The sequence below is a fragment of the Eublepharis macularius genome, chromosome 2, assembly GCF_028583425.1.
Source record: "Eublepharis macularius isolate TG4126 chromosome 2, MPM_Emac_v1.0, whole genome shotgun sequence".
NCBI classification, from domain to species: Eukaryota; Metazoa; Chordata; class Lepidosauria; order Squamata; family Eublepharidae; genus Eublepharis; species Eublepharis macularius.
Window position 1 is genome coordinate 2,433,463 of NC_072791.1, and position 70,200 is coordinate 2,503,662.

The following is a 70,200-nucleotide window of genomic DNA, read 5'->3' on the forward strand; positions in this document are numbered from 1 at the left end:
GGGGTTCAAGTGTCTTGAAGAACTACTTCTCTAAGCCTTTTAGAAAAGCACTTCCAAGAAGTTTCAGGATGAGTTTTTGTGTTGTAACTCTTCCAGTACTCAATAAGCAGCTGCAGCTGCAGCAGCTCTAGGCTTCTATTTTCATGAAAAGTTGATGGGGCTTTTGAGCAATGTAAGGACACAAGCTTGTTGCAAACGTCCCTTGGCTTTGGTTGTTGTGGGTTTTCCGGGCTGTGTTGCCGTGGTCTTGGCATTGTAGTTCCTGACGTTTCGCCTGCAGCTGTGGCTGGCATCTTCAGAGGTGTAGCACCAAAAGACAGAGATCTCTCAGCCACAGCTGCAGGCGAAACGTCAGGAACTACAATGCCAAGACCACGGCAATACAGCCCGGAAAACCCACAACAACCATCGTTCTCCGGCCATGAAAGCCTTCGACAATACATCCCTTGGCTTGTTTTGACCTGGTGCTTTCACCCAGTAATTTACACCAAGACTTGAAGAACTTTGAAGAGGAAAAGCTTTTATTTCATGAAATAAAGAGACAGGGTTTCAAGCAAGTAAAAACACTCAGAGCCCACCCCACAAAATGTGTGTGTGTGGGGGGAATCTTTTATACCCAATTCTTTCTGAGACAAAGCTCCTGTTCTGAGGAAAGCCCACCTCCTTTTGCTTCTCTGCTCCAGTGGAACTTTCCCATCTCCCTTATCTAGCTTGCTTCAGTCAGTTTGTGCTGACAGCTTCTACGGTCTTGCTATCTAAACCGTTTTCTGCACAGTTACAGTCTCAAGGCCAAGCAACTAAACTGCTTTGTATTTCGAGCTAGCAAGAAAAATGGCTGTGCTTTTGCTTACCAATCCCTTAGAAGCTAGGATGAAGCATTAAGCAGAAGCAATTTCTTTTTTTTTTGTGTTGTAGTAAACTTTATGCTGGGCATAAGACTGAATTGCCTGGCACTTAAGCAAAGCCCGGTAAGCAATGGATGGATATGGATTTTTCTTCCAGACTTCCTCAAATTCCCTTTCAAAGCTATCTGTGTAAGAGCAGCCATGCTGGATCAGACCCCCTTATGATGATCCATCTAGCCCAGCATCCTCCTAGGTTCCCTAGGCAGCAAAGGTTGACTGCCTCTGACTGTGCAAGTGCCATTCTAGCTGTATCTGAAGAAGTGAGCGGTGACTCATGAAAGCTCATACCCTACCACTAATTTTGTTAGGTGCTACTGGCCTCTTGCTCTTTCCATTCAGTTAGTTATTGTGGCTAACAGCCGTTGATGGATCCTTCCTTATCCTTCTTAAGACGCTTAGAGGCAGACCCTGCACCCTGAGGCAGAGAGTTCCACAAGCCATTGATGATGCCTCTTGTGCGAGATCTTTTCTCCCATCCTGATATATCTCCCTCCTACCCCCATCATCTTCATTAGGGGTGGGGAGAAAGTCCTCTTTTCCACAGCTGCCTTTGCCTCAAGACAGGCGCATTTTGTCAGAGCTCGCAGCTATGCACCAAAGCAGCCTCCACAGGCTGGGAAAACCCTAGACATTTGGCTGTAGATCCTGGTGAGTGACCTCAGTGGAGAATAATACCGTAGAGTCCCCGCTCCAAAACAGCCATTTTCTCCAGAGGAACTGATGTCTGTGGCCTGGAGATCAGACGGAATTCCGGGAGATGTCCAGGGCCCGCCTGGAGGGCGGCAAGCGATTCCCTACTCCGCCCCGCCTTCTACACATGCGCAGAAGCCACCCCTTTTAATTTGCTTTCGCACTCCTTCAGCCACGTTAAAAAGAAGGGGCGGGCCAGGGCGCGCGGCTTCAGCCTCTCAGGCGCATGCGCCGCTGCCTTCCGCGCTCTCCTCACGGCGCTCGCTAGGCGGGCCTTTGCCTCCCAGCAGGGGCAGCTGGTGCGCCTGCGCCAGTCTCCCTCTGCGCAGGTCAGGCGGCCGGTCGCGGGAAGGCCTCGGGAGTGGCGCGCCTGCGCAGGCGACGCTGAGAGGGAGCTGCGTCACTGTGTGGCGGACGGGCCCGATGGCAGAGAGCGCGCGGCGGGTAGGTGGGAGCCGGCGGGGCCCCTCAGCGGCCCCCGGGGGGAGCCAGCGGGGGCAGCGGGGGGGCCTTTTCCCCTTAGCCCCCCCCCCGCCTGAGGAGATCTCGCTTCGCGTCCCCGCCCCCTCACGGCCGGCGCGTGCTCGGGGGGGGGAGGGGCGCCCCTCCCCCGCCCCTGCTCAGGCGCATGCGCGGCCCCTCGCTTTCCCGCTGCCCGGGGGGGGGGGAAGGGCATCTCCCGCTCCGCTCACGGTAGCGTCGCCTGCGGGACTCGCGGACACAAGAGGGAGAAGGCGCATCAGCGCGAGTTTCGTGTCCTCGTTTCCTCCCTGGGGTGGTGACGTGAGACCCTCGCTGGTGATTTCCCACGTGCCCCTTGCAGTGCAGGTGGAGGAAGAGGTGCAGCTCCTTGGGGAGGGTGGGCTTAAGGCGCCCATCAGGAAAGAGAGTTCAAGAGTGGGAAAGACAGGATGGAGGGCGTACTGTTATTGTTGTTGTTATTCGAATCATAGGGTTGGAAGGGGTCTGTAGGGTCATCTAGTCCAACCCCCTGCACAGTACAGGAAATTCACAACTACCCCCCCCACACACGCACACCCCCAGTGACCCCCTGCTCCATGCCCAGAAGATGGCAAAACACCGTCAGGATCCCTGGCCAAACTGGCCTGGGGAAAATCACTTCCTCTCCCCAAAGTGGCACTCGGCATTACCCTGGGCATGTAAGACGGGGCCACGAGAACTATGCCCTGATGTAACCCTTCCTGCCCTCCCTCTTGTGATCTGCATAGGTTCACCGAAGCAGCCTTGCGGTCAGGTGGCCATTATCATCATCATCATCACCATCGTTATGTTTTTACTATTATTATAATAGTCCGCCTTTCTCACTGAGACGCCAGATGCCAGGAACCGGCCTCGGATAATGATTCTATTTCCCTTGCACTGTGTAATCTGCTTTGGGTCTCAGTGAGAACGGCAGCCTACCCAGCACAAGTGAAAGAGAATAATGGTCAGAGGCTAGCCCTTGACCCCTCCCCTCTTGTTAAGCCACTCTGCCGTACCGTTTCTTTGGGTTTCTTCTTGCAGTTTGTTTATTATCATTTACGTTATTTATAGCCCACTCACTTTCTCACTGAGGCTCAAAGTGGATTACAGCAGTGAGAGTCAATGCAGTCAATTTATAAGACGTTTCAGTCGGCAATGTAATGGGGTATATAAATGCAGATTTGCAAAGATTTACGCTGGCGGAAATCCAATACAGAGTAGAAGAAATGCTGAAACAGCATAAGCAAATCTAAGACCGGCATATTAAACAGCATGGGAACCCCCCAGGAGGGTCATACAAGGGCACGTTCTTAGAGTGCCAAACAGAAACTTCATCCACATCACTGGAAAGTCTGCTCTGCGTGATGTCTAGACATTGTTGGGGAAGTGTAGGGAACGGGGTCCCTGGAGATGTAGTTTAAAGACAGGCAAGTTCCAGTCCCAGTTTCCTCATCTTCTGTCGCCCTCCCCCTCTCCTGGTTCCTGCTCCCCCCCCTGCATCTCTGTGAAATCTCCTGCTTCCTTCATCCCTCCTTTCCCCCTTGTCCTCTTCCCTCTGTGTGCCGACTTCTGATTTCCCCTGCCTAGAGCAGAAAAGTAATGCTGGAGAAGGGAGGCAAATACGTACACAGTTGCTTGCATTGAAGTGGGACATTATATGGATACACATTTGCTGCAATTTAGCATTTACATTTAGCATTTATGGAAGTGGCCTTGACACTGTGCGGAAGTGGCCTTGACACTGTGCGGAAGTGGCCTTGACACTGTGCGGAAGTGGCCTTGACACTGTGCGGAAGTGGCCTTGACACTGTGCGGAAGTGGCCTTGACACTGTGCGGAAGTGGCCTTGACACTGTGCGGAAGTGGCCTTGACACTGTGCGGAAGTGGCCTTGACACTGTGCGGAAGTGGCCTTGACACTGTGCGGAAGTGGCCTTGACACTGTGCGGAAGTGGCCTTGACACTGTGCGGAAGTGGCCTTGACACTGTGCGGAAGTGGCCTTGACACTGTGCGGAAGTGGCCTTGACACTGGTTGTACTGACCTCACACTGTGTGATCCGCCCTGGGTCTCCCTGAGAAAGGCAGACTATAAATGACGTAAATAATAACAGCAGCAGCTTTGGGATAGAAATCCCAGAAAGGATATGAATGTGTGTCTCAGAGGCATATTTTTGACCTGCCAGATTCCTTGTTCTCTCCATGGTTTTCTCTTCTTTGACTACTAACGTTCTTCTCTCTGCCCCACGATCTTGTTTCCCTTCGATGAACCAAAATGTAATGCAGATTTTCAGGAAAATATTAAGTGGGTTAAATAAACTGCATATGTTTAGTTGTTCAAAAGCATGAAGTATTGCTTATCTGGCGACATGGTATGATCAAAATAGTTCAGAACAATATAGTTTAAAATCTCCAACTTTTGACTTGTGTCAAGGTACAAGTTTTGACATGAGGAAAGTAGTTTCAACAAGTTTGGTAGTATTTTCATAGAGTGAGGCTAAACGTATGCATAAAGTACTGTCAAGTCACAGCCAATTTATGGCAGCCCTGTAGGGTTTTCAAGGCAAGAGACAAACAGAGGTGATTTGCGAATGCCTACCTCTGTATAGTGACCTTGGACTTCCTTGGTGGTCTCCCATCCAAGTACTTACCCGGGCAAACCCTGCTTAGCTTCCAAGATCTGATAAGGTCAGGCCAGCCTGTGCAATCCAGAACAGAAAGTACTACAACTTAATTACATAGATGAATAGATCATTTTAAAAATAATCCAAATATAATGGAGAATGAATATGTATTGTCGAAGGCTTTCACGGCCGGAGAATGATGGTTGTTGTGGGTTTTCCGGGCTGTATTGCCGTGGTCTTGGCATTGTAGTTCCTGATGTTTCGCCAGCAGCTGTGGCTGGCATCTTCAGAGGTGTAGCACCAAAAGACAGGGATCTCTCAGTGTCACAGTCTACTCCTGAGTAGATATAAATGACCTGCCAACATCTTTTCCACACTGTGACACTGAGAGATCTCTGTCTTTTGGTGCTACACCTCTGAAGATGCCAGCCACAGCTGCTGGCGAAACGTCAGGAACTACAATGCCAAGACCACGGCAATACAGCCCGGAAAACCCACAACAACCATTGGAGAATGAATAATTTTAGAGAATGCTGAAAAAACTCCAGTGAAATATTTTCTTTAGGAGCTGTGACAATCAGGAACCTGTAATTGTTTAATATTGTCTATTCAACAAACTTCCCAGTGTTAAAATGTAAAGTACCTGCTTAATTATCTTTGCACCAACAACTTGGATATGCTTATGACAGGCAAAAAAATATCCAGATGGAGCAATACATTTCATGAGTATATAAATGCCAATTTACCCTTGGATATATTTTCTGTTTTGAAGTGATTTAGGTTCTAAAAAACGAAGACTACTCTTAATCTCTGATGCAGGGAATTATTTATTATTTATTTAATTTATAGTCTGCCTTTCTTACGAGATCCAAAGCAGATTACAGCAGGGCAAGTGAAAATACAATATAATCCATGTATGACATTCACTGAGCAAATTATAACAATGAACAACAGTTAGGACGATGGCTGTTGTGGGTTTTCCGGGCTGTATTGCCGTGGTCTTGGCATTGTAGTTCCTGACGTTTCGCCAGCAGCTGTGGCTGGCATCTTCAGAGGTGTAGCACCAAAAGACAGAGATCTCTCAGTGCCAAGACCACGGCAATACAGCCCGGAAAACCCACAACAGCCATCGTTCTCCGGCCGTGAAAGCCTTCGACAATACAACAGTTAGGACATTCAAGGAAACGGATACAATAGGGAATGGAGGCAGAAAAATTTAAATAAGCATAAAGCCTAGCACAGAGATGAACTCTTATCTGAAGCAAAGCATAACTAATTTCCATGGCATGTTTAGCAGTGTGGAAACCTGCTAGTAGACGCATATCTGCATGAGCAGACAGTGCCCAATAGCGTAGCATTTGGTCTTCATCCCTGCAAAGACGTCTCTGATCTGTTTCATATGACACGGTCCTGTAAGCTGGGTAGAAAGTCCTGAATAATTCAGCTTTGCTTAGTTTGTGGAAAGCCAGGAGCTATCACAGAAAAAGCACGTGTGCAGGCAGCTGTTGATTTTGCCCAACTGCAGGGCGATACTCGCAGAAGGCCCTGTTCAGACGAGCAAAGCTGCCATGGTGGAAGATGGGGGGGAGGCCACGATGGCTTTGAATGTGATAGTCGTGACCCTGAATTGAGCTTGGTAACTGATGGGAAGCCAACGGAGTGACTGCCGAAGGGGAGTGATGGGCCTGCTCCATCTAGCTCTTGAGAGTTAACACGGTGACACCTGGAAATCGTAACAAGCTTTGGATATCTCACGTTTTGCTGTCACATCTTCTTCACACCTTTCTCTGAAACACTGAGGACTAGAGTTTTATGCTGCCCGTGAAGGAATGAAGGTTGAGATTCATGGGTTATGTTAGACTTCCCTACTTAAAAAGTGATAGCCTTTTCCCATTTGGTCAGAAGAAAAGCTTTCCAAGTCTGAGAGCTTTCTCGGTTTTAATGAGATGGGTTTGCCTTGCTCAATTAAATCTCTACCTCCCCCCCTCCCCCGAAACTTGTGAAACTGGGGAGGGGTTTCTGTTTGTCCTGAAGGCATTGCTTGGGCTGTTTTTCTTATGCAAGCGCGCGCTGGTGACGGCGGGCGGCGCTGTGTTAATTATAGGGGTGTGTAAATTGATCATCTAGAATCCTGTTTACAAGTTAGTAATTGTTACTGTCATGTTCAAAAGTAGTGCGGGAGGATGCCGCATCAGGGCTTGTTGACGCTCCGTTTGCCCGGGCTTGATGAGAACCCTGCTGGCCAAGCTTTCTCCCCAAGCCTTTGGTCCTGCGGAGCTGGGGATCATGGCAAGGATGAAGCATGACCCTGAGGGATATGGGGCGGAGTGAGGCTTTAGACGCGGCTGCCTAATTGCAGGTCGGGGGGGCCCCGTTTGCTTTTCTTCTGTGTCTCAGTTTGCCATAAAAGCTGTGGTGGCTTTGAAGAGTTGGGACTTCCGAGGAGCTCTCCATGGGGAAAGTTGGACTGATCCTTTTTGACCTTGAGGTGGAAAGAGGGAGCATTTGGGCTGCTTTACCGAGTGGGATTGTGGGAAGGGGGTGGCCAGGAGGACCCACACCTGCTGTTACTTAATCCTGCATTCTTCTGTGGCTGGTGGGAACTCGGCTCTTCTTTGCCCGTGTGCTTGACAGCAGCTAATGTGTTCTGTGCATGATCAGAATTAAGAGGGGCTGATGGTTATGTAGAGACGTGGCCAAGAAACAAACAAGACTTTTTTTTCCTCTGAGGACTTTTGTTCCACTGTTCCAATGGAAGAAATGGAAAAGTTTGGAGAATGCAGTGGGGCAGGGCTCTTAAGACATAATTTTACTTTTGGAATGAATGAAAAGTTCTTAAGACAAGGTTTTGCTCATAATGTATAGTATAAAATAATATTATTGAGAATAATCTTGGCAGTCTGTTCTGACTGCATGAGTGGTTTCTGTCCAAACATTACATTTTTGTTTTCTGTATTTAAAAATTGGTTTTATGGTTTCAACTTTTCTTTCTTCTTGCTTTGAATGCCAGAGTACTGTACAGAACCACTGTGGTGTGAGGAACAGGGTCAGACTCAGATCTGGGAGATCCAGGTTTGAGCCCCGCTCTGTCATGGCAGCTTGCTGGGTGACCTTGGGCCAGTCTCATGCTCTAAGGGTCATCGACCTCACAAGGTGGTTGTGAGTACACAGCGGAGAAAAGAAGGATGCACCTTGCCTTGGGTCCCACTGGGGAGAGAGGCAGAGTAAAAATAACATTCGATAAATAATAAATGAAATAATGTAGTAATTAGAGTGTTGAGCTTGGATCTGAGAGACCCAAGTTCAGATCTCTGTTTTGCCCTGGAGGCTTGCTGGGTGACCCTGGGTCATCGCACTCTTTCAGCATAACTCGCCTCACAGAGAGAGCGCAGTAGCAAAGCAGTGGTTCCGTGGCTGGGCTCTGCTCACTGAAATCCCACCACTGTCACGAGCTCTGTGGGTGGCCTTGGGGGCCGCCAGTCCTCTCAGCCCAGCTCCCCAGGGGGTAATGACAACAACACTGGATTTGTTCATTGCTCTGAGTGTGGCATTGATCTGTCCAGAAGAGTGCTGTATAACCATGTGGTTGTTGTTGTTTTAAAATGGAGGAAGAGAGAGCGATGTGAGCCACTTTGGGGTCCCATTGGGCTGAAAGGTGGTGGTGGTGGGGGGGGGTATACATTAAAAAAAATTCTCAGATGGGAAAAGATGTGTGTGCTAAAGTAGCACAGGGCGCATCCGTTTGCTGTGTCTCATCTACTGGGTAAATTGGCAGTTTCGCTTGCAGAAAACTAAGGCAGTTATACTTTCAAATTTTCAATTCTATAAATCTGTTAATTAGCACCCCGCCATTGGGTCAGCTGTTGGAACAGGAAGTCCCAAGGTAGTGGTAGACAAATAATATTTGTCTGCTCAGTTTTGAAAGCAAAATAACCTTTTAGGATGTGAACTCTGAGCTAGTTAAGATATTTATCGAGAATCCCTTTGCGTAAAATTGCTTTGTTTCTCTTGGTGTCATATGCCTCTTCCTGACCTTATGGCACAATTAAGTCTCTTTCATGTCAGATATATGCATAACAGTATCTGTCTCATATTTTTATCCCACCTTTCCTCCAAGGAGCTCAGGGCAGTGTACAAGGCTCTCTTTCTACTTCCATTTTACCCCTAAGGCCTCAGGCTTAGCTGGCTAGAGTGGGGAGCATAGACTGGTGCTGGCGTACATGGCTTGTGCCTTGTGGGCTTGTGGATACAGCAGTGCAGCGTTCTCAAGCCACAGCCTAAACAGACCGGGAGTTGATCTGGCACAGCTGCTCTGGCTGGCAGGTGCAGAGGCTCCTGAATCTGGGCTGTGCTTTGGCCAGGATCCTGCAAAGAAGTACTGCTCTCAGAGCCCGTTTTTCGGTCCAGGCTGGGAATGCATGCTGCCAGTCTCCTTTGCCTCCTTTGTGCTGCCTTGGCCCAGGCCTTCTGCCAGTGCTGCTCTTGTGACGTGGTAGTGGGGCTTGTGGGGCTATGAGCCCCGGTTTGTATCCTGCCCAATGGAGGCCTGGTGGCTATCTCAGGGGCCGCTGGTAAGGTCTCTCTGGCAGGGCAGCTTCTGGCACTGCTGGAGGAAGGTTAGCAGGTGCCTCTGCAGCATCAGGCCCCTCCTGCTCCCTCTAGTCCTCCTGGCTCTCTGGCCTTGGCTCCTCATCAGAGCATTTTTGCCTTCAATAACTAGACCAGGGTGATGGAAGAGAAGATGGCTTTAGATGTTTGGCACCTGGGTTCGTATACCATACAGTCCACACAGTGATGTGCAGGGTGACTTGGAGCAAGTCCCTTGCATTGTTGTTGTTTTTTTATCCTCAAGCTCTTTATCCTCCTCTATCCACTGCTGAGATGGCAGGGCTGTTCATGTCAGATGCCCTTGTTTTGGAAATCCTGTGCTGGCAGTTGATGATAATCTCCTACTTCAACAGGCTATTTTCTAACCGAACCAGAACAGCTTCCGTCGCTATGCAGAGTGTGGATCATAAGGACGACGAGAGCCACTTGAAAAGCGAGAGCATGGGGAAGGCCACCGAAGCAAAGAGCGAGCAGCTTGCTGACTTTAGCACAGAGATCATGAGCGTCACGGAGATGGAGCAGTCCCCTGACAACTCTCCTGGCCCCACGCCCCAGGAAGAGAACCCCCAGGACAGTGAAATGGCAGACACGGAGACGGCAGAGACTGATGATCCTGAGCCTTCGTTCCCTCCTGAATTTGAGAAGTTCTGGAAAGTTGTTGAGACAAACCCACAGGACTTCACTGGCTGGGTGTATCTCCTGCAGTATGTAGAGCAAGAGGTGAGTGGCTCAGCATTTGTGTCTCTTTGGTGTGGAACACTGTTTCTTGCCATGGAAGTCTCAGGGCAGATTGCCAGCTGTATTTTTTTAAAGGAACACCCCCCAAGAATTTAAAATACGGAATGTTACATTTTAATTAGGGTAACTCCCTGCTCACCATCCGCCATCAAATGCTTGCTCAGATAGAAGGCCTGGTAACACTCCTGAAGATGCTTGAGCTCCGAAGAAATTCTGATGCCTGGAGCCAACCCTGGGAAGGCCTCTCATCCTGGGGTGTCCTTGCAGTTCTAAATTAATGTGCATTAAGAAAGCCTCCTCCCTCTGTAGAGCGTAAATCCCAGTGGCTGACGGTTTGAAGTTGCCCCTGTCCAAAGGTCTGTCAGGAACTGCAGCTGCCCCTGAGAGCCGAGCTGTCCCTCCGTATCCTGTGTTCTCTTTCTCCCATTTCTGCCCATTGAACTGTTTCAGGATGTCTAGACGGTATGAAGGAGGGAGGGGGGCAGCTGTGGGGAGTCAGATTTTGTTTGGGGGTTGCCAGTGTCAAAAGAGTGCAGCAGTTCTAAAGGGCACCGATTGAACTGTGGTCCACACAGGATTAAAGGAACGCTGAGACGACAACCCAGTCAATTAGAGTGGGCTAGTACAAGCCCAACGCACACGCACACGTACACGTGTGTGCAGGATTCTTCTGACATGAATTTCTTTTCTACTTGCTTATGCTTGGTGAAGTTCCAGTAGCTGTCCAGTAGCTTAAGAACATTGTAAGTGTTATGGGACAGTGGAGTTTTGTCATTTACGTTTAACATCTTGGTATAGTGTAAAGTTTATTTTTAAAGTAATTTATACTCACTGTCCCTTGTTGGGGGTGATTCATATTTGTCCACTTGTTTTGAAAATGTTGATTCTTCATTCTTTTCTAATCATTAGCACAAAGGGCACTTGTAGAAAATCCTCATCTCGTGTGCTTTTGGAATAAAATATATATTTTAAGAAGCCTTAATGCTTAAAAGTCTTGGACTGAGATCTGGGAGAGCCAGGCTCAAATCCCCGCTCTGCCCTGGGGGTTCACTTGGTGGCCTTGGGCCAGTCACACTCTCTCAGCCTCATCTGGTGGCTGAGGATAACGTGGAGGAGAGGTGAACGGTGCAGCAAGCGGCTTTTGGTCCCCGTTGTGGGGAGAAAAGCAGAGTGCAAATGTTTAAATAATAAATTGAGGGGCGTATGGTCTCTAACGTCAGCTGTGTTTTCGGTTGATGGCTGTCAGTGAGGTCTGCAGGTTTTGTCTAAAGATGCCCGCCTGGCTGTCACTGCCAGAGAAACCCATCCTGCTCGTGCCAGCTTGCGCAGGGGACTTGGATCAGGCCCTTCAGGCGTGTAAGTGCCGCCCAGACTCGTGCCTGTTTTGCTGTGCGCAGCCCCCTTCGGTATTCACTCGTCCTCCTGTAGATTGATAGGCGGTGGTGAGCTGTGACCTGCTCCCTTGCCTCTTCCTTCAAAGTCGTTCTTTGCTAGGCAGAGACCTAAAGGCGTTAGAAGGGGAGTTGGGGTGGGTTTCACCAACCTTGGAGAATTTTCATTTTTTTTCCTCTCATATGTGCTTCTGGTGTTTGCTTTTGGCCCAGTTATTTTGATACTGTTGACATTTTGTGGGAATCATTTAAAATGTATGGCTGTGAGCCATGTGTTGATCCACATTTAGGTGGAAAGGTTGCACATAAATGTACTGAATAGACCACAACACAGATGAAACCCATTTGGCTAGCTGTTTTGCAACTCCTGAAAATAGCTGTATTTAACTTCACTATACAAGCAGCAGTTAACATTGTTCATATGAGCCACAAGTTTGTGTCTAAATTGTAATGCAGATCTGCACATGTGCCTGCAGGGCTCATTCAGGTCAGCCAAAGAGCCGGGTAGCAGCTTGTCTTCAAGCAATTACGAGTTATGCCCAGAATTAAGAATAGTTCTGGTTCTATCAACATAACTTTCTTACTGTCTATTTTTTTAAAAAGCAAAAAAACCCACACCCTTGTTTATTAGAATGTGAGGTAAAAAGATGTTGGTAGTGTGTGTGTGCATTGTCCTGCCCTCATTCAGTGCAGTATGAGAGGACATGCGCTCTTCCTTTTGAGTTGGCTTTGCTGCAGATCGGTGATCTGACCAGGAATTTTTTAGGGAAGCGCTATAGATCTGGGGCTGAGAGGCTTAATTATCAGTCAGATCCCACTCTTGCAATTGGTGGCCTCTAGGCAGTTTCCAAGATAGGGCAGTGCATGACCTGGCTTTCCTTTGAAGAACCCTTTGCAAAGCCTAAAATTGCTGAAGTCAGGCTGTCTTTTTCTCCTAGAACCATTTACCAGCTGCCAGGAAAGCCTTTGACAGTTTTTTCACACATTACCCATATTGCTATGGTTATTGGAAAAAATACGCTGACCTGGAAAAGCGGCACAGCAACATGAAGCAGTCGGATGAGGTACGTAGGCAGCTGCTGCAGCTGTTGGTCTTGGGTCCTATAAGCCGATGACCAACCCACTCTTGGTAATTCCTGCCACTTTTGGCCAGCCACTCAGGGCTTTCTGTTTGCGCTTGTCACTCCTTCTGGCGTTTGGAGCTAATATTTTCTCTCTTTGTTGGCAGGTGCGTTGTTAACCCTCTACTACAGTTTGTCAAGCTTTGCAGTGCAAGCGTCTGCATTACACTGCAGCTTAACAAGTAGGGCAGGGCTTTTCTGTCACATTTATACATTTATTATTTCTCAAATTCGAACACTGTGGTTGGTTTGCTGGTCACAATTGCTACATCTTATTGCATTTTTGGTCAGACGCTGTCATTGGTCCTCTAAAGGGTCTGTGCCCTATGGTCTGTACCCCAAAGCCTGCCCACACAGCCTGGTCAGATGCAGGGACCCCGCTGCGCTTTGAAGATCAAGACTCCGCACGTGGAGATCAGAACATTGCCATGTTCTAGCCAACCTCCACCCAAATGGTAATGGTAGATTATTTAAACAAAATTCCAGTACATTAGTATTTCTTAAGGTTCACCGGATAGCACAGTGTTGCCTCTCTCTTAGGACCCAGTTAATGACACGAAGGACAGCTTTCCGGTGTTCTCTTTGTAGGTGTATCGGAGGGGGCTCCAGGCTATACCTCTCAGCGTTGACCTCTGGATCCATTACATAAACTTCCTCAAGGAGACTCTGGATTCCGATGACTCTGAAACGGTTGGGACCATTCGGGGGTAAGTACGTCGTTGCCGTGCGAGCTCAGTGGGATGGAATTCCATTGAGGGCTTGGCACAGCCGTATGCAGAAGCACTTCCTGTTGGGGAGGCGCAGGTGGCCTCCGTGTGTTCTTAAACCTGCGTGGGTTGGATTCGGACCCTGGTCAGTTCTTTATTCTCACTGGGATTGATTTTAGCTAAATCCCTCAGCGAAGGCTGTTGTAAGAGCTGTCAAGATGAAGAAGAGACAAACCTGATGTGCATACAATATATGTTAATGCATGCTGTACAAAGTAGTAATTCACAGTAGGCAACACTGTGAGAATCTTTTATAGCCTCCCTGTAGAAATGTCAGTCTTTTCAACAAAGCAATGTCTAAAAAGGATGATTGTTAATACTTTTCCTCTCAAGGGTTAAAGAGAAAGCTATTTTGCATGTAAAGTCACTAGTTGCAAATAGGCTGTTAAGCTGTGAAAGATTTGTTCTAGTTGATTCATAATCAGGTTTCTGTCAATCAACTTGAATGGTCTGGACCACTAGGGCCTTGACACGGGGTTTGGGGTTTGGTTTTTTATGCTCAATCACGAGAGGGTTTTTGTGCTTTTGTTAAATTTTGTGTTGTGGAGGACCACCTGATATTCTTTCATTCATTTGGGAATCTCAGATACAGAACATTGAAAAGTGGCACCTCTTATAGATACTCTAATTGTTTTAAAGATTTTAATCGTAGGCTTTTTATATTGTATTTGGAACTGCCTTGGGGACCTGTTATGGTTGAAAGGTATTAAATAGATGTAAAATTCCCTATGCCGGTATTAAAATGAGAACCAAAATGGCTTTAAAAAGGGTAAGTTCAAATCCTGTCCACACAGTGGAATATTCTGATTTATGGGGCCCGTCGATGATGACTTCAGCAGTTTTTTATCAGCTTCAGTTACCTCTTGCATTGGTTGGGTGGGAAACAGATGTGGTTCTACTTTGAAATATAAAGATTGATAATAATAATAATAACGTTCGATTTATATCCCGCCCTGCAGAACAACTTAATGCCCACTCAGAGCGGTTTACAAAGTGTATTATTATTATCCTCATGACAATCACCCTGTGAGGTGGGTGGGGCTGAGAGAGCTCTGAGAGAACTGTGACTAACCCAAGGTCACCCAGCTAGCTTCAGGCGGAGGAGTGGAGAATCAAACTCAGCTCTCCAGATGAGAGTCCCGTCGCTCTTAACAACTACACCAAACTGGCTCTCTAATAATAATATTTGATTTATATACCGCCCTTCAGGACAACTTAACACCCACTCAGAGCTATTATTATTACAATTATTATCCCCACAACAATCACCCTGTGAGGTGGGTGGGGCTGAAAGAGCTCCGAGAAGCTTTGACTGACCCAAGGTCACCCAGCTGGCTTCAAGTGGAGGAGTGGGGAATCAAACCCGGCTCTCCAGATTAGAGTCCTGCCACTCTTAACCACTACACCAAACTGGCTCCCATTGACACCTTGGGATCAGTGGTAGTTGGTTGATCTTCCACCTGAAAATAGTGGAGCTAATAATGAAAATAAAGAAAATGGTGGGCATGAGGGTGAAATGATAGAGGATAAAGATGCTTCTTTTCAGCATTGGAAAGGGAACCTCTGCTTGAAACGAAATATTTTTGACGTTCTCTGGCTCTGGTCTTTTTTGAATAGTTATTGTCATTAACTTTTTTACAAAGAGTGTTGATTGGATCCTGTGGGTTTTGTGTAAGAATGTGTGTGGACCTGGCTTTCTTCTGCACTCCCCTTTCCCACCAGCGCCAGTGCTGGAGTTTGCAAGACTCATGGACAAACTGCACATTGCCCAAGGGGGCTGCATGGGGGACGGGGCACCAAGTTAGTGCTGTGCCCGAGGAGAGACGGGGATTGATGACTTTTCTAGGTTCCTCTTCCTCAGTGCCAGCCTCTGGGCCGTGGGGCTTTTCGTCCACTCAACCCCCACATCTTCCAGCATCAGTATTTTGAAAATCTTAAGAGAGGTGTTGAAGGAGGAAAGCAGGAATTGTGTCATCACACATGCTCCATATGATCCAAGTCATTTTGTGTTACACTTTAAACTTCTCCTGCGACATAATATGTTGAATGTTGTCAGTCTCAGTAAAGTCTATGAATGCAGAGTGGCCTGGTGGGTGACACGACTTCACGGTGTCTTCCCTTGAGAGAGAACAGGAGCAGAAGAAACAGCCAGGCTAGGGCTCTGCATTTCACACTGATGAACCATTTCCATGATCCCTTAAATTATTTACATCCCAGGACCTACGAGCACGCCGTATTGGCCGCAGGGACAGATTTCCGCTCTGATAAACTCTGGGAAATGTATGTCAACTGGGAAAACGAGCAAGGTAACCTGAAGGCAGTTACAGCTGTCTTCGACCGCATTCTAGGGATTCCGACTCAGTTGTACAGCCATCACTTCCAAAGGTAAGAGAAACAAGATTATCATTTGGCTGGTTTTGCTGTTGTGTTTTAATTTTCTAGTGAAGAAAAAATTCCAGACAGGGAAACTTTCCTCCAGACAGGGAAAACCGAGAAATCACTGTGCCCAACGTTCATTGGCTTTGAAAACAGCACTCAGTTGTTTAATGCTAGCTTATGTTCAGGGATTCCTAAAATACGGTGACAAGCCCTTGCCAGTAACAGGTGCGCCGTGTGCTGTTGCAGCGCTTCCAGCCTCATGAGTCCGTCTTGATGTGAAGGTTTTGCGCTACAAGGGAAAGGGGCTTCTTAGGGGAACCGGATCCCGCAGCTTCCCTTGGGCGGCTTATTCTGCAGCAGGGCTGCTCTTGCAGTTACTGATTCCTGTAAGGTTTTCAGGGCCTGCACTTTCAAGAATCAAAGCCCCCTTCTTCAGAAGGGACTTAAAATCCTGCTGTTCTGTTTCAGACCAACGTGGCTATCTACCTGAAACTGATTTCTATAAGAACAGTAAGGTGGTAGTTTTTGCCAAGCCTCTTTTTTTCCCTAAAAGATACAAACCTGGTAAATAGCATAGTTGTTCATATGGGAAGTTGCCTTCGTTTTATAGAAGCAGTCCAACCTTGGCATAAGTGTTTAAGCTAAGGTGCTCTCAGGACAGACGCAGAGCGATCTTACGGGCTGACCTCTTGTGTTCCATTGTGGGCCATTGAGCTTGATGCTTTAAATAACGACACCTTGCATCCTTTCAAATCTGTTGTATTTTGACAGATTTCCCTACTGTGTAGAGTGGGGCTGCCTTCAAGGCAGAAGTTGGGATGAGTCCCAGTCAAAAGTCAGCTTTGAAAATGCAGCTGTGCGAATGAGTCTTCATGGTCTTCTACTCAAGCCCCAAAGATGATCACTGTCTGTGCTTTGCTGGTTGGTTGCATGTAGGCTTTATCTTGTTAACGATGAGAAGGGCTTTTTGATTGCTGTCAAGAGTCGAGGGCACCCCTGTAAAATGAGAGAGAAATGGCAAGAAGCCGAGGTAATTGTTTTCCAGTTGGAAAGAGGATAATGTGTTGATACTCAGTTGAGTGGAACATGCGCTGATCTTAAAATAGCAGCTGCTTCATACCGAGCTCGTCAGGCGTGTGTTCTGTTCACTGAGCCGCATTCAGACGGGTGCAGATGGCCTCTCCTGGATTCTTCAAGAGCTCCTGGCTAGTGTGGTGTGCTCGCCGTGACATACTGTAGCCAGCAGATACGAGTGTGGCCGTCTCCTCTCTTCCCTTCCTTCGCTGCGTTGCAGGTTCAAAGAGCACGTCCAGAATAACGTGCCCCGGGACATTCTGACCACGGAACAGTTTGTTCAGCTGCGTAGGGAGCTGGCATCTTCTGCCCACAGCCACGGTGGGGAGGACCCCCCTCCTGGAAACGACCTCCCTTCTGGAACAGAAGATATCACGGACCCTGCCAAGGTACTCTTGCGTGCCAGCCGCGTCTGGGTCTCGGGAAATGCCGTCGACGGAATTAAGTGAGCTGGATGCAGAAGAGACATTTTTGGCGCCTGCTGTGTTTTGAGAGCACATTCAGGAGATGAGTGTTGTCCAGAAGCCCAAGCATACCTGCAATGGCTGCCGTGTTTGAGGGTTCGCAAACAGCGGCTTCTTGCTTTCGGGACGTAAAACGCTCACTACCTTGTACCTCGATGACACTGTTCTTTCTTACAGGAATTTTTAATGGACGTTGCTCTGAAATGGTTTTTGATGACTGCAATCCAGTGTAGAACTTTAGTGAGGATTTGGATCAGGCCCAGAGCGTGGTGTAGGATCGAAGGCGCCTCTGATTTTTGGGAGGTCTCTTGATAAATCTAGAAATTGATGTTCAGGGTGTTTAGGGAACAACAGATGTTTGGGAGAGACAGGAGAGCATAGGAAGAGAGACAGATGCACGTCGTATTAACACCATTGCCTGTTGAGGATTGGTAGCCTAGAGCTTGTCTTGTCTAGGATGTGAAGGCCTGAGGAAAAAATGGGGGGGAAATCAGAAAAACAGCAGGTTTTCCTGAAGCCCCTTTTTTTCAATTTTTGTTAACTGGAAAAATTAGGAAATTTGAGGGAGCCTTGTTGGGGGAAGCCTATGAAATGTTTTTGCTCCTAGAGTGAGTAAAATGCTCCTTAAGACAAGCGTGTTCACATTCCAAATGTATAGTATGAAAACGTCTGAGAACTTTTCCAATGATTGGGGTGGGGGAGGGCATTGAAAGAAACACGAAATTCTGTCTTTTTGAGTGAGGGAAAAAACCCTTTGTCTTGCAAAGCATTTTGTGTGAAAAAGACCAAGTACTTTCTCAGTTTTTCCAATGAAAAAATTGGGAAATTTGAGGGAGCATTGAAAAAAGTCTAACCTGTCCCACCATCTTAATTAAAAGAAAATTCAGAATATGAAAATTTTTAAGTAAGACAGCATTAGATAACAATAATTCCTATGTACACACTGGACTTGTATAACATTTACAAGAGTCCTTTTTGTTTTAATGTAAATAATTTGGGCAAGAATTAATATACTGTGTTTAATGATAGCACATTACAAAACAGTTGAGTATTTTCGGTGTTATAAAGCTGGTTGTGCTGCATACTGTGAGGGTCTGCAATTTTTCTTATAGAAACTAAAGAAAGACATTAATACTTTTAAATTCTGAAGTAAGTCAAGTAGTACTGTTTTATATGCTAAGTAAATTATGCATTTTATGTTAAATCAGTAAAAAGTTTTGGTTTAATAGGGAAATAATGTTGAGTATATTTAATCCCCCCCCCCCCCAAATTTCCGGGTTTTTTTCCAATAATATAATGTCGTCCGTCCACTCCCCCCCCCCTCGTATCTTCAAAATTTCTAAGATTTTTACATCTCTGACCATGCCCCATCTGACTGACAGCAGCTCTCCAGGGCTCTCAGGTGGAAGCAATAGGCCAGCAGCCTTCACAGCACGTTTGTCAGCTTCAGAGGGTACCGTTTTGGTGTCTGATGGTTTTCGCTTTTGTGTTTTTGTAGTTAATCACGGAAATAGAAAACATGCGCCACAGAATCATTGAGATTCACCAGGAAATGTTCAATCACAATGAGCACGAAGTGAGCAAGCGGTGGACCTTTGAAGAAGGCGTAAGTTTCCTTAAATCTTCTTTTAAAAGGTGACTGCAGGGGGGCTGTGCATCTTGTTCGTATCGGAGGAACGTGACAGCTGTTAGCTAAGTGGAGCAGTAGGACTTCCAGTAAAGTTTGAAGTTGCCTTGATGAAGAGGCACAAATGAAAGTACCATGCCTGGGTCTTGAACTGTCATCTGATAGGGTGGACTTTAGGCCAGTGTACATCTGGCATTTGTGGGCAGTACTATAACTGATGCTTCAGGCCTCGTGATTGTGTATATGTACATAAAATAAGCATCTGTTCCATACAGTTGGGGTGCGTGCGTACATTTCTGGCCAAGGCTTCTATTCACAGCAGATGGCTCTTTTAGGATTCTTCCCCAGGACTTCTCACAGTGCAATCCTAGTTTCCTGGGAGTAAGCCCCGTTGAGCAGATTTGAGTAGGGTTCAGAGTAGACCTTCTTAGGATTGCTCTCTTGTCAACCCCTATTGTGTGGCTGGCTGGCTGAATCAGTTCACTTACTGAGGCTTGGCTCTCTGGTGGGCGCGTCTTCAGCTTATCCTTCTGCCAGTCAGAGGGCAGGCTTGGTTCCTCCAGGGCTCTTGTTTAGAAAACCTTTTGAGTTGTGTCTTTATGCCCAGGGTTGAACTCTCAGAGTGGCACACAGAGCAATAAAGAAGTGAACCCCTTCTGCCTCTGCGGAGCCCAGCTGCTCGGAGGTGATGCAGGTGCTGCTCACCTCGGACTTCTGACTCGGGGATTCCTCGCGCTGAAAGCTCCTCTGTGTCACCCCTGTTAGCATTCCACATAGTGTCCATGGGGCTCCTCTCAGTCAAGCCCTCCTGGCACAAGTACCACAAGCAGGTCTGCACATCCCAAACACCCAAGAGTGGCAACTTGGTCCAGAGGCAGCGGGTGCAGTTGTGCCGCCTCGCTGGCGATAGCAGTGAGCTGCCCTGGGCAGTCTCCCTCCCTGCTGAAGGGGGCTGTCTCGAGCCTCGCAAGGGCTCACGCTGATGGGTAGAGGTTGAGGTTTCTGTGTACAGGACCTCGTGCTGATCTGCTTTCGTGCCTTCAGGGTTGTGGGAGGAGTGTGCCATGACGCATTTAATTGAGCATGTTGAGCTGAATTTGAAGTTTCCAAGCTGCAAGTGAAACGATGCATTTTAATCAAGACCACCTAGGCTTCACTTGCAGGATTAGAAGGGTGGGGTGGGGGTGCCATGGGCAAAGAGGGTTTTGTGCCACCTCTCCTATATGTTTCCCCTTAAGTGTGTGTTTGTGTGTCTAACCCGGTTCTGCAGAACTGGCTGAAGGGGACAGCACAAGAGGTATGGGGTGTGTGTGTGTGAAAGAACTGGAGAAAGATCATTGGTCTTGAGTGGTTTCTGTACCTGAAACACGCGGCTCATATGGTGTTGCGGTGCGTTCAAAACACACACACATACACACACACACACACACACACACACACTTTATTTTGCTTGATCAACAACCAAGTTGTATTTTACATGAAATGTACTTAGGAAACCCTTTTGAGTGCTAGGCCGAGGGGAGGAATATCTGCTTGTTTTTGCCAGCAGATATGAATGTTGGAGGTCCAAATGGGTTAATGATGGTGGGGGGGGGGGGGCGGGGGAGAGTAGAGTGCCTTTGACCCCTTCTGAGCAGCTGGGTGCAGCACAGAGCACTTCAGCTTGCAAAGGGACAGATGCATCCCAGAATCTGTGCACGTGGCCTGCCTGAGAGCACTCGGATGCCGCAGCCTACTGGCCCGTCTCCTTTCTGAGCTCCAGTTTAGAGCTCCTTGCACAGATGGAGAATGGATATAGTCTCTCCCCAGTGACAAGTAACTGGATTGGATGCTGTGATCCAGGCTTGCAAGCAGAGATCTTGCCCCTTTCCCTACCTCTTGCTTCCTGTCATGCTCCTCAGAATCCTGCTGTGGGGAAAGGGAGGCTGTGGGGCCTTGGGATCTGCATGGGAGAGGGATGTTCAGAAGGTCTACTGGGGGTGGGGATGGGGAATCAGCAGAAATCTCACACGCAGAAGCTGAACAGTGCACAGGAGCCAGCTCGCCACTTCAACGGAGTGCGCAGCATTTAACAACTGGCTGAGGTAGGTCACGTCTGCTCCCAGGGTGTGTGTTCAGTATATTGGCTGGTTTTCCTCTGACAGCAGCACAGAGTTTTGTAGTGCCAGTGCCATGCCTTGCCAGTTCCTATCTGCTGGGTACTGCTTGGCCTGTGGCACTTCAGGGAAAGGAGACTTAAGATCCGTCCCATTCCACACACAGCTTCTCTGTGGCACTTGCCGCTTGGCCTTAAAGGCAAAGGTGAGATGTAACAAATGTTGGAATTGAGCAAGAACATCTGCAGAACAGAAGGCAATTCCACGCTCGGGTGTGGACCCAGAATCTTTGATACGCTGCTCAGACTTCGCTGCAGTCAGCGTCTTTTAATTAACGATTTCATTGTTCTGCCACGTATGGGCATTTTGCTTGTTGCCAAAGTAGCATTGCGAGATAATTAATCATTCACTTGTTTGCACTAGTTACCTTGCATCCAAATGTCCCAAACCTGCTGTTACCATAAGGGTACAATAACTAGCTTTTCTTATGTTACACTTCGCCCTGCCCTTCCTTCAGGCAGTTTGAAGCAACATATTGAACATGTAACAAGGCGCTTCAGAAAACGCCGCATGTTTGGGAATGCCGTCTTGAATTACATAGGCAGCTTTTAAAAAAAGATCTTTTGCCCAAGGTGGGGCAGAGGTGGCGCTGGCTCAGATAACTTTAAGAAAAGATGCCTCTCCAGAGGCTCTTGAATGAACTTCTCCGGGGATAAGAGGATGGGCCCTTTCTGTTTATTTGGATGAGCACCGTTAAATATCAGAAACAGAATATGAATAAGCCCTTGCAGGAGTGAAGTCTCCGATGGATTGAAATTGGGGCCGATGCTGTTTAACTTGCCTACAAAGATGGGTTGACACCAGGTGATTCAGGATGGCGAAGAGCTCCAAGCAGATGGCAGAGAGCTCCAAGCTAGAGGCGAGTAGCAGCTGTGGCAAGTGTGGTTCGCTGTCGGTCCCTATTGAGGATGCAGATTGGGGAGGACAATGAAAAGGGGAGAAAAAACAACAGCACCGCAAGCCAAGGGTAACCAAGGATTCCTGTTTCATTTTTGGTCGGTATCCAGCCCTCCTTCTTGAACTTTCTATTCTAGACCTAGCTAGAGGAGATTTAGGGGCAAAGGAATTGCAACTCCTGTTAAAACGCATTGCCCTTACTTTACTTTATGCCGTTCTGGGGCAGAATTCTAAGGAATTCACTCCGTAGTATCTTGCATTTCATCTCAGTGTTTATTGTGTGCTGGGTCATGTATGTTTCATTTCTGTATTTTCTTGGTGGGGCGCTGTCTGTGATATTTTCACACCGCTGAGGAAGATCTTTGGGCCAAAACGCACCTGTATTTTTTGGTTCTGTACATATGGCTATGAAATGTACTATGATACCTGTGCATTAGTGATTTTTATTTTGTTTATATGCAAGGTTTTAGTACATACATATAGAATCATTTGATGCTTTCAATCCAATTTATGTATTCCTAATTGATTTATTAAATTTCATACCATGTTTTTAATTTCTTATTTTTAGTTATTTTTAATAATTTAACCCCACCCCCCTTTGTTCCAACCTCCTTGGTTACCCTGAGGATGCACATTGGCACCGAAAATCCTAACTTCCCGTGTGCTCTGAGGTATATGGTAAAACAATTGGGGATTATTAGCCAAGGGATTAATGCCCTTGCATAGATTTTTGGTGTGGTTTGTTTTTAAACTGGCATACTTCCATTCTGATGACGTGCACCCCTTTCAGATAAAACGGCCCTACTTCCACGTGAAGCCTCTGGAGAAAACCCAGCTCAAGAACTGGAAGGAGTACTTGGACTTTGAAATTGAGAATGGGACTCATGAGCGTGTGGTGGTCCTCTTCGAGAGATGTGTGATTTCCTGTGCCCTCTATGAGGAGTTCTGGATCAAGGTACGGGGTGTCACTCCCAAGCACGGCTCTCCCCTTTGCAAACATTGCTGATCAGTGACTAACCTTCTGTACTCTTGTTTGAATGTTGTTCATGTATAACTATATCTGTTGCATTAGGAGATGGTCTGCTTGCAACCAGATTTGACAGCTGCATATGCCAACTTCGTTGCCTCTCTTCGTCCTTCCTTACAGAAACTAGTCTAATGGTTCAATAAAGGTGCTGAATGGGTTTAAACACAAGAATTTTATAGTTCTCTCAAGTATTCAGCCACCCAGAGGAAGCTGTGAATTATTCAGTCTGTGCTCTGTCTTCAAATGCAGTATGCCAAGTACATGGAGAATCACAGCATCGAAGGGGTGAGACATGTCTACAGTCGGGCTTGCACGATACATCTTTCCAAGAAGCCGATGGTGCACTTGCTCTGGGCTGCTTTCGAAGAACAGCAAGGTGAGGGGGTCAGTGGGTGCATGAAGGGTTGGGGGGCTAGGGCCAGAGGAACGGCACAGCTCTCCGAGACAAAATGACCAGCCTGCGATCATTACAGGCCAGTGAATATTCAGTGCCCAGACAGAGTAGGAACTGGCTGTTAAAATCAAAATACTTGGACTACCTGAGTTGTAAATATTCATTGTGACGAGATGCGTAAGGCGTTTTTAAATAAGATCAACATCAACTGTCAGTCCCCAAATCACACCTGTTGGAAAGAGACCTGCTTTCGGAAGGATGTAAGAATTTCCTGAAAATTGAACTGGCCTTCTCCTTTCTGATTTGGTACTGTTCCTCAAGTCTCATGTCAAGGCCTGCGTTTCCCAGTGTTTCTACCAGAAATCCTTAGCTCTTGTTAGTTATGGATGCCTCTGTCACAACAAAAATTAGAAGTTGTAACAATAGTAGACGTAGACTTCAGTCCTGTGAACAAGTTCCTTGCATCCACCTGTGGGCCACACTTCCTCTAGCACAAGATCAATGTTATTCCATGAGCTCTTGTGCTAGCAGAAGAGGAGGTGTGTTCTGCAGCTGCCTCGGATAAAAGGAACTTGATCATAGGATCCATCCCATAATCTGTAAAGCAGAACAGAAAAGATGCTGCTGTTAATCTTCTGTGCTGGCATCAAACACCCTCCTCAACACTTTGGCCTAACAAAGCCTTTTCTGAGACAACAAAAAGGATATTCTCAGGAAGGCCATTCCGCAGTAGGGGGGGCCACCCCTGTAAAAGCGGTGGCCGTTCCTCATGTCTGCACAACTGGATGTAGGAGGGATGATTGGAGCTGTCATATGGGCTCATGCTGGGAGCGGTGGCGGTTCAGTTAAATGGATCCCAGAATGTGAAAAAGGCTTTACCTGTGAGATCCAGCAACTTGAATGGAGCCCAGAAATAAACTAATGCAGCAACTTCAAAATAAGTATAACACATGCAAAGTATCTGGCTTCACTTGAGCTGCTGCATTTTGAGCCAATGGAAGTGACCAGGTTATTTTCAAGGGCAGCCCCGTGTAGAGTATCTCACAACGGTCCAACCTTGAGGTTACTGTAGCATGGGTTCACTGGGCTGGCCGAGAGAGGAGAGAACCTTTGTGCTAAGTGAGGCCGGGGAAAAAAGCACTTTGGGCAACCCTTCCAACAAAAGAACGGGGCCTCGTAAAAGTCGGCTGGGTCTGTGGCTTGGTGCAGCGGTGGTCTGCTTGCCAGTGCAGGCAGAAACCCCTGGATAAATCCGTGGGCATCCCCATTTCAGTAGGAGGAGGAGGTGTGAAGGACCTTCCTCTGCCTGCCACCCTGGAGAGTTGCTGCCAGTCAGAGAAGACGAGATTGACCTGGAGAGGGGTCCGACTGAAGGGTCCGACTCCATTTAGGGCAGCCTCGTGCATTCAGGTCTCTCAGGCTCTTAGGTGAATCTGCCAAAAAGAAGCTTTTGCCATCTAGGGCAGGCAGAACACTTCCTTACAGAACATCACACTTGGCAACTGGGATGACCTCTCGCCTGGATTCAGTTGCAGCTCGTTCTTTTTCAGCCACTTGAACGCAGCTCTGGCCTCAGACTGGGGCAGCTGCTGCTGAAAGCTTGTCCAGAGGGGGGGAGAAGTGGGTGTCTCGCATACGGAGGACGCCCATCAACAAAGCTTTGGGCAGTTGTGCCCACTGGCCTTGTTTAAATGTTAAGATGCCAGAAATGTTACCACTAAGCTTGGAATGTTGGGCAGGCAGCTTGGGAAGTGCTGGGAGTCTTGCTCTGGACTCTGGTCATTTTTTTGAGTTCCTGCGAGAAAACAGCGCCGGCTGAACACTTCACTCTGTCGTGCTTCTAGGGAACATCAACGAAGCCAGAAGAATCCTGAAGACCTTTGAGGAAAACGTTTCTGGACTGGCCATGATTCGCTTGCGCAGAGTGAGTTTAGAGCGCAGGCACGGGAGCATGGAAGAGGCAGAGCACCTGCTGCAGGAAGCCGTGAAAAATGCCAAGTCGAGCTACGAAGCCTCTTTCTTTGCTGTCAAACTCGCTCGGCATCTTCTCAAAATCCAGAAGTCCCTCCTGAAGGCCCGTAAAGTGCTCTTGGAGGCTATCGATAGAGACGGGGTAAGTGTCTTCCGGCGGGGTTTTTTTTTTGGACAGCCTTTCCTGTTTTGTGGCTGGCAACTGTGATGACCCGTCTTAGCTCTGCAGTGCACGTCGTCGTGACATGGAGACACCTGTCCCTCTAAACTGATGTTGCCTGGCTTGCATTCCCATGGTAGCCGTGTGCGTGCCCCTCTGCGCAGCCCTCACTTGGCGTGGCAGAGGGGGCCTTATTCTGGTCGCATGCAGAGGCCACAGGTCAGGACTGTGCTCTCTTGGTTCAGCAGACTGGCCAACAAAATCTGAAAATGTTCCCAGTTTTGTCCGCACTGTCTGTAGCAGGAAGCCAGACGTTCTGAAAAATCACGTCTGAGTTCGAAAGTAACTGCCACTGTTCATTTGCTCCAATTGCAATCTCCATAAGCATGCGTCTTCCAAGGTTTTTTTATTAGTTATTTGAAGAGTGGTTTTAATAGAATTTAAAACTTTAGGGGAAGGGAGAAAAGATGTTGAGAAAAGGATGTGGTCTTGGTGGTGGTGAAGAATTATGCCATAATCCACTCCCCCCCCCCCCCGAATGGCCTATCAAGTCAAGAATTGAGAGCCAGTTTGGTGTAGCGGTTAAGAGCGGCAGGACTCTAATCTGGAGACCCGGGTTTGGTTCCCCACGTCTCCACTCGAAGCCAGCTGGGTGACCTTGGGGCAGTCACAGCTCTCTCAGGGCTCTCTCAGCCCCACCCACCTCACAGGGGGATGTTGTTGTGGGGATAATAACATACTTTGTAAACTGCTCTGAGTGGGCGATAAGTTGTCCTGAAGGGCAGCATATAAATCAAATGATATTAGTAAGAATTGTCAGTATGAGCTGATGGAAGTGAATCCTGGAAGCCTTTTTAAAAACAAGCCAAGGAAACATAATGGAATTGACGTTAATGGAATTCTGGTCAAGCTGTCAGACATGCTGGGTGCCATTCTCTGCTCTCAAGTGTAGTCACAAACATACAGATACTCAAAGCGTTGGGCTCTGTTGCCCTTCCTTTGGGCAGTAATTTCCCCCCCTAGAATGTGTATGAGCTTCTTTCTCTCTTGCTTCGAGGAATTTTTGCAGTCAGGGTGTGGGAGCCGGTTCATCCCTGATCAAAGCAGTGGTGGAGCCTTACGGGGTGTGTAGTTGTGCGAAAGGGCAGGAAAGACTTGATCCCCCCCCCCCCCGATTTCTTGCTGACTTGTGTCTCTCTTCCTGGAGTGGATGGGGCGTGGGCAACCAATGAAGCAAGTTGATTTTTGTTTGAAATGTGTTAGTGGGGGGGGGGGGGTCACCTTGCAAATCTGTTGCCTGTTGTGAGTTTCCAGGAGAGTGGGCCGTGTAGGTGGGGGCGGGGGGGACCTTTGCCTCAAGCGCAGTCTGCCTGCCTTGCTGTGGGAGTTCGGAATCCGTGTTAAGTTTTGCTCTGTTGAGCGTGAAAACAGAGGAGTCCAAATCTTTTTCCTCCTCCTGGGCTCAGGACAACCCCAAGCTATATCTCAACTTGCTGGAAATGGAGTACAACGGAGACCTCAAGCAAAACGAAGAGAACATCATTGCGTGCTTTGACAAAGCGATTGGTGGTCCGTTGCCTATAAAAATGAGGATTATATTTTCTCAGCGAAAAGTGGAATTTCTTGAAGATTTTGGTGTGGATGTGAACAAGTGAGGTTTTATCCTGAATTTATCTGAGCGTTCGCGATAATCTGTCAGTGAACGGGTGGTCCCAAAGACTGGTTGGGGTGCCTGGGGGGGAGTGGCTTCTTCACAGGGTGTTTTACCTACTCAGGCCAGCAGATGGCAGTAGCAAATGGGATTTTGTGGGTCCTCTTCAGCGAAGGCTTTCACTACTGTGGCACGATCCACAAGACACTTAAGGCAGGCTTGGCTTTATGTTTGCAAGTTCTGTGTGTGTCATCGTGGCTTAGAGATGCCGGCCATGGGACTTCATGAGACTTGAGACCAGAAGAAAGCTGGGAGAGCTACAAGTGGGAAGAGCAAAAGCAGACGGGTGGGTGGGGCCTGTGGCAGAAGCCCCAACGTCTAATCCGCGGGTGTTTTCTTCCTCTCTTGACAGGCTTCTAGGTGCCTATGAAGAGCATCAAGCCCTTCTGAAGGAACAGGAGATTTTAAAAAGGAAAGCAGAAAATGGGTATGAACTCTTGTCCTTTGGCAGAGAGGCCTTGGTTGCTAATTGCAGAGGGAGTGGAGTTTTGATGGCCTCATTCTCACTGACTTTGTCAGCCTGTGTTTGGCTTGTATTACTTCACATGGCATGCGGAGAGATATTCTCCAAGAAAACACTGCACTGAGAAAAATAGTAAGAAATCGTTACCTGTTCAGAAAGGTAAAATGAAGTAGAACCATGCAAGCTGCTTCACATCCCAATTGGGAAGAAAAATGGGATATAAATTAAGTAAATAAAAAAAAGGAATGTCAGCCAGGCTGAGGGGCGGGGAGAATTTTTTATGCGAGATTCCTTCCTACGATCTGAATTGGTAGTCCAGACCCTACTTTAGCCAACTTGGAATTAGAACACTTCTTTCACCCACCTGCCACTGTGTACGATCTAGAATTCTTTTTCTTGATCACATGAAGTTCTTTGAAAATCCAGCTCCGGTTTTAAAAAGTGTGTGCAGGAAGCCTTCCGTTGAGAAGCAAAAGCTTTAAACCATAAGGTTAGAATGTTCTTCAAAATGTTGATCCCAGGGGCGAGGGGGCTCACCATTTCCCCTCCCATTATATAGCCTTTGCAGACAGGCTCCCTCAACACAGCCACGCAGGATTCTTCCGTGCTGTCACTTTAGATTTCAGGGCGCAAGGCCTGGCTTCCTTTCCAAGCAGAGAGCACAGCGAGGCTTGTCCTGCCGTCTACTTTCTTTAGAGCAGTATTTCTTATTTTTTTTCCCTATGGAAGGGCTCTTAAATTAATTTTCCAACTCCTGAAGAGCCCCTACCGATGAAAAAGTGAATGGCAGGAAGTGCAGTCCAGTTCTGCTAAACTGTGTTGGCAGCGTTCTGTAACAATGCAAAACAAACACAGACACAATGCAACCGTAATATTTCAAGGGATATTCCCAAAGGTAATTCGGAAGAAAATCCAAGTTGAGTGCTGTGGCTATATCCACCGTAGCCCTTTCCTTGGTTGTGTCCCAGCATGCCTGGCCTCCCCGTACTCTGTGGGCATGCTTCGTATGAGCCAAGCCCTACTCTGTCAGATAACTGGAGGGCATGTGTTCCATCTTGCAGTTGTGAGGAGCCAGATGAGAAAAGATGCCACAACGAGGAAGCGGCTCTGGCAGCTGGACACATGGGAGAGGGAGACATGCAAACCGGTCAAGCTGCCTACAATTACAACGCCTGGTACCAGGTAAGCGAAGGGGCTCTGCTAGGCCCTCCCTGGACTCAGGAGTGTTGCTGCGGGGACCGTCTGCCTAATAGACACAGGCCCCTGTGGCAGATGCCCGGCTCAGGCAGTTACAATCGCCTCCTTTGTGGTTTTAAGGATTGAGGGGAGGCGGGAGGGGAGCACGCTCTTCACATCCCGTTCGTGGGGCGCACCCTGCCTTTCCTAACGTTTCCCTCTTCTTCCCCAGTACAACTACCCAAATGCATGGAATTACGGGCAATATTACCAGTCCTCTTCAACCTGAGCAGAAGAATGGCGTTTCAGCAGAAATGGGGCATGGAAGTGATTTTTTTAAAAAATAGGGATGTGAACAAAACTTTCTTGTGATCCTTTTGTCTCCCTTGCATGTGCAACGAGCTGATGTTCACAGGGTACATGTGACAAAACTTGTGTGTTAATTGGTATCTTGCTGTCCACTCGGTACACCAGAAACTCAGCCATTTCCCCCCTGCTCAAGTTAGCAAGTAATTATATGGCGAAATGTGCTGATCTGGTATCCCATTGGGGATTTTCAGCAGCAAATCTGCAACATTTTTATAAAGCACTGGCCAAAGTTTGTCCCAGTGAAGATGGAAAGGCAGCTCCACCCCTGCCTCACATGCACCAAATGAGGCTCTTCTTGTGTTTCCTCCCACAGGGGTAAAAAGTTGGCACGCACTTCCAAGGTGCACCCCCCCCACCCCCCGTTTGGTTGGCTTTTTATCACTCTGCAGGGGCCACAACTGAAAGCTGTGATTTTTGTTTGTTTTTTTAAGAAGGCATGGGAAGGATGGGTTTGTATCATGCCAGCAGGTACCCCTTTGAATGAAATTGACGGACATGAAGTGTTTTGCTGAAACCATGCTGTGTTTGGGGTGGATTTTGTATTGACTTTCCATTGTATGAGTTTAGAAATTTGTTGATTAAAGTGTCTTTTTTAATAAAACCATCCTATGTAAACTGTTCCTGTGGAGTGAGTCTTACTCAGGGGGCAAAGGAACTCCCAAGTCTCCTCTGGATTACTGGCCCTACCGTCTTTGGCTCTGCTTAGAGTAGCAAGCAGTCCTCAACAGGGAGCCTCCCCCATCCCAAGTTTCACATTCTTTTTCTGCCTCTTTCTTCACCCCACCTTCACCTAGTCTAATGCTGGTTTTCAGGGAAACAGAGGAACATTGGCACCGTTCTGAGAAAAGGAGGGCACCCTCCCACGAAGTCTGGCCACGAGCTGCAATGTACAGGTCAGGGGAGGGGGGATGCCAAGCTCATAGCTTGGCTTCACTACGTGTATGGCTTGATTAAAACTGCTCCACTACTAGTAGAAGGGAGGGGGAGAGAACAGGAAGAGAGGGACCCTCATTACCCAACATGGAAGTAAACACAAGGGCTAAGGAAAGAGGACACAAAGGGATGACCACCTCAGCTGTAGAAGTTCATCTCGCCCTTCTGACATCCGTCACGTGACTGTATGGAAGCTCAGGGATTTAAAAGTAGAGATGGGCATGAGCCGGGGAAAAACCACCGTGTGGTTCGTCACATTCCACGAACTTTCACAAACCTGCCCCACTTCACAAACTGGTTTAGTTCATGAAAATGTCGCATCCAGGTCAGCAAATCATCATCTCTGGGCCAGCAGAAGGCCACACCTGGGTGAGCGGATGGTTTGCAGGAAGTCCATCCCCTGTTGCCTAGGAAACCGATTGATCAGCACCAGCCTGAAGTTTGTGGTGGTTCGTCAGAAATGGGCTCTGACGAACTGCCAGTTCACAAACCACAAACCGGCCTGGCTCATCACAAACTTTGGTTCCTATTTTGGTTTGTGTGCATCTCTAATTTAGAGTAACAGAGGTTTTCTTGTCCTCCTGCCACCAGGATTCCCCACGGTGATGCCTGCTGGACTTCTTAGAAAATGGGTGGGACCTTTGTATGGCGGGGCGTGTTACTGCCTGCCCTTATTGCCAGTGAAAGTGGTTTCTCTGGATGCAGCAGTAGCCACTGAAGGAGCAGAACTCCACGTTTGGGGTCCCCCCTCCCATTTCCTTAATTTGTTTTTATTCACATTCTGCCATTACTTTGCAAAGTGAGAAGGGAGTATTCGGTTTGGCTTCACTTCTTCTGGCAGCCATTCTATATCGGCGCTTGCCCTCTCCCCCCCCCACCCCCAAATTCTACCCAATCTTCCATTTTTCCTCTGACATTTCATTTAAACGGAGTTCCAGGCACTTGCAATGGAAGGACCCCATGAGCAGATCCCAGGAATGCACCATCATACTAGCCATGGAAGAGTTTTATGGCATTCTGTAAAACAGCAACAAAATCCAGAACCCCAAAGGAAGTCTTCAGATTTGCAGGTGCTATATAGCAGTTTTTGGGGGGGGGGAGGGGGGGTTAGCAAGGCCACAATAGTATTCCGTGGACTCAGAGCAACGTCACAGCAGTCAAGTCTTGGAAGGGGAAAAAATCCAGTCATTCAATATCCACCAATTCAACTTCAAACAGAAGCTTTGCATTTGGTGGAATCCTGAGGTGTGGAAGTTAAGGAATTGCCCTCCTTTCGTTTACCCGCACAGCTGGCCTCGTCCCTCTCTCCCTGCCCCCTCCTCCAGAGCAGAACTCTTTCTGGGCCGGCGGGGTGGGTGGGTGGGTGGGGGGTGGATCCTTGGTTCATTTGAGTTCTGGTTCCTATGCTCAGGTCTGAGCTCCAACCGAACAAACCAAGAAATTCCACGGGCGGAAGTTCAAACAGAACAAAGATCAGTAAGAGGTGCAGGCTTTTGGGAAATGACCATAAAAGTGAACATTCCTGGCCTGAGAGAGAACTTGTTGAACAAGCTGATTTTTCTTCTGGCTCGGGGCACAGGACATCCATGGAAAAGCACGGTGAGCGTGTGCATGCTAAAATGACTTCTGAGCAATTCTGCCTGTTTTTCTTACTAGTCAATATTGGGCCAGATACCCACAAGAGACAAGGGGAGGCACTTGCCTGTAAATGACATGAAGACACAGAGAAGGACACACAGAGAAGACACCCCCCCCCCCGGGAAAGTTGGAGAGGCGCATGCAGTCAGCTTTTTTGCCCCGAGAAGGAAGCACGGGAATGACTGTCAAAGTGACTCTGATTGTTGCTTGGCAACAGAACCCTCCTAGGTGGGCAAAGAGTATCTCTGGCTGGAAATGGGTCTACACACCAAGTATTTCCAAAGCAATATTTTGGCACAAAAGTATGTTGAGAGTGAGTGTGTGTATGAGAGAGAAAGAGAGAGAGAGAGAGAGAGAGACCCCATGCATGGATGCACAGCCAGCTCCCTTGGTATTTTGTACCTTGATGGCCGCCTCTCCCCCCCCCCCCCGCCCCCCAAGCCATGGCAGTGTGACTGACTGCAAGCCTTCACGAGAGACAGCTCAGTGGTGACAGACAGAGCCAGTTCAAAGCAAAGGCAGCTTTGCCTTTCCCGCCCCCCCCCCAGCGATTAAGAACTTCCAGTCTTGCATTTCGGACCAGCCTTGCAGGCCGCCCAGCAATGGATTTTACAAGGATACTTGGCATCAGGTTGCCCTTTCTTCCCGTAAGCCCATTCCGGTTCAATTTCCAGGTGAGCCTTCTCCCCTTTGCTCATGGTCAGCAGAGCTTCGTCCCACTGAAAAATCAGAACGAGAACTTGAGATCAGGGCAGGACCCGCAGGTGGGGGTCAGGGTGGGGGGACACACCTCTTTTGAGGGCAAGGAGAGCCTTCTGCTGTTCCACCAGTGGAGAACTTCAGGGCTTTGCCAGGGCTGGCCTTGAGCCCCTTCAGAAAGCCTGCTGATCAGGACTGGGGAGCCACGGCCACAGAGTTCTGTACGCCACAGTACCAGCTTCCAGAGCAGCTGCCCTGTTAATCTGTGGCTGCAAACACGGGAGTCTGCAGCAGCTAACCCTTCTCTAGTCCAACATAAGCCTCCATCAACTACAGCCCAACTCCCCGACCAAGGTGGCTGTAGTACAGAGAAGCTTTTGCCAGAATAAAAACAAATAGGCCTTTAAGGTGCCACAGAAGTCCAGCTTGGTTTTTTTTTTGTTTTTTAAATCGCTCATCTCACACAGGAACCCAGTTGAAAAGGTGCACTGAAAGATTCTGGCTGTGCCTGTGCATAACGGAACATTGGGCCAGCAAACAGCTGCAACTGGGCTGGCTTGCCAAAGAAGAAAAGCCAGCTGTCAATTCATGCCCTAGCTGCACATCCAATGAGAGGTGGATTTAGCATTGCTGCAAAACACTGAAGATGAGTGCCTTGGATAGCAGCAGAAGAGAGCGAGAGTCCAGCAGCACCCAGAAGACTAACAAAATTTGTGGTAGGGTGTCAGCTTTCGTGAGTCACAGCTCACTTCTTCGGGTATCTGAAGTGAGCTGTGACTCGCGAAAGCTCATACCCTACCACAAATCTTGTTACTGTTATGAGTGCTACTGCCCTGACCTGGATAGCCCAGGTGAGCCTGATCTCGTCAGATCTCAGAAGCCAAGCAGGGTCGTCCTTGGTTAGTAATTGGATGGGAGGCCCCCAACAAAGACCAGGGCTGCAGGGGCAGGCAATGGCAAACCACCGCTGTTAAGCCTCTTGCCCTGAAAACCCTACCAGGGGTCGCCGTAAGTCAGCTGTGACTTGAGGGCACCGCACACACACACGCAGGTGCTGCTCTTTTCTACTGCTAGAGACAGACTTAACATGGCTACTCATTTGGATCGCAACGGTTCACCTAAAGAATGTATAGTCCTTTCTTCAGCCATCCTAACTCTTCAAGCACACTGTCCTCCTGCTGCCCACTTCTGATACCCCCCAAAGCAAGTTGATCTGCCGTCGGGGGGGAGGGGGGGGTACTTGGGTGGCAGTGGATTCATTCGCCTCCATGCATCTCATTTAAAGGGATGAGAGAAATGGTTACGTTAAAAGGTTTACCGGGCTGATTTTTTTTAAGTGTGGGAGGAAGGAATTTCTTGGCATGTATAGTTTGAATTCCTTCTTTCAATGTACTAATGCTATTTACTGTTAAAAATAAACGGTTCTTTTAAAAGATTTTTGTCTCTGCTGCACTGATCTCACAGCCTTGCTTGAGGCACGGGCTTAGCAGTGTTATCACCAAGTTAATTCTATCCAAGAACAAATTCTGATGCAGTGGGGCGACACGGCTGCAGCGGGAGCTGGGTGAGGCCAAGTGGACGAGGGGCCCACTGCGGGATTCCTCCAGCCCCTCTGCAGCACTCTTGCCCCCCTCTCTGCTCAGCCTCCCCTTGCCTGCCTAGCCCAGCTGTGGTGTTTTTTGCCACACAGTCTTGGCAGCATCTCCTAAGGGCTCTTTGTCGTAGCATTCATTCCCTTGGCCCCGCCGGGGGAGCTGCCAGGGACAGACGGCATATCCACCTAGAGATGTGCAAAGGTCCTGCTCGGTTGTAATTTACAGACTGTTGTACCCTGCCTGTACCTAAATTTCCAAGGATATACAGGCCAGTGGAATTTTACAATCAGCACAGTTTCAAATTAAATTCTCTGCCTAAATGTAACAGGCTGTCCAAATGGTTTTGGCCCAGCGTTAGGACTGGGGCAATAACGGCTGTCACGTGGGTTGACCGTGGCCTGGAACTGGGTATTCCCCAAAAAGGACAGAGTCGACAGACAGAGGGACATGCCCCAGCTGCTGTTGCCTGCCCCACAACATACTTACACCTCGGATCACTTTTCCGACCCCGACTTTGAAGCTTAGCGGCTTAGAGGCTTTCTTTTTCTTTGAGCCTGAAAAAAGAGAGTTTGCTTTTCAGCTTGTTCGAACGGGCGTAGAAACTTCTTGGGGCTCTTCTCGTTCCTGCCTCTGCTCACACAAATTCAATGTCTGTCAAACTGGAAATACACTAAGTCAGAGGCAAGACAGTGTAAGAAACAGGCAGGAAGTCCTGTGACTTTCACTGAAGGGCCATTTAACTCTGCAGATGCTCTGGACCAAATTTTTTTACTTCTGGGTTAAGGCCCAGCCTCGAGCCCTGAGCAATTCCATGTATGGTCTTTGGTTTCTACAAAGAGGGTTTCATGAGAAATCCTCATTGCATGCTCTTCTGTAAGCGTGGTGCTTCACAGCTCCATCTCGGGTGCCAAACCAACTGGAATGGAAGGGACCTGCTGCACAGATCCCACTCATGTCAATGGGTCTCACACAAGATAAATTCTCCCTGCAGTAGCCTGATGGTTCTATCTTCTTTCTGCACACCACGGATTTTGTCCAAGAGAAATCCTGCCAGGATATCTCAGAGCAAAAAGCCTGGTAGCTACAAGAGCCGTCCGGGCACCAAGCCTGCTCTTCTGGCAAGGAATGCAGGTGGATCACAGCGAGCAAGCAGGGAGACCTTGTTCTGGAATCCGGCAAGATGCAAATATCCGAGTGGACCCGCTATGAAGCAAGCCTGCGGCCCCTTCAAAGATCGCTTCCTGAAACAAACAACCAAAGTCCCCCCCCAGCATTTTTTCTTTACAGACTCAGCAACCTCTTCCTTCCCACACATAAGATCAGAATGCTTAACTATGAGTTCTGTCCTCAAATCGTTCCCTAAGGCATGGCTTGATGAATCCCAGGTGCCTGGTCACCATGTTATCTAGAAATTCTATGGTGGCATCTAGTATTTGCAGCCACAATTTCATTGTGGCGGCTTCTGTCCACAGACCTGGAGACTGCAGGTTCTCCAGATCAGAGTCCTGCTGCTCTTAACCACACCACCAAACTGGCTCTCATCATCCCGTGACGTTAAATTAATAGAGTGAACAAAAAGGTCAGCTCAGCCCAGTGCTGAACAAGATGGCCGGGCTGCGTGCATCCTCAAAGGCACAAGCCATTGGGAATATCTTCTGAGCAGCCTCTACTGGAAAGAATGGAAGTCACGCAATGGCCAATGTGCAGCCTGACTCAGCTCCCATTCACTGCACGGCAGTGTGCCCAGGAGGCACTGCTGGTACAACATGCCTCTGCTTCAGTCTGCACAAGCCTTGCACGTTCGCACCACCTTCTCACCTCCCTTAGCAGCAACACAGGCGACAATCTCCAAACACTCACCTGTCTGAATATTCGTATCGAAAACTGTCCCATCTTCCAGCTTCCCTGTATACCAGCAGTGAACGGTATCACCCTTCTTGGGAAAGTTGATTTTGTCCCCCTTTTTCAGAGTTGACTTTGTATATTTGGGGGGGCCCTGAAATAGAAAGAGGGAAGAAATACAACTGTCAGCCTCCTCCTCCTCCTCCTCTCACAATTCTAAGGGGCCCCTGGCCCTAATTTATGGTGGCACAGCAGGACTTATCAAAGGAATCTTCCACACCGCTCTCGCCCCTTTGCCCCCTGCAGTGCCCCCTTAACATTCTGGCTCCAGAAGTCAGTGGAGTCCCAAGAACACGCTCGGGGTGTGTGTGTGTGTGCAGTGGGACATGGGGAATCAGCAAAAATTGCTGCCACCTCCTCCATGGGCAGAACCACCTTCTACAATAAAGAAGAGGCTAGCAATCATACGATTATACTATTTAAAACATCTGCATGTTGCTTTTTTGTCCAGGTATGCCCTCGACAAGAAACAACAATTTAAGACCTGTTTGAAAACAGAACAGCACCTAAGTATATATAAACCAGCAGTTAAAAACTAAAGTGGAGTCAGTAAGGTAATACCAGATTAAACACCAAAGTCTTTATGTGATGGCAGAAGACGACGGTCAAGGGAGTAGACAGATCTCCCTGGGGAGGGAAATCCATCATTCTAATGCCACGAACGAGAAGGCCCTTTGCAGGCTGAAACCCAAATGACGGCCTCAAATGACGAGGCACCCAAAGGTGACCATAATGGGAGCTGGTGGTCTTTCAGACATGAAGGCCCCAGGCCGTGCAGGGCTTGAAAGATCAACGGCAGCGCCTTGAGTTCAGCTTGGAAGCAGAGGGGAAGTCAGTGCGGATGGAACAAGTTCAGGCATTCCAAACTTTCTCCACAGCCCACCCTCAGGAACTCCGTTGCAGAGTGGACGCCGCGTGTGAACTGGGACTTCTACAAACATTTTTCAGTGGCGCAGACTCTGATGTAGCCCCGTCCATTTACTTCCTCTTACCCCAGCAAGGCTTCGTTTCCCACTGGCCAAAGACCACAAAGCTTGACAGGAGGCCAACTTACCTCCTCAACAGCTTCCTCGGGCTTCGTTTCTTTGGGCTTTTCTTCATCGATCTTGATGTTTTTCACCTGCTCCGTCACGTGCTCTGCACCTTCTGTGCCCTTGAAGCTCTAAAAAGAAAATACTGGTTAGTGGGGCAGGCAACTCGGGGGTTTCCGATGGTTCAGGACACTGCAGCCTCGTTACGATCAACCGCTAGGCAAAGTACGTGCATCACACCTATTTGGCAGACACGGGATTGGTTACTGATCGCTTCCCAGGTTCAAACGAAGGTTTTGGTTCTCACCTCCAAAGCTCCTAATTGCCTTGGACCTACATACCTTCAGGACTACCTCTCTCACTATGTTCTGCCATGAGAGCTTTATTCATCTGAATAAAGCTTTCTGAAGTTGCCACACTGCAAATGGCTGAGATTGGCCTGCCTGAGGTAAGAAAGGCCCCCACACTTCTGTTGTTTTGTACAAAATGAAAACAGAAACATTCAGGAGGGCGTTCTTATAAGGGGTAGTGCAATGGAACAGCTCTGGAAGTTGCTTTTATACAGTCTATTGCAATGCTTACTGTGTGTATTGCTGCTCTTTACTGCACTCCACCTTTGCAAGCCACTTTCTGCATTAGGGTTTGCCATACCTTAGACAGCTTTTTGTTTCCACTGTTCCCTAATTTTGTGATCATAGTCCTACTGCACCGTCTGTTGGATGCCTGACGCTGCCTGACTGGATCGTTTTATATCATTTGCAATTCGTTTTGAGCCTCAGTAGGAAAGGCAAGGAATTTTAAGATAAGAAAAACAAGTACAAAGTGTTCCATGCACATTACCTTATTGTGAATCTATCTAAAACAATCTGATGAAGGAGGTCAGGATTATTACCACTATATTGTACAGAAAGGTAGAAGAGTGCACCTCTCTTCCTTTCCCCCAGGAGAACAGCAGGCAAAGACAAACAGCAAGAATGTGGCCTCCCCCCTACTTACAAAAGCGGCTTTAAAATTTGCTTTGTACTGCTGGTTATTTTATCTATTTCCCCTTTACTCTCTCTCTCTCTCTCTCTTTTATTTTGAAATTTAAAGAAAGTTGCCAAGAGTCTTTACAACCGGTATTTAACTGTACCCAGAATTCATAAGATCACTTGACTTGTGGAGATATCTGCAATCTCCACCGAAGTGGTGATACTGTCCCCAAATTGTTTCTTCTGGGGAAAAAGCACCATATTCAATTTGATTAATAACATCCATTATTGGCACATATTAAATATATGCCATAATTTAAAGGCTGGCTTACCTAGGTCTGGAATGTTGCAGAAATTATGAAACTGCTAAGAGTTTATTTAGCTAAGAAACGGGGTGGGGGTGGATGCACATTTTTTCTATTTTGGACACCTTTTACTGATTTTATGCCAAAAGAGTATAGTAAAATCAGTGTACCTACAATTATTTAAGATGTTTGTGACTTTTTGTGTTCTGTTCTTAATAACTTCCCCGTTCCCCAGAAACAATAAATTTGTTTTTTTGGAATTAGCGTGGATATCAATCTGGCTGATGCTCCAAGAACATTTTCCACTGTTGTACTCAAGTTAATGTTTTAAGAATACTTACACAGTCAGTTGATCAAACAGAACAGACTGGAGCAATGGCGAACCTGAGCAACTATATAATAAAAGTCCAAGACAGGACATGGAATGGCTTGAAATATTAGTGAGTGACGTAAGCACCAGATAAGGAGCTCCCACCTTCAATAATGGACAGAACCTGCAGGATAGATTGAAGTATGTGCACTGGGGGGGGGGGTGGGTGGGCTATACATTGGAAGCTACAAGAGTCCAGAAAGAAGCTGGGGTCTCTGTACTGGCTGAAGGCTGCTGAGCCATGCAAGGAGGGCAGTGGATGGCCGGGGCACTCGTTTTATTCTCTGCATGCAGCAAATGGCGCCTTCTGGCTCAGGCCTAGCAGCTTCCAAGCTCCCCCCCACAGGAAACTAAACCAAAACAAAGACAAGCCGATGGCCCTCAATTTTGTCTATAGACGGGGAGAACAAGGCTGCAGGGGAAAAGGAGAGGAGAAGGGTCTCGGCTGCCCACAGCACATTTTAAACCAAGGAGAGCAAAAAACCCTGCAGGAAAAAGAGGCGGTGGGTCCAACAGTCCCACAGCACCGCCTATCAAAGGACAAGTGCTTTGTGCAGGCTGGCAAAGGGAGTCTGGCAGTCCTAGGAACCTGACAGGGTCAGGAAAGAGTTTAGACTCCACTCGACTGTTTGTCTGGGACTGTTGCATAGGAAGACCTATTGCACACAGAGAAGCCCTGATCATACCACCAACTAAAGAAAACAATCAAAGATAAATGGCCATGAATCTTTACAGTGCTTAAGCAAGTTACTTACAGAGAACTTGTAGGTCATCAAACAAAGCACCCCTGGGGTCTTGCGCCTTCAACGGGCAACACATTTGGCTACTGGCAGGACCCCTTTCAAGTAAGATATGTCAAGCAAGGAGAAACACTTTACTCTGCCTTGCTGAAATGAAACCACTCTCTTTTCAACTGGATGTCTTTATACAAGATACAGTGCAGCCTTACAGAGCTGGTCCATAAAGCCCTGTACTAATGTGGATCCCAGAGGTCTGCAACTGCTTGGTCCTCCCTGTCTGCCTTTGTGGTTTCACCCAAGGCCCCAGGGCTGGCAACCGCCTCTGACACCACAAAAAGGCAAGGGGGGTTGCTCACCCCTCATTCTGCCACCTTCTCAAGGCTCTCCACTCCCTGGCCTGCCCTTTGGCACCATATATGGGCCTGGCTTAATCCTGAACATGCCCAGCTGCCTTCCCTGATCTCCCACACCTGTTCCCAGTTGGCCTGAGAACTGAGATGCCCTGGTCCAGCTGTAGCTGCTGCTGGTAGCTCCTTAAAGGGGCCACTCGGAGCTGTATATGAGCTACGTATTGCCTGACCCGGCAACGCTGGCGCTCTTGCTGTCAAAGCAGCCACAGGACCTGCTAGTAGCCCAAAGGTGGGAACTGGGCTCATGGCTGCCTGCTGCAGGTGGGATAAATCCTGGAGAAAGTCTGGCTCTGGACAACTGTCCACTCTGCTGAGTAAGAATTCTGCAAACTCTGGCCCAGAACTGTTCCCCAGGCCCATACTAAAAAACCCCTATGGATTTAATTTGGGAGCCCCTGCATGGAAAAGATGCTCCCCCAGCTGTGGTTTCCTCCCCAGATTAGTGAAAACATGAGAGCCAAGCCAACCTACCTTCGTTTCAAAGAGCTGGTTATAAGCTGCAATGAGCTGATCTTTACTGGCAGTCTTGGCTACGTTTTTTATCTGTCCGAGTAACTTGTGTTGTGCAAGGAACTAAAAAGAAAAATAGAGTTAGGGCAACACCATTCCGAAAGAAAGAAAGGCATTTGCCTCTTCGGCAAAGCAATCTAGGGATGTAAAGCAGCGGCTGCATTCACACATTGCAAGGGTCCTCTGCTTGCCTGGAAGGAGCAGGGAAGCACACGTGTGCCTCTCCCTTTTCCCTCCTCAGAGTACCCCTGGAGACTTTTTGATTTGGGAAGTCCAGAATCATGCTTTGATCTGCAATCACGTCTGAATGCTTGCAGGTACCTGGGTTAGCCCAAGCTTGTTTCCTCGGCACAAACTCACATTCAGAATCCTGGTTTTCTTAAGGGGGGGAGGGGAGAAGCTTCATTTTGTCCAGAGGTGCCTGGAAATGGGAACCAGCCTCAAAACTTCCCCAAATAAAGGAAGCCTCCAAGCGGAGCCCGAAAGGAGGAGAAGAAAGGGGCGTGTTTGCAAGTACAGAAGCCCAGATTCTACTGGAATTACAAATGATATCAAATTAGAGATCAGTTGCCAACTCCAGGCTGAGAAATTCCTGGAGATTTCAGGGTTGGAGCCTGCAGAAGGCGGAGGTTGGGGAGGGGATTTCACTGGTTAAAGTGCCTGACATCCCCACTTTTAATTTCTGCATACCTGTCCAAATATAGTTCCCATATAAGAAACTGCAATCGTTTACCAATATGGGTCTTCGCCCGTTTCTCCCAAACTCAGTCTGTATTAATAGAGTCAGCAGTGGCTAAGCCGACGACCACGTTCAAGGCCTCAGTGCCTGAGTGGGCTAGCTGGTAAAGGCTTTGGCAAAGAACTGGAAACCAGTTTTCATTCCGGGAGATCTCCAGCCACCACCTGGAGGTTGGTAACCCCTTGCTGACACTGCAGAAAATGGCAGTTTTGGGGTGGGGCACCTATGAGGCTCGCCACAGATTCCCCTTCCCCATAAAGCTGCTCCCTCTTCCACAGCCCCCCCCCCCCCAATCTCCAGCTCGGAACTGGCAATCCTCCAGCCCCCTCCCCCGGAGGTTGGCAACCGCCCCCACCCACCCAGCCACCCACCCCGTGGGCCGCCTGCTCCTGCAGGAAGCGGACGATCTCCCGCTTGGGCAGCGCTTCGCTGCGCAGCTCCTCCGGGCTCCAGGGGCTCGCCGGGGCCGCCATGGCATCGCCGCACGCGGGCGGAGGGGAGGGGAGGGGAGGGGAGGGGCGGCCGCCTCCCGCCACGCTCTCCGCTCCCCTCACGCCCCTCGCCCTACATCCCCCAGCACCTCCTGCGCGTGCCCTCCATAGCCAGCCTTCGCCTCCGTCCCGCGTGGCATGCCGGGTAACGTAGTCCCTGCGGCCGGCAGCCATACCGAACCTCTCGCACCTCAGAGGGGCGCCCGGGGCATGCCGGGTAACGTTTGTCCGACCAGACCGCTATGAAAACGGGCCTTTCTTTTTAAAAACGTTCCCTTTTCCGCCAAAGGCCTGCCGGGGAGGCATTAGAAAACGTCTCTCACACGCCGCTTAAAAAAAGTCAAGGCGCACCAAGGGCCTCCCTTTAGAATACTGTCCGCATGGTACGCCGGGAAATGTAGTCTTTCTAGGTTCTGGAGGGAGGGCCTGGAGGCGTGTGCGCACGTGACACTTGAGAGCCAATCGGGGCGCGGGCAGCTCTTTGCGCTCTGCCCAGCTTGCCAGGAGCCTTTCAGGTCAATGCAAAGGCGAACGGGGCAGAGACCCTCCCTGCGCCATGGGCGCGATCTGAATTGGCCCTGCAGAACTGCAAAATATGTCAGCGTTAGAACGGCTTATGTCCTGTTAGCGTTTCTGCAACTCTGTATTGGATTCCTCCCAGTCTTGACGCTTTGCAAGTTTGCGTTTATAGACCCGATTACATTGTTTATTGAATTGTCTTTGAAATTGACTGTGCTGACTCATGCTGCGTAATCCTCCTTGAGTCTCAGTGAAAAAAGTGGACAGATGCCACACACTCTCCACAGGCCCCCCAGGGAGGTCCCTGAAAAAAATTAATGCAACAGAGGTGCTGCAAAATTAGCAAGCTTCTGACCTGGTGCTTTGCCCAATGATTGCACCAAGACTTGGAGAACGTTGAAGAGGACGAGATTTTATTCCAGGAATAAAAGGGTGCAGAGTTTCAAGCCAGTAAAAACACTCTGAGCCCACCCTAAAATGGTGGGGAGCATCTTTATATACCCTTTGCTCCAGGGCTTTTTTCCTGGGAAAAGAGGTGGTGGAACTCAGGACCGCACAATGATGTCACTATGGGTCAGTTGGAACAAGGGGGGAGTTTTTAAAAGTTTAAATCGCCCTTGGTGAAAATGGTCACATGGCTGGTGGCTCCACCCCCTGATCTCCAGACAGAGGGGAGTTTAGATTGCCCTCGGTGGAGGGCAATCTAAACTCCCCTCTGTCTGGAGATCAGGGGGCGGGGCCACCAGCCATGTGACCATTTTCAAGAGGTGCCGGAACTCCGTTCCACCATGTTCCAGCTGAAAAAAAGCCCCGACGACTACAAATTGTGGCCGTGGAAGATCTTGTATCTTTCCACAGCTTAGTCCAGTTCCATGGTGACCTTTATTTCCGTTTTCTTTTGTATTTCAAGCTAGCAAGAAAAAATGGTTCCATGCAGGTGGAACTGCCTTAGTTGAGATGTTGCTGAGACACACTGTAGCGCCTGAACTATACTTGGAAACTGAAAAGGCAGTGACACATTGCCCGACTTGTTTGAAAGCAAATAGAGGCCTTTCCCACTCAAACAGCTACAGCAAAAATAGTTTTAAAAGAGCTAATTCTTCATTTTCCTTTGCCAACGACCGTTGAGTTGCATCAGAGCCCACTTTTTCACTGCAAACAAAACCTTTGCTCTGCCTGTCAAATCACCTGGAAATCCCATACGCCATGGAAGCTGCAGGCCAGGTTGAGAGAGCAAGCAGGACTCTTAAGCAGGTGTTAACAAAAATGTGTATAGAATCACAAGCTTTGCCAATTGTCCTCCCTCGCACTGGATCCCTGGGGAAGATTAGGCCACAGCCCTTTTGAGCTGTGATTTAGAAGGCTGGTCTTGCTCTGTGATAGAGCGGCCCCATCTCTTGTTGTAGGTGAACAGTTGTTGCGCGAGTACGTTACTGCCGTGCAGTCTTCTTCCGCCTCCCCTCTTTCTACAGATTGGCTGTTCCACAGCAGAGATTCCCATTTGACGAACCGGTGCACACAATCCTACCGGGCGACTACGTGCTGTGATTAAAACCTGAAAAGAGGATCTCCTCAAGGAGAAGTGGAAGGGATCCCACAAGGATCTTTTGACAAGCCATGCCACCAAAACCAGAGGATCCAAGACGTCAGTGCACTACACCAGGGTGAAGGGAGTACCACCTCCAGAAAGCGCTGAGAAGGAAGACACGAGTGGAGAAACCTGGACTACAGATCTAGTAACAGACTTAACGGAGAGCCAGTTTGGTGTAGTGGTTAAGAGCACAGGAACTCTAATCTGGAGAGCCGGGTTTGATTCCCCACCCCTCCACTCGAAGCCAGCTGGGTGACCTTGGGCTAGTCACAGCTCTCTGGAGCTCTCTCAGCCCCACCCACCTCACAGGGTGTTTTGTTGTGGGGATAATAATGACGTACTTTGTAAATGGCTCTGAGTTGGTGTTAAGTCATCCTGGAGGGCGGTACATAAATAAAATGTTATTGATTTATATGTTATAACATATAAATGTTATTGTTATTGTTATTATTAAGACTCCTCTTTAGAAAAACTAGAGACATTAGCAAAGAAAACACTTGAGGCCTCATAAATTGCATTCTTACTCGGCTTATTTGGGATACTGAGATTTAAAATTAGGGGGAAACATTCTGTTCTGGGCATAAAAGACTCACTGAAGCCACATAACACCGTGAGAGTCCTTAAGTATATGAATGGTCTTCTGGTTCTTCTAATTACATTTGCCCTAGGGCTCCCAGCGACACCAAAAATGTATAAAGCCATACACTACAATTTTTCTGCTACCTTTAATCCTAGCAATTATTAGATCTGTGGACATGTGCCATAGCATAGGGTCGATACCCCTTTGTGCCTAAGCCCTGGAGATCGTCTGGTCACTTCGATGCATTATAAGTGAGTGTTCTCTAACTTGTAACATCCCTAGATTTGGAAATCCTATAACCTACAAAAACTGTACAATTGGATCAAAGTGGTCATAGCTAAGCAGCTCTACTTGGATACCAGGCTAATGGCCCCACAAGGACCGATATGTTTACAGTTCAATGCCTCTGATCTCAGTGCTTCTAACTCCAACATCGCTTTGGTTTACAAGAAATAACAAATGTACCTACTACTATGGCTTAACAAATACTCCCTGTTTTTCATGGTTCTGAAAAATGCATCCTTCATAATGTATCTCAAACAAAAAAAATTGAGAAATAACTCAAATGCAAATATCCAGAGGAGTTAGCCGTGTTAGTCTGTAGTAGCAAAATCAGAAAGATTTGCAGAATCAAATTTGCATATGAATTCCAATTCAGCAGCCTCCCAATGGCATCAACTACACTGTCTCTGGCTCTTACAGCTGCTCATCCTCCAATCTGATATATGCCCTCATGTGCCAACAATGTCCTTCTGCTCTGTACATTGGACAAACCAGCCAACCTCTACGCAAAAGAATAAATGGACACAAATCTGACATTAGAAATGGCAACGTCCAAAAACCAGTGGGAGAACACTTCAATCTACCAGGACATTCCACCAAAGACTTAGAGGTCGCTGTGGTCCAACAGAAACCTTTCAAAAACAAAATCCAACGGGAGGCTGCTGAATTGGAATTCATATGCAAATTTGACTCTGTCAAGCTGGGACTGAATAGAGACTATGAATGGTTATCACATTATCACAGGTAACAGATTTCCTTTACAGCGGCATGGTCTGGGGGAGCCCAGTGGCGCCTGGTGTGGACTTTCGGGGACCACAGTTCTCTTTGTCAGATGCATCTGGCAGGGAGAGCTGTGGTTATCGAAGGCTTATACTACATAGGAATTGGATGCTTTTACTGCTGCAAACTAACACGGCAAACTGACTCCACACCAAAAGGAGATGTTTACGTTTACTAGCAAATGAATGTTTTGGTTGCCTCCCCGCTAATTGCATCTTGTCCCCTTCTGATATATGTCCCCTTCTCTCCCCTCTCCACCCTCCTCTTCTGTATTTGACCAGTTTGTATCATGCATCTGACGAAGAGAACTTGATTCTCAAATGCAAATGAGAGTATTACAAAAGCACTGAGGCTTAGACTCTCTGCTCGCTGCCCAAGGGATGTTGTGTGCTTTAATAGAAAAAATGGCTGTGCTTTTGCTCACAGAGGGAGGCCAGGGAGAAACGAGAAGACTGCGGAGGGACGTTCACCAAGTCTGCTATTTATTTTTTACTTTGCATATTGATATCCTGCCTTTCCACAAAAGGGTCCAAGGTTGCTTGCAAAAAGATGCTACAGATTCCTAGGAGCAAGCTTCATTCCAAGGGGTGTGTCACTCTGTATTCTGATAGCAAATAGCTATGAGGAAACAAAGGTTTGGGGAGAGAAGGACTTAAGCAGGGTATACTGCCATAGAATCCACCCTCCAAAGCAGCCATTTTCTCCAGGGGAACTGATCTCTGTGGCCTGGAGATCAGTTGTAATTCTGGGAGATCTCCAGGCACCAGCTGGAGGTTGGCAACCCTAGCCTGTGAGAAGGCCAGGTGAGCGATCTCCTCCCCCTTTCGGGGTGGCAGGTCTCAGCACTCACAATGCATTCAACCAGTCCGGGAGTGACGTCGGGGTTTATCAATCCCAACCCAACAGGCTTGCCAAGGGATTTGCTGCCAGGTCTCAGGAGTTCGAGACATAGAAAAACCCCTCATGACTGTCTAACATTAAGATGTCACATTAACATGAAGACTATTCAATGCAGTAGTTTAAACAAGACAAATTGAACTATATTTCACAAGTACAAAGTACAAAACATCAAGAAGACAAAAGTAGTGACTACTGAAGAGTTGCACAATTTTAAAGTTGGCAATGAAGAAATTGAAATTGTTTAAGATTTTCTATTCCTTGGCTCAATCATCAACCAAAAGGGAGACTGCAACGAGGAAATCAGAAGGAGACTGAGACGTGGAAGAGCAGCTGTGAGAGAGCTAGAGAAGACCCTGAAAGATAAAGATGTCTCTCTAGATGTGAAAGGTGGGCAGTTCTGTGGATACCACGAATGGCCAAAAAGACAAGTAAATGGGAACTAGATCAAATCAAGCCTGAATCCTCCCTAGAAGCTAAAATGACAAAACTGAGTCTATTTTACTCTGGTGACATTATGAGAATACCAGATGCACAGGAAAATATAATAATGCTAGGGAAAGTGGAAGGCAGCAGGAAAAGAGGAAGACCTAAAACGAGATGGCTGGACTCAATCAAAGAAGCCACATCCAACAGTTTGCAGGATCTGAGCAAGTCTGTTAAGGATAGGATGTTTTGGAGGTCTTTCATTCATAGAGTCACTATAGGTTGGAGGCGACTTGATGGCACATAACACACACACAAATCTCATATATGAAATACGACATCCAATAATTCATAAAGTGACCTGTGCATAACTGGAAATATATAGTCTGGAACGGTAAAACTAGGTTAGAACCTCTACAAAATGCTACCTCTGATAAGTCTAAACAGTACAATCCTGAAATTTACATTTAAATAACAAAAACTCTTGAAAATATATATGTCTATACTGTATGTAGGAATTATCTAATGCTGTAGACCATCTCCCAATCTCCCAATTTTTTTAAAAAAAGTCCTCAGACGTTTATATATTATATATTTTGAGTAAGAAAAACCTTGCCTTAAAGAGTATTTCATTAATTCTAAAAGAGAATATTTCATAGGAAGATTTTTAAAAGGTTCCTATTGGAAAAACAGAAAAAAATCTTTAGGAAAATGGGCGCACTCATTTTTTCAGTTTCTTTGGAGGGGGGGAGGGGGGCTATATTCTCTACCCATGGTGGCCACTAGAGACAGGCATGAACTGAAATATGAACCAAGCTCATCACGAACCGGGCCTGTTCATGGTTCTCAAACCGGTGGTTTGTCAGAGCCCATTTCTGACAAGCCTCCACAAACGTTAGGCCAGTTCATTTTTCGGTTCGTCACTGTAGACAGTCTGGCGCTGATCATTCAATTTCCTACGCAATGGGGGGTGGGGAGGGGAAATGAGCTTTCTGCAGCCCTAAAAGTGACGTTTTCATGAACTAAATGAACCGGTTTGTAAACCAGGGCAAGTTCGTGAAAGTTGGTGGTTCATGAAATGCGACGAATGATGAGCCGCACAGTTTGGTATTTTCCTGGTTTGTGCCCATCTCAAGTGGCCACCATTAAGGAGAGAGCACCACTCTTAAAATCCGAGGGGGAACCCTTGGGGCAGCTCAATTTGAAACCTGCTGGCTTAGAACAAAACCAGGCCTCTTGGACTTATAATGGGCGTTGATGGAGTTTCTTTCCGAAGCATCCCTCAGTTTGTGTTTTTCCCGAAGGTTCAGCCCAGGAAAGAGTCGTGATGGATTCTGCAAAGGGCTTCCAGTGTTTCAAAAATTGGTTACTTCAATTATCTTGCATGCTGTCAGCGTCTTGCATTACTTTCAAAAAGCGAATCAATATTCCAAGCAGGGTACTATAAACAGCAGGCTAATGGTCAAACAGCTACTTTAATTTAAAACAGGGGAAAGGAGACATCTATTATCTGTGGCAATAAATATTCTACGTTTGATGCATGCTGGGTTAAGAATCCCACGGATGCGTAACTGGAACTGAAATCAAATGAGCTCAGCAGACAGCAAACGTTCCTAGACTTCCCATGCCTGCCCGCAGAAGCTTGGGGGCAGCAGAGCCACGCAGCTACAGACCATGCCCGGCAAGTGAATGCTGCAGTTGGCAGTGACCGCACTCTCCGCACTGTGGTGCTTCCCTTGTAAACAGGCGTGAGAAGTTTTCTGGCCACAGGGCTGCCCCAGACATTTTGCCCTTCGGCTGCTGCACTGCATGGCCCAAGAGGGGCGCTCCAGAATCCCAGCTGGTGACCTTTCTCTGGCACACCCCTTTTTTCTCTCCAGCAATTGACTTTGGAAATACTTGAATAAAGCTGATAAAGAATGGGTAGTTCACACTGGGACATGCCACTGCATTTTGGTTTATTCTGACTCTGTTTCTTGCATCAACTAAAACTGATCTCCCGGATTCTTAACTGAAGGGCTGTCGCATTGTTCCTGGGCCCCCAGCCTTGAAAAGGTCTGGGTGTCCCGTTCGGCCTCCGAGACCTGTGATCAGCTGCTGGAATTTTTCTGTTCACGGTTGGATGATTCGCGCTGTTTGCTTGTTCTTCCCAGAAGGCTGTGAGTGCCACCTGAGCATAGTGCCAGCTCCAAGTTGGGAAATCTCTGGAGATTTGTATGTGTATGTGTGTGGGGGGGTGGAGCCTGGGGAGGGACCTCAGCATGGTGTAATGCCATAGAGTCCACCCTCCAAAGCAGCCATGTTCTTCAGGGGAACTGATCTCTATGGCCTGGAGAACAGCTGTAATTCTGGGAGATCTCCAGCCACCACCTGGAGGCTGGCAACTCTCATTAGTAGCTATACTCTGTGCCCATTGGACTCCGTGGAGCTCTCTCACCAGGAAGGAGACAGCAGCCTTGAGCAGGCAAAGGTTTCAAGCAGAGATCTTTGACAGCTCTCCTGGCTGACATCCTCTGTAAAGGTGCCAGGAACTGGTCCTGGATTTCTTGCGTGCAACACGTGGGCTGTGCCACAGCGTCTCCCCTCTTCAGGCCAAAGACTGCTTTTATTTTCTGAGAAATATGGCAAGCAAATGGCAAAAGTGTCTGTGTTCTTTGTGAGGCCTGAGTGACCTCTGCTCTGCAGTACTCTTGTCCGAACTCAATAGTCTTACTCATGGGAGAGCAGGCAGGTATAGGCAAGACATTGCAAGACCACTTGCGTTTCCTGTCTGTGATCTCCTTGGCAAAGCTTCTGTTCCTTTCATATGTGTGTGTGTTTGCACACAGTATTTGGGCTTTAGGGCTCTGACTGTTTTTGGCCGTTACCTGCCAAGCATACTAATTACCTTTGCCAACAGGGCCCCGGAATAGTGAAAACTCTGCCCCAGCTTGGCACCTGGGTCTTGGAACAGTTCTGCCCCAGGTGGTGACGCTTCCCTCTTGTTCTTTCTCTGCATCTCCTAGGGTGAGCTTTGGTGGAAGCAGAGGTGGGGCTCAGCAGTTCCTGGTGGGAACGGAGCACCTCGAGTAAGAGAGGACACCCGATTCTTCGGACTTCTTTTGGGCGGGCCAGGACAGGTGGCTGATTTGCTGGGACTCCACCCTGAACAGAGAGCCCCCCGCTGAGTTTTCCCGTCCTTCTGGCCCACCACAGCCATTTCACTCATAGAACCAGCAACCTTCCCTCCCCCCCCCCCATTTCCAGTAAAAAGCTAAACAGAAAGTTGTCCTTTCAGTTCCAGGGCTGGCCCTACCTAGACAATTTTGTGCTTGTCAAATGTTGCAAAACTGCTGCAAAAGCCACCTGGATTGACTTAGGTAACATGCTTGATATCTGGACCAGCTGGCGGCTAATCATGCTAGGAAGAAAGCACCCAGCTGGCTTATCCTTTGGGGGAGGGGGGAGCATCATTTCGTGGTGGCACCCTTGCTATGTCTGCAGGAAGCTGCACATCCAGTGCCTGGCACTTCCTATTGAAGGATTGCAGGGGCAAAAATCCAGGCAAAGTTGATAGAGGCTCAGAGGGAAACTACACGATACACGCAGTTGCATGTCGGGTCCTGCAGGGTTCCCTGGGAAATGTAGTCTTACAAAGAATCGCTGGTTTGAAAGCTCCAAGTTCCCTTTTTCTTTTTTTTGCAGAGAGCCCTGTGCAAGTGAAATTGATCGATCTTCCTTAATTTCACCACCTAGCTAGGGGTGAAATTGACTGGCCTCCTCTACTTAGCAAGGAGGTGAAATTGACGAAAGTTGGTTAATTTCACTTGCCTGGGCTTTCTGCAAAAAGAATAAAAAGGGAATTCTGCCTTGGTGCTTTCAGCCAGCAATTCATCAATCCTATGATGGACATAACATTTTTTTTAAAAAAAAAGGGGGAAAGAAGGGATGGGAGGGGGGATGGAAAGGAGGAGAGAATCACAATGAAGTGAGAATTGCAATGGGAGAGGTTCTCTCTCTCTCTCTCTCTCTCTCTCTCTCTCTCTCTCTCTCTCTCTCTCTCTCTCTCTCTCTCTCTCTCTCGTGCAAAAAGCCTCTGCTTTTCCCCCTGCCTCCTGTTCCTTTTGGCTCTCAGTGGACGAGAGGTCTGAAGTTGCCACGTTGAGCTGCTCATCCTGCCACAAAGGGTCTTCTTAAGAGCATTGCTCGAAGCAAAACAAACACACCTGCAGAAGAAGGTGATAGCACAATTTGAAAATCCTCAGCTGGCTACAGCTCTGCATGGGGGAACACAGAATTTGCCCCTAAATAAAATGTGTTTTGTTTTCAGATTGTCACCAGACATTATTGGGTCTTTACTTCTTGCTGGTTGTTTGAAAGTATGTATTCATCTCCGACAATGTTTATTTATGGCAAGCATGAAAATCTACTTAAATCACATCATTTCCATAACTGAATATTTATGGGAGATGCTCATGGATGCCTGCTCCTTGATTAAACTGAAAACCCTTCTCTCACTTTATATAAATGTTTACTTGTCGGGTACTAAAATTGTCTTTAAACAAACTTGAAACCAAATTGATGTAATAAATTCCAGGACCAAAAGGGACTGGCAGCAAAACCTGCGTGAGCTGACCCCCCAGTGCCCTACGTGGTTCCTCAGAGTTCAATCCTGCCCCTCTGGCCAAAGAACTGTGTACATGGAGGCTGTCGTGTTCACAGCAACCTTGTGAGCTGGCTAGGATAACAGCGGGCAACTGGCCTGAGCTTTGAGCCTAGATCTCTTTGAGCCTGGACTAACCACATCACTCACTCTGCTTTTCTTCTCTTGCTCCTTTGTATCCACCTCTGCTCAGCTTTAAGAGTTAGAAATGTCCATATAAAAATAAAAGGAAAAGAAGGTCAGTCTCTAGGGTCAGTTTAGTATGATGCATTCATGCAGGCTTTTCATAGAAGTTCCTCTGTGGGGAGCCAGAGACCAGGGAATGGTTGAAGTCCGCTGTGACGCTCTAAGTCTGTCCTGTTTGAAGAATCTGCATGTATGTGTAGACATAATGGATCCTGCTATTATGATGCTTTGGGGACTTGGCTTCAATGTGATTGCAGCAAGAGAAAAGGCGCCCTGCAGTGGGACTCTGCGCTGGCATGGCTCCTCCTCTGAATGGACTTGCCCTCTGTGCCATGCTGCTGCAGGGCATGCAGGGCAGCCCAGTTTAAATGACCAGTTACGCAAGGGCCGAGTCCCACAGGGGAGTGGGCCCATGATCAGGCCTCATCACCAGGGGACTGGCCTTCAAGGGGCTTCTGGAGGGTCCTCAGGCACCTGGAAATCCTGGCTGGGAGAGCCAATCAGGGACCCTAGAGCAGGCCTCCCCAACCGTTTGGAGCCTGGGAGCACCTTTGGAATTCTGGCCCAGGGTGGCTGCCACAGGAGGCGGAGCCAACCACAAAACGAGGTGGGGGCGGAGCCAGCCAGAAACAGTTAGGGAGTGAGATCGTGCATCGTTCTTTTCAACGTTTTAGGCAGAAGCTCAGTTTAACAGGATGCCTTCAAAGAGGACACATTGTTTAAATATATTTCCTTACATATACCTTCAGTCACACAGTGAAGACCCTTGTGCTGCAGGGGCAGCTGCTGCTGAAGCAATGTTTTTAAAAAATCGGCACAGCCAATCAGCTGTCCAGTGACCAGACCCTGCTGGGCAAAATCCCTGCCTGGCCTCTCGCACTTTCTATACACAATTGATGGGCATCAAGAAAGGGGTCAACGGGCATCCGTGGCACCACATTAGCGAACCCCTGCCCTAGAGAATGGGAAGGTGATCTTATTGAATGATTGCAGCCTGACCTTTCATTCTCAGCTTGGTTTCTGTAGGGGCTTAAATTTTAGTTATCGAAAACTTGGCACAATATGTTTTTTGAACACATTTTGAGAGTCGGGGGCGGGGGGAAGGGGCCTGGTAGCTGAGTGAGTCCGTGGAGAGTTCCTTTCCTTCCAAAGAGAGAATGTCAAACAGAGCATCTAAGGGCAAAGTGTTCTTGAGGCTGAGCATGGGCAGAATGCCTTTCTCTCATGAAGGGAACGCTCCTTTGTCCAGGGACCACCTGAGAAAGCTGTGGAACCAGGTGTGCTGCCCGTCTCCTTCAGCCTGCCTGAAAGATGGCAGGCAGTCATTAGGGGTATGCAATCAGGATCCAGGATTCAGGGGAAAAAAACCTGGATATTTGCCAATCCAGCTAAATCTGGCTTTCCTGAATCAAGACAGAGAATCTGGGATCCGATCCAGGAACCTGGATCCAGACCCCTGGATAAATCTGGGTAAATCCAGGAAATGTGGCTTCGGCCTCTGGATGGCTCCTTCCGGGGCTTTGCCTGCTCTTTTTCCAAGAAGGGAGGGAGGGGGGAAGAGGCAGGAGGGAGGGGGAGTGAGACCGGGAGGGGGGAGTGAGTGTCGGAGTTCCTCTTTTCTGCCTGCTTTCTATGAGTGACACTGGTTCAGTTGGGCTAAGTTGCAAAATGTCTCTTGTTTCAGTTTGCTTTGGGTGGCATTCTCCATTTTGACATGATTCTTTGGTTCCTTGATTCACTTTGGTTCTTCTTGCTTCAGTTTGGTTTGGATGGAATGCTCTGTTTTGATAGGATTCCCCGGTTTGATGCTGATCCTGCTTTTTCACTTTGGTACTGGGAGGAATCCATCCCCTCCCTTGCTTCAGTCTGGTTCTGTTGGGCTTCCTCTTGCATTTGGGAGTGTGCCTTTGGCCACCGGCAGCCTTGACCTTGAGTGTTTCTGCCTGATAATCTGCTTGGAAGTGTTTCCCCCAGAGGAAACAATGGAGAGTACCTGGGCAGTTTGTCCAGGGGACGCTCGGGTTTGGTGGGGGGGAGGGACTTCAGTTTGGGCCTGTTGGGCTTTCTCTGGGTTGGGGTTGCATTTGGGAGTGTGCCTTTGGCCACTGGCAGTCTTGCCCCTGTGTGTTTTTGCCTGAGAACCTGGTTGGAAATGTTTTTCCCCCATAGGAAACAATAGAGAATCGCTGGGGACAACTTATTTAGGGGCCCATAGAATTGCATCCCGTGGTCCAATATTCCTGAAACTTGGCAGGTATTTAGAGGAAATTCAGCTTAGGTACTCTGAAAAGATGGTGGAGTTTTCTTGAAAAATGACCCCCCCAGGCCCCCAGATAGTTTGCCCCATAGGCAACAGTGACTCAATAAATCTGGGATTCTCTGATCTATTTTAAATGTCTTTCCTGGCTTTCAAGAATTCCGAATTTTGTTGAGATCCTTGAAATCTGCATCCAGATTTCCTGGATTTTTAAACTTTTTTTTTTGTGTGCACACCCCTAGCCGTCGTTCAAGTGGACGTGGTTTGGCCTCTGTTTTAGTTTTGTTAGAGACAAACAACCAAGTCACGGCAAACAGGAACGAGCCCAGCTGCCTCCCACCCAGCACTGGCACACGTGGTCACTTCTGAGTGCACATTAAAACAATCCACGCAGTTGGCCAAGAGTGCACATTTCCTGCTTTTTGGCAGCTCTACGGGCACCTGGATGCTGGCTGGTTTTCTGAATGCCAGAGAGGACGGCCGAGCGTCAGCCTTCCAGCTCTGTTTCAAAGAAAGGCAGAACTTGCCGCAAAGCATGCAGGGAAACGGTTCCTCACATCTCGCTACTGAGCAGCAATGGCCAATAGAGCTGCCCACATTGCCATATGTGGAAGCATGTGCTGATGTCAGCATGCCTCCCTGACACCAACCAGCTGTTACCCATATGCAGAACCCAATATGGGTGGGAACAAGGCCCCCCCCCACCATAAGTTGTGAACAGTAGGCACCTCTGGGACCAACAGAAGAAAGGGGTTTGAATCTCTTCCTGTAGCAATGTGCCCCTACCCTGAATGCACCACCCCTATACCTCCATAGGTCTCTTAGCGGAGGTACTCTTACCACAATGTCCAAGACCTCTCCCATGCAAAGGTTAAAGTTTGTAGTAGTTGGTCATGGGTTCAAATCCCGCCAAGGGGAATGTTGGCAAGAAAGCAGAGCTCACCTTCTGGCCAACTGCAAAACAGAAGGAAGAGGGCTGACTCTAGCCCACACTTAAGAGCCCATAGATTATAAGGTCAGAAGCTGTCCTCTAACCACACAAAACACCACCGGGGCCATTAGGAATCCTCCAGCAGCTGGGGGTTTGGTTTTGGTAAAGGCATTGTCGTTAATAGACAGATAGTTAAAAGCTTACCAGCGGAGCCAATTTGGCGTAGTGGTTAAGAGTGCAGAGCTCTAATCTGGAGAGCCGGGTTTGATTCCCCCCTCCTCCGCTTGAAGCCAGCTGGGTGACCTTGGGCCAGTCACAGCTCTTTCAGGGCTCTCTCAGCCCCACCCTCCTCACAGGGTGATTGTTGATGTGGGGATAATAATAACACACTTTGGAAACTGCTCTAAGGGGTGTTAAGTCACCCTGAAGGGCGGGATATAAATTAAATGTTATTATTATTGTTATTATCTCCAGCTTCTCTTTAATAATTAGAGGAAGTATAGTGGTGGTGTTGGGGGTGGCAGGGAAGAAGAAACAGCTCTGGAAACAAGCCCTGCCTCTCAGCCTGCCCTGGCCCTGCCTTCCCAAAGGAAGGAGGGAGAAAGAGTCTCCTTGCCTGCCCAGCCAGGCCCCTTCCCCTGTGGCCCTGTGGGAAGGCTGGGTGCAATCCTTATTGCTACGTGGCTGCCCTGGCCCAGGTGATGGAGGCAGGGCCTAGGCACACCTGAAACAGTCCTGGTGGCCGTACTGGCTGATCCATCCCCGACGCAGAGAGACGGTCCCAATTATCCAGAGAATCTTGAGACAACTTTGGCAAGGCAGCACAAAGCTGCCAACGCTGCCGTCTCTCCTGGAGGGCCAGGTGCTCTATCAGACCGACAGGCGACAGCTGCAACGAGACATTTCTCAGTAAAGGGGCTCCCATCAAGGAAGAGGGTGATTAATGTGCGTATGTTTCCTGAGGTCTGTTTTTTATATTCCTAGCAAAAGTTTTGGAGGAGTGCTGGACTGGGCCTGAGGACATCTTCAACAAACACACGGCTAGCATCAAGGAGGGGATGCTTCTGTCAGCATCAAGGCGAGTGAGCCAAATGTCCAACTGGAGGTGGAAGAGAATGGAGGCCTCACATATTTTACAGTGAAGAGTCCAGTAGCACCTTTAAGACTAACCAACTTTATTGTGGCATAAGCTTTCGAGAATCACAGCTCTCGTCGTCAGATGCATCACCAGAAGAACTGTGTGCTGACAATGCATCTGATGAAGAGAGCTGTGGTTCTCGAAAGCTTATGCTACAGATGCATCTGACAAAGAGAGCTGTGGTTCTCAAAAGCTTATGCTACAGATACATCTGACGAAGAGAGCTGTGGTTCTCGAAAGCTTATGCTACAGATGCATCTGACGAAGAGAGCTGTGGTTCTCGAAAGCTTATGCTACAGATACATCTGACGAAGAGAGCTGTGGTTCTCGAAAGCTTATGCTACAGATGTATCTGACGAAGAGAGCTGTGGTTCTCGAAAGCTTATGCTACAGATGCATCTGACGAAGAGAGCTGTGGTTCTCGAAAGCTTATGCTACAGATACATCTGACGAAGAGAGCTGTGGTTCTCAAAAGCTTATGCTACAGATGCATCTGACAAAGAGAGCTGTGGCTCTCGAAAGCTTATGCCGCAATAAAGTTGGTCCATTTTAAAGGTGCTACTGGACTCTCTACTATTTTGCAACTACAGACTAACATGGCTAACTCCTCTGGATCTCAGATACATCAGCAAGGATCCAATACTGATGGAAGAATAAAAATCTCTGGCCACCTCTGTGAGGAAGTGACCATCCTGGGAATAATCCAATAGATGGGAAAATGTCAGAAGACAGGCAGCTGCCCCCCAACTAGCGACAAGAACAACCAAGCAAAGAAGTTGGTGCGAGAGGAAGCCCTCAAAAGGACAACCAACACATGGAGTAAACAGAGCCAGTCAACACGGAAGAATTTACTGACAATCTTTGGTGGTTGCCATGACGAAGAAAAGGTGGTGTTAGACAAGGTCATTGAGATAGGCTATTGACTGGCGGCTGATTGGGGAACTCAGCTGCTATTCAACCTCTTCTGATTACAGCTGAAGGTCTGTCTGTGACTGAAAGCGTCTCCACTGCTCTTCAGGAATGGCTTTGATTCTCCGTACTGAACGCCAACTCTCCTTGCTCACTTGGGAAAACTATCTCTGCTCACCTCAGATAGATGGAAAGTTTTGACACTAGGTTGCTCGAGAGGCATTGGGTCAGATCCTGTGCCCCCATTCTGATACAATAGATCATGCCAACATTTGGAGGCAGAAGTGGGTATCAGGGGATGTGCCTTGGATGGGTTTAAATCGTTACTCACGGAACAGACTCCAAGGGTTGCGGTTGGAGACCGGCTATCACCAAAGTGGGAATTACCTTGCAAGGTTCCACAGATGCAGCCCTGTCCCCCTTGTTATTCAGCCTCTAGGTAAAGCCTTTAGGAGCAATCGTTTCTAACTGTGGGATTGGATGTCATCAATATGTGGACAATACCCAGCTCTCTATCGCCCCCGATCTTCTTGATGCAGCTGATAGGGCCATCTGGATTCATGGCATGGTATCATGGAGACTCTTCGTAGGTCTCCCATCGGAGTCAACTCAGGTGCAGAATGCTGCAGCTTGATTATTATACTTCCGTTCTACAGTCCCTCTACCCGTCAGTTTTGTTTATTTATTTATTTATTTATAGTCGACCTTTGTCACTGTGACAATCGCTTAACTTGCTGTAGAAACTCCTTCTGCTTAAAGAGTCTGGTAGCAACTTTAAGACTAACCAACTTTATTGTAGCATAAGCTTTCGAGAACCACAGCTCTCTTCATCAGATGCATCTATAGCATAAGCTTTTAAGAACCACAGCTCTCTTTGTCAGATGCATCTGTAGCATGAGCTTTTGAGAACCCCAGCTTTCTTCATCAGATGCATCTATAGCATAAGCTCTTGAGAACCACAGCTCTCTTTGTCAGATGGATCTGTAGCATGAGATTTTGAGAACCACAGCTCTCTTTGTCAGATGGATCTGTAGCATGAACTTTTGAGAACCACAGCTCTCTTCATCAGATGCATCTGTAGCATAAGCTCTTGAGAACCACAGCTCTCTTCGTCAGATGGATCTGTAGCATGAGCTTTTGAGAACCACAGCTCTCTTCATCAGATGCATCTATAGCATAAGTTCTCAAAAGCTTATGCTACAATAAAGTTGGTTAGTCTTAAAGGTGCTACTGGACTCTTTACTACATTGCGACTACAGACTAACACGGCCGACTCCTCTGGATCTTCTGCATAAAGGGAAAGTAAGCTGCAGCATCTTCCCCTTTAGAACATGCTGTATTGTAAGGGGTTTTAAAAGAAATCATTCCATTATTTTTTTTCTTTAAAAACATTATCTGGGATGCTCATAAACGTCTACTGCAATTTCCTGTACATAAGGGCAAAGGAAGAAATTCCAGTTAATTGTTAATATTTCTAATAGAATTAATAGCAAATGATTTAGTGGGGGAAGGAGGGAGAACCTATATTTCAGGATTATAAAGAATCCGAAGGACGTCATATTCCTTTTAGGAGTGGATTAGTTACAGAAATTCCCAGCCGTGCTTTTCAAGCCAAGCCAATGAGTGTATCCATTTGGCTTCCATTTGCAATGATCCATTTTCACATTCATAGCAGCATTCTCTTTTGGAAAGAAGAGCTGGGCCTGAAGATAACTATATTACTTATTTTCAGCCTTGGCATTAAGACTCGCTATGCATCGATCCATAGTTTATGAGTTAGTGTTCAATTTGTCATTCAAGTCGGAATGACGAATAGAGCAGAACGGAGGGGATTGGCGGTTCTCTCAGTTGCGCTGGGCATTTCGAACTGGGGGTTGTCAATTAATTACAGAATTTTAGAGGATTAATCACCTGCCTTTTAAAGGATTCATTGATTCATCATGTGAGTAATTTTCATTTCTTTTTGAGTTGCTAAAAACTTCTTGGCTGTGAATTCTTCAGCCGTAGGACTTCTGCCTGCAAGGGAGCATCCAGGCAGCTTTGTTGCCTTTTATGTGGTGCAGCCGTGCGGAGAACCCTTCCTCCACCTGTCCCGTGTGCAGGGGGATCTGGGGTGTGTCAGGACTGTGACCCACCGCACTTCCGTCTTGCTATCCTCCCTTGCTTTAAATTCCCAGTATTTGTTTGTGTCTGCAGGTTCCCGAGTGCAGCTGGATCCCCAAGATGGGCTTATCGGGAATGGCCGGCCGCAGTGACCTTGGAGCCGTTACTTTCACATTCTGTCTTAGCTGGGCAAGCAAAAGGGGGGGGATTTGGAGGGTTTGATATACTACCAGCCTTAACACGTCATTCTCAACAAGAGTTCTGTGTACAACCAAAGCTTCTCTTAACCTTTGGATTATCTATGGACACTTGCATATTTTGAATATATATTCTCTCAATAAATAACCTTTGACTCAAGAGACGTTGGATTTCTTGCTGCAAGGGGTAGGAGATGAAATTAGAGTATCCTGCTTTCCATAGACTGACAAGGTGGTTCACCAGCCAGGCTGTCAAAGCAGGGGCTTGGGGTGGCCTGATCGGGGGCTGCCATCACTCTGCAGTGGCTCAGCTCCCTCTAGGCCATAATGGTGCTGGAAGAGACGGGCGTTGACTCCTGGGCCCTGGCCGTTACACACACACCTGAAGATGGCTGGCTGTGTTCGCCTGTATATAGCAGTAAAAAAGAGCGAGAGTCCAGTAGCACCTAGAAGACTAATGGAAATTGTGGTAGGGTAGGAGCTGTGGTGAGCCACAGCTCACTTTTTCAGATTCCATACATTTTGTTAGTCTTCTGGGTCCGACTGGACTCTCGCTCTTTTCTACTACATAGGCTTGAAGCTCTCTTCAGCTGAACCAGTCCATCACTCCGCCAAGGTCAATATCACCTACTCAGTCTGGCAGCAGCTTTCCCGGGTTTTGGCCTGAGATCATCCACATCATACGCCACCACCTGGTTCTTTTAACAGGAGACACGGGACTGAACTTCAGAGACGCTCTACCAATGAGCCGTGGCAGAGGTTTGGCTCAGGCTTGGCTGACAATGGCATAGGAGGAGGCAATGGGTGCAGCTAGGGAGGCAAAATATCTTGAAGGGGCCCTGCAGGAGACATTCAGTGCTTGATGCTCAGGAGAGCCAGTTTGGTGTAGTGGTTAAAAGCAGCAGGACTCTAATCTGGAGAGCTGGGTTCGATTCCCCGTTCCTCCACTTGAAGCCAGCTGGGTGACTGTGGGTCAGTCACAGCTCTCTCAGAGCTCTCTCAGCCCCACCCACCTCACAGAGTGATTGTTGTGAGCAGGGCCGATGTGTGAATGGAGGCGGATCCAGCAGCCACCTCGAGGGCTGAGGCACCGGAGGGGGTGCTGGGGGCAGGGGCGTGCGCTGCAGAGCTAGGAAGCCGCCTGCGCACTGCCCCGGCTGCCTGCCGTGCCTGGCCTGCAGCTGCTGCACCTGGGTGGGAGTGTGTGCTGGCGGTGGCAGCATGGCTCAGTCTGAGCGGGCACTCTCCCAGCCCTCCCACTCAGTTGCCCCGTGCTGCCGCCGCCACCGCCTACACACAGCTGTGGGCCAGGCACAACAGGCAGCCGGGGCAGCATGCGGCAACTGAGCGGGAGGGCTGGGAGGCCACCTGCGCACTGTCCCAGCTGCCTGTCATGCTAATGGGGCCGGCTCACAGCGGCATGCTGCGTGATGATGTTGCACGCGGTGACATCTTCACACAGTCCAGGGTGCACGCGCACATGTGGGCAGCAACAGCCCTGAAGCTGCCCCCGGCCTCAGGTGCCAGAAACTCTGGCACCGGCCCTGGTTGTGAGGATAATAATAAAACACTTTGTAAACCACTCTGAGTGGGCATTAAGTTGTCCTGAAAGGCAGTTTAGAAATCAAATGTTGTTGTTGTTACATGCAAGAGCATTGCACCTGCCCTGGAGGCTCATGCTCTGCAGTTACACAGAAAGAACCTTGGACTGAAATGTGGGGACACAAATTTGTGTCAGGAAAGCAAAGAGGTGTGAAAATACCTTGCGTAAGGGTAGGACGAGATGTTATGGTTGTTGGCACAGCAGCTATCAGAGCTTGTTTCTTTTTAAAGTAGTGTCTGCTTTGGGGAGCTGTTCCCTAAAGTTGAGGGGGCTTCATCCTTGGAGGTTTTTCAGAGGGACTGCAAAGCCACCTTATTTACTAGGGAGCTTAGGGGTTTGAGCTACAAGCATCATTCTAGGGGGGTTAACTGATTTTTCAATTGGATTTTGATGTTAATCTAATTACCAATTGTAAGCTGCCTAGAGCTACAAAGGGAAAGGTGGGCATAAACATTTTAATAAGGAAACACACGAGAAATAAAACATTACACTCAATACCTCTCCTTGAATCTTTCAGACGCTCTTGCTCCATAATCCACGTTAGAGTTGCCAACCTCCAAGTGAGGCCTGGAGTTCCCCAGAATTACAGCTGACCTCCAGGCAACAGAGATCAATTCCCGTGGAGAAAATGGCAGCGCTGGAGGGCAATCTCTAGGCAGTAGAGTCTAGGGGAAATCCCTGCTCATGTTGAGATGCTGGTTTTGCCCCATCCTTGTGTGTATTTTAGGGTTGCTTAAGATCTTCTGGGATTTCAACCGATCCCCAGAGATCACCTCCCCTGGAGAAAATGGCTGCTTTGAAGTGCGGACTCAGCAGCATTATACTCCGCTGAGGCCCCTCTGTTGCACCAATATAGATAAAAGCACATGACAATAATCAATACTGAGCAATACGAGGCCAAGCTCTTGTATTCTCTAGATGAACATTCAGACTTTGCATGAACCGTCTGCGTGTTTTTTTCTCTGTGTTAGGTAATTCTAACAGGTGTGCTCTAATCTTTTGACAATTAATTAAAATAGTGGACTCTATCGAGATTAATGTTCCTCTATCAGAGATTCAACCAATGGTGATCATCTCTCAACTTAACTTTTTCTGACACTTCTCAGAGATTTGTAGTTTTGTTTTGTAAGTTTGAGTATAATGTAATTTTTTACTAATTGGAAGGTTGTACAATAGAAACTATGAATATTCAATGAAGCATCAGACCAATTATCGTTTGTTTGTGCTATCACGTGAATAGATATTAGATATTTGCATATGATGACGTATAAAATTGCAAATGCAGATAGAATGGTAGGGCTCTGATGGAAGAAATCTCTTGAGAGAATTTAGGTGAGAACTTATTTTTACCTATGTATTTCATAGAAACTTTGATTATGTTAAACTTGGGATTTATTAAGAAATGTTAGCAAACTTATTTCTTATTGCCTTTCTGTGTTCTGTTTTTATAGGATTTATATTAATAGCCATTTATATTTTGATTACTTGCTTCATTAAAAAACTAGGGTGTATTTTCAATAAAGTGAAATAAACTCTAGACAGGTGTCTGTGTGTTTGATAAAGAGTTGCAAAGCAAGATTGAACCCTATATAAATAAATGCACTGATAAACAGGTGGTTCAAAGAACTTATCTGTTTGACAGGTCTGAGAACTAATTGCTGAAAGCTTTCCAGGAGAGAGATTCATCTTTCTCTTGGCTAGTAGAAGCTTCGTTCCAGACACGGGCAAAAGCTCATTACACCTCCCCTCCCCAAACCCTGCCCTTGCCAGGATCCACCCCACAAATCTCCAGGAATTTCCCAGCCTGGAGCTGGCAACCCTAAATTTGGCCCTGACCCCAGCCCTGACAGGCAGCTACGCAAGGTTGTTGCAGCGGAGTCCTGTGCCCCGCCACTCTCCTGTTTATCTTGGCTGCCTCCTAATGAACAGCAAAGCTCAACATGTGCTGGTGTTCAGTCCAGCTCCATTCATGAAATTGTTTTTGCGCCTGTTGGTTTCTATTTCCTTCATTTTCCTGTGTGCTTGAACAGGTGCAGCTTTAAAAAATCCCTTCTGAACACCTCGGCCGGCTTGTTCCTTCTCTTGCGCTGGGAGCGACAGCACGCCCCAGCAGCGGCCTTTGCCCTCGCCTTCCTCCCTGGCCCTCGCGAGAACCTGCCTTCGAAGGGCTCCCCTTTCCTCCTGATACCACAGCCGAGCTCACCTGTAATAACAATGAATTGCATGCTGATGGACCGAATACAAGCAGTGATTTCTTATGCGTTTGCAATAAGCAGCTCACAATTGCTTAGGAACTTTGAGAAGCTGCGTTTAGTTACATTGAGTATTGAAAGCAAGAATTCCGAGCTTTGTCTCAGAAGATGACGGTATAACAGCATTGTTTGTTTGCCAGATACATCCAGGCAGAAAGGCACTCTTAAAAGGTAACGTACTCAAGACAACGGCTTACTCTGTAGTGTCACACATGCGCAAATGTGATATGAGCTGACTTTGCACTAAAAAGGTGACTTGAGTGCTGAAATGTCTAACTCCGACATATACGATGAACCAGGGGGTTGGACTAGATGATCTGTATGGCCCCTTCCAACTCTATGATTCTATGAATCATATTGTAATGAAGTACAATGATATTGTGATGTCAAAAACGCTATAAAAACTCTGCAGCTCAAGGAAGGAGCCAGAGGGAAACAATTTGGGGGGGCTTCTAATGCCTGGTTTCCCTCCTGCTGTTGAAACAACGAAATAAATCTCGCCCTCTTCTTCCTCCTGGCCTCCAGTGTCTTATTGGGTGGGGCTCTGGAGAAGACTGCCTTTTGCAGGCATAACACTCCCCTCCTGGGTTCCCCCCAAATCTCCCCCCAGACCCCCTGAGTGGCCACTCTTCCAGCCTATCTGAGGGGAAGGCTGAGTAGACTCTGCAGCCTGCCAGCCCATCTCAGCCCGTCCCATCTCAGCCCAGGACGGGGCATTTGCTCAGCCCTCTGCCTGCCTCGCCAGAGCTACCAGAGACCAACATGGCTGCCCCACTGGGATGAAGACAGGGACTTCCCTCTGTCAACTTCAGGGAACCCTTTTCGCGTCCATGCCCGCTGAGGAACACCACTCCTCTTCCACAGAATTCCTAAGTACTGCAGAGGATCCTTGGATGTGTCCTGCCTCAGCCACCCCTCGTGCCGTGCTTGCCTGATCCGGTGGGCCTCTTCATTTCCCCTTGGAAACTGGAAACTGCCCAACATGCTTCATTGTGATATATTGTCGAAGGCTTTCACGGCCGGAGAACGATGGTTGTTGTGGATTTTCCGGGCTGTATTGCCGTGGTCTTGGCATTGTAGTTCCTGACGTTTCGCCAGCAGCTGTGGCTGGCATCTTCAGAGGTGTAGCACCAAAAGACAGAGATCTCTCAGTGTCACAGTGTGGAAAAGATGTTGGCAGGTAATTTACATCTACTCAGGAAAGTGGGTTTGGGCTGAGTTATCCTGTAGGAATTTCCCGGGGTGTGGAATGCTAATGGAGGGAGGCCTCACTGTATCCTGTGGAGGTTCTTTTGCATATGGATTGATGCTTGATATGCTAATCTTCTCTGCAGGGCTATTGTGGGATGTGGAGTATTTCATTAGCCTGGTGTTTTGCAGGGCTAGAAGCCATGCTCTATTCATTCTTAAAGTCTTCTTTCCTGTTGAAATTGTGCTTATGCTTATGAATTTCAATGGCTTCCCTGTGCAATCTGACAAAGTAGTTGGAAGTGTTGTCCAGTATTTTGGTGTCCTGGAATAGGATACTGTGTCCTGTTTGAGTTAGGCTATGTTCAGCCACTGCTGATTTTTCCGGATGGCCAAGTCTGCAGTGTCTTTCATGTTCTTTTATTCTTGTATACATCTTCTCCACACTGTGACACTGAGAGATCTCTGTCTTTTGGTACTACACCTCTGAAGATGCCAGCCACAGCTGCTGGCGAAACGTCAGGAACTACAGCGCCAAGACCACGGCTATACAGCCCGGGAAATCCACAACAACCATGCTTCATTGTGAGTTGCTGGAGAAGAAGATGGACCACAGTGGTCAGGGTGTCCTTTGGAGAGGCTCACTCATTGTTACCCATCTTATGAAGACAGCGTTGATGCGCTTCCTGGGAAGGGAAGCCCGGGATGCGTCGGGACTCAGAATGAAAGCTACTTGTGTGAAGGTTTGCTTGGGGCTGTGCTGGGCAAGAGCTAAAGAATAGCCTCAAAATGGTGAGATCTCACTCCATAGAGTGTAAACTTGGAAGCTTTCCTCCAACTTCAGTGCCTCTTCGGTTGGAGTGGAAAAGAGCAAGAGTCCAGTAGCATCTATAAGACTAACAAAATTACCGGTAGTGAGGAATATGGATTTAAAGAAAGGGATTTTATATACCAATTCTGTGCCTTTCAGTATTACATGCCTTGCACTTTTTCTATGCTCAGGAGCCAATGTAGTATTTGTAATGCAACCTGTAAGAATATGACACTTGAAACAAGAAGACCAAAGAAGAATGTATGTTAAAACATGTTAAAACTCTGTAAAAACTGATTAATGTAGCAAACTAGGTCAGCCGATTTTAGTATCATCTCTCTCTCAAGGCTAAGAAAGAGAGAAACAGGTGCAAAGACCGATAAGTGGGGGAACATTCCTTTCCACCCACAGAAGGTGTCATTCCGAGGGGAAAAGGCACAAGGACAAGATAAGGAACTGCACATCTTGGAATTTCCCCAATTACGTAGCTGACCTAGACTTGCGTCTTCCAATCAAACCAACCCTAGACACCTGTGTCAAAGACTACGAGCCAATAAGATAACAAATATTAGAATATTGTAATATTATTATAGTTAACCTGAGGGTGTTAATTGCTTTGCAATTCTTTTGTAGCTTTGATGAGCTTTGGACACAAGGAGACCACCTACTCCTGTGTAAATTGCTCCTCCATTGTTTAAATTAAACCATCTATTCTGCTTCAATTCAACAGGACTCCGTGGTGTGTGTCTCTTATTGTGATTGGCGAGAGGGACACCTAGGGCACAAGTTTGTGCATAACAGTAGGGTATGAGCTTTCGTGAGGCACAGCTCACTTCTTCAGATACAGCTAGAATGTGAGTCCATCTGTTCTTATATCTTGGAGAGAGGAGTGATTACAGAAGCCGAATGATAATCGCCGGTGACTGACAAAGGTAGGCATGATTGACTAGGGTGAGGTATGCAGAGGGGTAGTGGGTGTGGAGAAATCAGCACTGGTAATGAGACAGGAAGCCTTTGTCTTGATTCAGTCCAGGTGGATGCATTGTCTTGAGCTTCATAAATGGTTGCAATTCAGCAGTCTCTCTTTGAAATTCCTTTGCAGGAGAACTGCTACTTTTAGGTCAACAACTGAAAGTCCTATCCTAAAAACTCAGAAAGCTCATACCCTACCACTAATTTTGTGAATCTTACAGGCACTACTGGACTCTTTCCCACTGTTACAGGCAAATTAACACAGCTACCCATCTTGATCTTTCTTCTGTTGGAGGAAGAGCCACTTAAGTTGAAGCAAGTTTCAGGCAGTTAACCGTGTTGGCCTGCAGTAGAAGAGCAAGATTTGGGCCCGGTAGCACCTTAAAGACCAACTAGATTTTCAGGAAATGAGCTTTCAAGAGACAAAGCTGACAAATGGAGGTCTGACCCTTGAAAGCTCATACCCTGGGAATCTAGTTGGTCTTTACGGGGCTACCAGGCACAAATCTTGCTCTTGCATTGAAGGAATGCTCCTTAGGGTGTAGGGAGGCTCCTCAGAGGATGGTTCTCAACTATGCACCATCAGGCCTTGAGAAGATCCTGGGGGAAGGCTTGGAGGAGGGAGAAGCAAGAGGAGATGATGAAGGGAGCTGGCTACAGACTAGACATGAGCACGAACCAGAAAAAAACGAACCATGTGGTTTGTGCTTTGTTATGTTTCACAAACCATAAACTTTCACGAACCTGCCCTGGTTCACGAACTCGTTCATTTTGGTTCGTGAAAACATCACTTCCGGGTCAGGAAATCACCACTTCCAGGTCAGCAGAAGGTCACTTCTGAGTCAGCATAAGGTCTGCAGAAAGCCCAACCCCCGTTGCCTAGGAAACTGATTGACTGGCACCAGGCTGTCTGTCGTGACGAACTTTGGTTCGTATTTCGGTTCGTGCCCATCTCTACCCGGCTTCTTCTTAGGCATCTGAGCTCAGAGGCACCAATTTGTTGCTTCTAGATGGAGGGCAAAGTGCGTGTCCAGCAAACGTCTCTGTCAGGGAGCCGCTCCAAAGATGCTTGCAGGAAAGTTCTCTTTTTGCAGGTGGGGGAACGGACAGCAGAACAGATTGATTTATGATTTTTAACAAGCATGGGCAAGGAAGGGAAGGAGGCTGAGATGGCTGGAGAGAGAGGAGACGCTATTCATCCTCATTACTGCTCCTGAGCTCCCAATCGGATGCCTGGAGAAGGGATTACACAACCGAGGCAAAAGTTGTCCCCGCGGAGAGGCTTCGGACATGGCGTCTAAATATTTAAAGCCAGATGGGAAGCAGAGGATTGGAACAAAGGGCCTAATGAGGAATAATAGAAATCCACTTAGGAGAGCCACGGACCTGTCCCCCTTGATTATGCGCCGTGTAAAGAGGGAAGGCAGTTAAGCGGGACTGGAGACGGGGGCTGCCTGCAGAGGAGGGCCTTTGCCAGGAGCAGGCGAAACGGTTACGCTCTTGCAGAGGTTCAGTAGGCAAGAAAATGGGCACTGGAGAGAAGAGCCATTTCGGACAGGGCTGGCTTGCGCCTCCAAAGGTTCTGGAGTGGGTTGTAATTATTTATGTCCAGGGCTTTTTTTCTGGGAAAAGAGGTGGTGGAACTCAGTGGTGGAGCTCAGGAGGACTGCATAATGATGTCACTTTGGGTCAGTTGGAACAAGGGGGGAGTTTTTTAAAGTTTAAATCGCCCTCAATGAAAATGGTCACATGGCAGGTGGCCCCACCCCCTGATCTCCAGACAGAGGGGAGTTTAGATTGCCCTCCGTGGCGTGGAGGGCAATCTAAACTCCCCTCTGTCTGGCGATCGGGGGGGGGTACCCGCCATGTGACCATTTTCAAGAGGTGCCGGAACTCCGTTCCACCGCATTCCTGCTGAAAAAAAGCCCTGTTTATGTCAAAATATACAGCCTGTCTTTCTAAAACTATTTTGATTCAATGTGGTCCTCTCAATGGTTAAAAAGTCAGGAAAAATACAAAATGCAACTTTTGCAGGCAGTGCTTCGGGAAATGTGTGCCATGTGCTTGATGAAACCCGAATGTCCTCCCCCAATGCCTGGAACCCAAAGAGAGGAGGAAGATGCAGGTCCGCTCCTTAGCCAAAGTCTGGGACGGGCAGCTGCTGAGTCCTCTGTCCAGGATGGTGGAGACACACCAGCCTTGCAGAGGCAGGACGGGTACAGAAAAGGGCCCTGACCTGAGAGGGTTGCAGTGCCTTCCTTAAGAGGTGGGGCTAAAGCATCCCTGGGACTTTGAACTAAGCGGACAAGATAGAGGCCTACAAGATTTGCATGGTGTGGAGAAAGGGGACGGAGAGAAACTTGCTGCCCTCTCCCATAATACGACAATTCAGGCTTGTTGTATGAAACTGATCAGCAGTACACAGGCTTAAGAAGTACTCTTTCACTGAATTGTCTTGTGGAACTCACTGCTACAAGATGCGGTGATGGCCACTGGCTTAGCTGGATTTGAAAGGGGTTTGAACAAATTTGCGGAGGATAGATCTATTTGCTATGGTGGCCGAAGGGCTCTCTAGGTAGAATGCTTCTGCTTTTTAGGTGCCTCTGCAGGAGGGCTGTTGTGTGCAGGCGCTGCTGGTGGGCTTCCCTGGACTAGATGGACCACTGGACTGATGGCTGCCTGGCTACGCTTATGTTCTCCTGTTCTCCTTGGAAGAATTCCACACACCCCGAGGTTTCTTCTTGGAGTGTGATTAAACAACCAGCTCTGTCTGCAGTTCTAGGTCCAGAGTAAGCAGGGTAAGCCTACCGCAGCCGTTACGTATTATAAACAATGAAGGGAATTCACAACTACCTCCTCCCCCCAACACGCCGCCCCCCCCAGTTGACTCCTGGGCCGTCTCCACATGGCTTACCTGAAGCCGCGCCATGCCGCAACATTGCAGATTGTGCCAGGGAAAAGGCAAAATTTCGCGTTTTCCCCGGCACGATCCACAACGTTGCATCATGGTGCGGCTTCAGGTAAGCCATGTGGAGACGGCCCTGCTCCATGCCCAGAAGATGCCAAAACACTGTCAGGATCCCTGGCCAAACTGGCCTGGGGGAAATTGCTTGCTTCCTGACCCCAAGGTGGCAATCGGCCTTACCCTGGGCATGTAAGAAGGGAACACAAGAACCAAGCACTGATGTAACCCTCCCTGCCCTCCCTCTCAGGATCTGCCCAGGTTCACAGAATCAGCATTGCTATCAGATGGCCTTCTAGCCTCTGCTTAAAAACCTGCAAAGAAGGAGAGCCCACCACCTCCCGAGGAAGCCTGTTCCACTGAGGGACCGCTCTCACTGTCAGGAAGTTCTTCCTAATGTTTAGCTGAAAACTCTTTTGATTTAATTTCAGACCGTTGGTTCTGGTCCGATCTTCTGGGGCAACAGAAAACAACTCTGTGCCATCCTTAGTATGACAGCCCATCAAGTACTTGAAGACGGTTAGTGTATCACCTCTCAGTCCTCTTCAGGCTAAACATATTGAGCAACGTTTCCTCCTAGGACTTGGTCTCCAGACCCCCCAACATCTTTGTTGCCTTCCTCTGGACACCTTCCAGCTTGTCTATATCCTTCTTAAATTGTGGTGCCCAAAACTGAACGCATTGCTTCTGTGAGACTGAATTGAATCTTTTTCTTCTCAAAAGAGGAATGGATTTTACTCAAATTTCTAAAAAGAAGAATAGGAACAGATTGCTGGTTTTCAGGGAGAAATCTACAAAGAGGAATTAAAAGAAATTCTACGGAACAATCCTACAGCCAGGAGATATTCTAAGCAGAGTCGCTCCAGTCTATGTCCATTGATTTCAGTGGGCTTAGGCTGGAGTAACTCTGCTTGGGATTGCACTGGTTGGCTGCTCTACCTGGGACTAACATGCCTCAACTGCATTGAGGATTGGGGCCCCGCGGAAGTGGCCATAAAGATACCCAAGGAAGTATCTTTAAGGACACCTGAACAGTCACCTCGTTCTCCATTCTGTGGTCCTGGAACGGGGGAATCGTTCTTTATGGCTGGAATCCTTTACAGCTCCCTTTAATTTATTACAAAGCCCAAAGAGAATCGCACTGCGGAGAATGGTCTCGAAGTCCAATTTTCTCTGGTTAGCTGTTGGAATGAGTTATGCACAGAAGAAAAAGGAATTAACGCTTTCTGCTGAACGCATCCCAGGGATTTCATGGGGCAGGGGAGGGGCTGCCTTTGCCAGCCTGCTTCTCAAGGTCGGAAGCAGCCGTGATGGGCAGGCCTCTCTCCTTGGGACTTTGCTATCAAGCAGCCCGGCGGTAGCCTGGCCATTTCTGAACCAGGTGTCTCCATCTCTGCTCTTTTAGGTGGCAAACTGGCACTGGGGCTTGCCAATCTCCAGGTGCAGAGG

At 48.0% G+C, this 70,200-nt stretch overlaps 2 protein-coding genes and 1 non-coding gene across 3 annotated transcripts; 2 read left to right on the forward strand and 1 right to left on the reverse strand.

The window, feature by feature from the left end:
* The first annotated feature begins 1,950 nt into the window (after positions 1–1,950).
* On the forward strand, positions 1,951–29,811 carry PRPF39 (pre-mRNA processing factor 39). The gene is made up of 14 exons (XM_054970534.1): positions 1,951–2,039; positions 9,660–10,026; positions 12,374–12,499; positions 13,145–13,263; positions 15,541–15,708; positions 16,997–17,165; positions 18,739–18,846; positions 22,711–22,875; positions 23,197–23,323; positions 25,186–25,454; positions 26,939–27,123; positions 27,536–27,610; positions 28,708–28,828; positions 29,055–29,811. Exons 2-14 carry the CDS (start codon positions 9,697–9,699, stop codon positions 29,109–29,111), a joined length of 2,019 nt encoding a protein of 672 aa, XP_054826509.1. The 5' UTR covers positions 1,951–2,039; positions 9,660–9,696; the 3' UTR covers positions 29,112–29,811.
* On the forward strand, positions 25,509–25,592 carry LOC129325378 (small nucleolar RNA SNORD127). Its single transcript, XR_008596624.1, has one exon. It is a non-coding gene; the product is annotated as a small nucleolar RNA SNORD127 (small nucleolar RNA).
* Positions 29,812–31,112: 1,301 nt separating the features above from the next.
* FKBP3 (FKBP prolyl isomerase 3) lies at positions 31,113–41,545 on the reverse strand. The gene is made up of 7 exons (XM_054971776.1): positions 41,406–41,545; positions 40,257–40,358; positions 37,013–37,120; positions 35,917–36,052; positions 34,543–34,610; positions 32,384–32,481; positions 31,113–31,364 (listed from the first exon to the last, which is right to left on the reverse strand). Exons 1-7 carry the CDS (start codon positions 41,505–41,507, stop codon positions 31,310–31,312), a joined length of 669 nt encoding a protein of 222 aa, XP_054827751.1. The 5' UTR covers positions 41,508–41,545; the 3' UTR covers positions 31,113–31,309.
* Between the last annotated feature and the right edge of the window lie 28,655 nt (positions 41,546–70,200).

Coding starts and splice junctions, on each gene's coding strand:
- PRPF39 (XM_054970534.1), top strand. CDS start 9,697: ATGCAGAGTGTGGATCATAAGGACGACGAGAGCCACTTGAAAAGCGAG. Junction 27,124..27,535: donor TTTGGTGTGGATGTGAACAA/GTGAGGTTTTAT, acceptor CTCTCTTGACAG/GCTTCTAGGTGCCTATGAAG. Junction 27,611..28,707: donor AAAAGGAAAGCAGAAAATGG/GTATGAACTCTT, acceptor TCCATCTTGCAG/TTGTGAGGAGCCAGATGAGA.
- FKBP3 (XM_054971776.1), bottom strand. CDS start 41,507: ATGGCGGCCCCGGCGAGCCCCTGGAGCCCGGAGGAGCTGCGCAGCGAA. Junction 36,053..37,012: donor CCGAGGAAGCTGTTGAGGAG/GTAAGTTGGCCT, acceptor TTTCTATTTCAG/GGCCCCCCCAAATATACAAA. Junction 32,482..34,542: donor TCGGAAAAGTGATCCGAGGT/GTAAGTATGTTG, acceptor CTGATTTTTCAG/TGGGACGAAGCTCTGCTGAC.